General features: G+C 53.1%; 2 protein-coding genes across 9 annotated transcripts; both read left to right on the plus strand.

Annotated features, from left to right (window-relative positions):
* The first annotated feature begins 6,724 nt into the window (after nt 1-6,724).
* HDHD5 (haloacid dehalogenase like hydrolase domain containing 5) lies at nt 6,725-48,384 on the plus strand. Of its 8 annotated transcripts, none has more exons than XR_016213428.1 (8): nt 6,725-6,899; nt 14,130-14,333; nt 16,133-16,245; nt 17,377-17,470; nt 21,213-21,246; nt 23,842-23,946; nt 26,674-26,862; nt 27,046-30,397. XR_016213428.1 is itself a non-coding variant. In XM_002712788.6 (8 exons), exons 1-8 carry the CDS (start codon nt 6,774-6,776, stop codon nt 27,377-27,379), a joined length of 1,269 nt encoding a protein of 422 aa, XP_002712834.1. In that variant the 5' UTR covers nt 6,725-6,773; the 3' UTR covers nt 27,380-30,397. The 8 variants fall into 8 exon arrangements, 6 of the variants coding, with proteins under 6 accessions (XP_002712834.1, XP_089160555.1, XP_089160557.1 ...); XM_002712788.6 differs by having other exon boundaries at nt 23,772-23,946; XR_016213429.1 differs by lacking the exon at nt 23,842-23,946.
* Nucleotides 48,385-49,073: 689 nt separating this feature from the next.
* On the plus strand, nt 49,074-51,090 carry TMEM121B (transmembrane protein 121B). Its single transcript, XM_089304427.1, has one exon. It carries the CDS (start codon nt 49,212-49,214, stop codon nt 50,952-50,954), a length of 1,743 nt encoding a protein of 580 aa, XP_089160553.1. The 5' UTR covers nt 49,074-49,211; the 3' UTR covers nt 50,955-51,090.
* The last annotated feature ends 9,691 nt before the right edge of the window (nt 51,091-60,781 follow it).

Consider the following 60,781-nt stretch of genomic DNA (forward strand, 5'->3'; position numbering starts at 1 on the left):
AATTTTAAAAAGAGAAGCAAGGTGAGGACACGTCAGGAGCGTGCAGCCTGGTGGTCTGGGATGGGGGGAGCGTTCCTTCTCCTGTGCTCTGCTTGGGCAGGGACATGGCAGGCACTGCTATTTTCCTTAGGAAATGCTCCTCCTTTTTCCTCAGAGGTAGAATCTTTGCTCCCTGGAGTGAGGGCTACAACTCCCAGCCTCCTTTGCAGCTCGGGCAATGTGACTGAATTCTGGTCCATAGTTTGTGGATAGGAGCATGGACATAACTTCCAGGAAGTGTCCTTAAAGGGATGAGCTCTTTCTTTCTCTCTCTCTTCTCTCTCTCTCTCTCTCTCTCTCTCTCTCTCTCTCTCCTTCCTTCCTTCTTCCTTCCTTCCTTCCTTCCTTCCTTCCTTCCTTCCTTCCTTCCTTCCTTCTGCTTTCTTGCTAGCTGGAATGTAGAAGTGATGGCTGGAGTTCAGGTAACCATAGTACACTGTGAGGTAGAAGCTATACATTGAGGGTATCTGCTGAAGCAAACAGCAGGAGCCTGGAGTCCTGAGACTGCAGGTCCCCATGCCAGCCGTGGACGGATCATCTGCGTCTCCATCTCCACGAGGGAGGGAGAAGTAAGTTCTTACCTTGCTGAAGCTATTGTTACTTTGGATTTTATTTTTTTTTTTTAAGATTTATTTATTTTATTTGAAAGGCAGAGTTACAGAGAGGCTGAGGCAGAGAGAGAGAGAGATCTTCCATCCGCTGGTTCACTCCCCAAATGGTCACAGCGGCCGGAGCTGCGCCAATCCCAAGCCAGGAGCCAGGAGCTTGTTCCAGGTCTCCCACGCGAGTTCAGGGGCCCAAGGACTTGGGCCATCTTCTGCTTTCCAAGACCACAGCAGAGAGCTGGATTGGAAGCGGGGTAGCTGGGACCTGAACCGGTGCCCATATGGGATGCCGGCACTGCAGGCAGCGGCTTTACCCACTACGCCAGAGCACCAACCCCTGGATTTTATTTCTCACAGCCCAATCTGATCCTGACCACTGAGTATCATTCCAGGAAGTTGTGCACCACCTGTGAGACAAGCTGACTTTGTGGAAGCAGCCAGGTAACAGGACAGCTGGTGGAGGGCTGTTCTGTGGCTTATAGAGGCAGCCCATTATTAGCATTTATGTAGTTTCCAGTTTTTCAAAAGGGGCTGCCACTGTAGCCCATTGTGTCAGCTACTGCTTGCAATGCTGGCTTCTCAAAGTGGTGTGCCAGTTTGAGTACCAGCTACTTCGTTTGCTATCCCTCTTCCTTCTGATGTGCCTGGGAAGGCGGCAGGAGATGGCTTCCAGGGTCTGCATTCACAGGAAGCTGGGGTAAAGAGTCAGAGGCAGGAATAGAACCCAAGTGCTCTGACACGGGACAGGTGCGTTCTGGCTAGTCTCTTAGAAACTAGACTAAATGCCCTTCTCATCCCTCTATGGTTTGAATAAGACTTGGGTCTGAACTCATGCAGGAGTTTAAGCTCTAAAGTTAGAAGTTATTGACACTCAAAGGGTGGAAACTTAAGCCAGTTATTTATTTTTTAAAAGATTTATTTATTTGAGGGTCCAGCATTGTGGTACAGGTTAAGCTACTATTTGCAATACCAGTATCCCATATTCAAGTGCCAGTTCGAGGCCCAGTTGCTCCGCGTCTGATCCAGCTCCCTGCTAATGCACCTGGGAAAGCAGAGAAGATGAATCAAATACTTGGGTCCCCGCATCCATGTGGGAGACCTGGAAGAAGTTCATGGCTCTACTTGATCCCAGTCATTGTGGCCATTTGGGGAGTGAACCAGCAAATGGGAGATCCTTCTCCCTCTGTCTCTCTCTCTCTCTCTCTTTCACTGCCTTACAAATACATAAAAATAAGTCTTAAAAGAAAGAGGTTTATTTATTTGAAAGGCAGAGTGACGGGGGGGGGGGGGGATTGACCTTCCATCTTCTGCTTCATTTAATGGCTGCGGCTGGGTTAAGTTAAACCAGGAACCTGGAACTCCATCTGGATGTCCCATATGGGTAGCAGGGGCTTGAGCGCTTAACCACCCTCTGCTGCCTTCCCAGGTGCATTAGCAGGAAGCTGGATGAGAAGTGGAGCAGTCAGGACTCCAGCTGGCAGTCTGCTATGGGAGTTTACTCCCCCAGTGGCCAGGGCTGGGCCAGGCCAGAGCCAGGAGCCAGGTGTTTCATCTGGGTCTCCCACATGTGTGCAGGAGCCCAAGGACTTGGGCCATCTTCTGCTGTTGTCCCAGGTGCATTAGCAGGGAGCTGGATCAGAAGTGGAGCAGGCAGGACTAAAACCAGCCCCCATATGGGATGGTAGTGTCATAAGCTGTGGCTTAACCTGGTATCCCAGCCCCAGCCCCAGGACTGATTCTTTTGATAGGTCTACTTAATAGGTTGTGTCCCTGGAGTTCTGATCTCCAAGGGCAGGAGAAGTGCATGTGGCTCCAGGGGAGAGAGAGAAAGACAGAAAGATGTTCCATCTGCTGGTTCACTCCCCAAATGGACAGCCAGGACTGGGCCAGGCCAAAGCCAGGGGCCTGGAGCTTCATCTGAGTCTCCCACGTATGTGCAGGGGCCCAAACACTTGGGCCATCCTCCACTGCATTCCCATGCACATTAGCAGGGAGCTGGACTGGAAGTGGAGCAGCCGAGAGTTGAACTGGCACCCACATGGAATGCCGGCATCACCCGGGGCTAACCCGCTGCACCACAGCGCCAGGCCCCCTGGGTATCCTTTAATCCAGTCGATTCAACCCCTCAGTTAACCATCACACCAGTGAAGACAATGGGCTGAGGCAGTGACCTGTGCAGGGCCAGAGCTGCAGGGCCAGCAGGCACGTGGGAATCCCCAGCGGGAATAGACTGCTTCTTCACCTGCTCAGCCCACCCACGAGGCCGCTCTGGGCAGCAGTCAGGCCTGCTGGAGCTGAGCCCACATGCCCTGGGGCCAGCCACTAGGGAGGGAGCCTGCAGGATGGCCCTGCTCTTTCTGCTAGAAGGCCCACTGGCTCTAGCTGCAGTGTTTGGAGAGGGGCAGGCTGAGCTGAGAGGGTCGTACCACCATGTCCCCTGAGGCCCTGGAAGACAGACCACGGCAGGAGCCATATTTAGAGGAGTCTGACCCTCACTGCAGTGTGGCCTGAGAAAGGGCTGTTTATGGAGCAGAGGATGGCACCAGGCAGTGAGCAGTGGGGCCGAGAACCCAGACTGGGCCCACGTGGACATCACACGCTTCAGAAACACTTAGAGGGGCCGGCCCTGTGGCACAGCAGGTTAATGCCCTGGCCTACTGCGCCGGCATCCCATATAGGCGCCGGTTCAAGACCTGGCTGCTCCACTTCCGGTCCAGCTCTCTGCTGTGCCCTGGGATGGCAGTGGAAGATGGCCCAAGTCCTTGGGCCCCTGCACCTGCGTGGGAGACCCAGAAGAAGCTCCTGGCTTCGGATCGGCGCAGTTCTGGCCCTTGCGGCCAACTGGAGAGTGAACCATCGGATGGAGGACTTCTCTCTGTCTCTCTCTGCCTCTCCTCTCTCTGTGTAACTGACTTTTAAATAAATAAATAAATATTAAAAAAAAAAAAACACTTAGAACTATGTCTTCTGGGGGTTTTCTTCCTTCTCCCTCTTCAGCTCTTGGATGAGTTTTAAAAATTTCCTTCATAGGGACAGCCATTTAATCTAGCCATCAAGATGCCAGTTGGGACGATTGCATCCCATGCCCCAGGGCCTATGTTCCATTACTGGCTCTGTTCCTGATTCCAGCTTCCTGCTAATGCACACCTGGGAGGCAGCAGGTGATGGCTCAAGTACTTGGGCCTGACAACCCTCACGGGAGATCTGGGTGGAGTTCCTGATCTGGATGATCTCCTGGCTCCACCCTGGCCCAGCCCTGATTGTTAGGTATTTGGGAAGTGACCCAGTGGGTGGGAGCTCTGTCTGTCTGCCTCTCAAAAACAAATAGACAACATTTAAAAAGAAAGGTAGCCACCTGTGTTAGGGTGGACCCACTGCAAAGAGCAGCCTTGAGACTGCCACTAGGGGGCAGCAGGTGAGCTGGACAACGGACAGGAACGGCTGCCGGCAGCCAGCTCCTGCATCCCAGGGTCTCTTTTCCTGGTGGCCTGGGAGCCAGCACTTAGCTAACTCATCCACAAGGGCCTGGCCAGGGCCTCTGTCCTGTGTCCTCTGCCACCTGCACAGTGGGCCAGCTGGCCTTTCCCGGGCTGGAGCTCCCTAGAGGCAGTGGCAAGAGGTAGGGGAGAGCGTGGACACAGGAAGGGAACAGGGGACGCGGCAGAGGGAGGAAGAGCTGGGCAGGTTTGGGGCAGGGCCGAGGGGAGAGCTCCTCAGAGCAGCCGGGGGTGAGTTCTCTATTTCCTTTCCCACGTAGGTGGAGACGTCAGAAAATCACCCTTTCCCCGACCTGTTCCCAGCTGGAGGCTGGGGCACAGAGGTCAAGGGCAGGTAGGCTCCAGTGCTTTTTTCTTCTAAATGTCACCTGGCTGTGAGCCAGGGTCCCATCCTCCACCAGGGACCAGGACCCCCATGCCCTGCCCCGGCTGCAGCACCTGGGAAGTGTCTTGTCATCTTCGTTTCCAGACCCCTGGGCACAGCCACGGGAGGGTTCTGAGACAGCTTGGGAGGCAACCAGGTGACTCTCAGCCTGGAATCAACATGGCCATGCCCCCTCCTGTTTCCAACGGGGCAGCAGGTGGACTTGAGAAGTCTGGGGAGCAAAGCAGGGAGAAAAAGCTGAGCGGACTTCAGCTTGCCATCGCAGGCCTCGGGCCCTCTCTGTCTCCCCATTTTCTTTTTCTTTTTAAACAATATATTCAGGATTGGTGTTTCTTTCCCCTTATTTGAAGGAAAGCAGGGCATGGGGGCGGGGGAGAGACAGAGAGAGAGAGAGAGAGAGAGAGCGAGCTTCCAACCATGGTTCATTCCCCAAATGGCTGAAATGGGCCAGGGGCTGGGCCAGGCCGAAGCCAGGAGCCTGGAGCTTCATACAGGTCTCCCACATGGGTGCCGGCACCCAAGCACTTGGGCCATCATCTCCTGCTGCTTTCCCAGAAGCATTAGCAGGGAGCCAGATCAGAAATGGAGCAGCCAGGATGTGAACTGGTGCCAGTAAGGGATACCGGCACTGCGGGCGGCGGCTTATCCAGACACCACATGTGGGCCCCTTGGCCCCAGTCTTTCTCACGGTGCCTCTTGTTCTCCCTCCTTCTTGCCTGCTTGTAAATATTGCCTTTAGGATAGGAGCAACTATCAGTTATTCACACCTTGGCGTGATTTGGTTCAAGTCTCTTTGCTCTGTGTTCTACCCATGGTTCTTTGCCTCCAGAGGGATTTGGGGGCCTGGGAGGAGAGGCCCCCAAGGTTACCTGGGCACCTGAATTCTGCCTATGGCACAAGTGGCCACTTATCTCACTCATCAGCAGTCTAGGGCCAGAGTAGGGAGGAGGCTGTGGGAGTTTTACCAGTAAATCAATAAATCACATTCTCAGATTTCCTGCTAAAATTTAAATCCACACAGGAATGGGGTCTGAAGCTTTCCAACACAAAGAAATGATAAGTGTTGAGGGCTGGCATTGTGGCATACCGGGTAAAGCTGCTGCCTGTCTTGCACGGAGTTCCTGGCTCCTGGCTTTGGCCTGGCCCAGCCCTGGCCATTGTGGCCATTTGGGGAATGAACCTGTATATGGAAGATCTCTCTCCATCTCTTGCTTTGTCAGTCTGCCTTTTAAAAAACCAATCAATCAATCAGTCTTGGAAAAACCGTCCAGCTGATTCTGATGCATACCCAGGGTTGAGGCTGCCTGGCCTCTGCACCCAGGCAGGAAGACTAGGGAGACCCAGCGCCTTGGCGGATGTAAGTTCCAAATACAGTGCAGCACTGCAGCCCCTCTGGGGCAGAAACTGATCTGAAAAATCAAGGTGAACAAGTCCCATGAGTAACAGGTGATTGCAGACCGCTAGCCCCTCAGAATAAACACCCACGGTCCACGGGTGCCCTCTGCGTTTTAGATAACAGGTTGAGTGTCCTGGTAAAGCCCCTGTGCTAATGGATTAAGGATGGTGCCTAATCCAATTGTGGTGTCTAACGATGAGTAGAGGTCCGACGTTGTATCTGGAGACACAGCGTGTGTTGGCGTCAGGGCTCAGCATGTGGTCTATCGGGTGGATTTCTGTCATCAAACTTGGCTAACAAGCTTACTGCTACTCTCTGTCTCACTTCTGAATTCCTTCTTGCTGGAAGAGCCACCGAGCACCTTCCCAGGTAACGAGAGGACTTGAAGCTAAAGAGTGCACTTCTCCAACTTCGCCCGGAAATCAAGGTCAATCCTTTCACATGGCTTTTCCCCCTTCAGAGCCACCGACCCAACACATCCGTTCCAGGAAGTCAGCAGGTACACAGAGCGAGGACAGGTGTCTGTCCACTTCAGCCGTGCCAACTGGACACTCCAGTCTGCCGGCCCCGCCTGCGTCTACGAAGTGGTGGGACCCTGCGCCGCTTCACAGCCGCGCAGCCCAGCCGCTCCGCAGGGCACAGGCCTCCACGCCCCAGGCGCCTTCGCCGGCTCCGCGCGCCGGGCTGCTCCTCTGGTTTCGCGTGCTGTGGGCGCGCGCCCCGTCGTGCTCCTTGGACTACAAGTCCCAAGAGGACGCGCGCGCCTCCTGGCCGCTGATTGGCTGCGCCTGCGAGTGGCCGCGGGCCACCGGGGCCGGCGCAGTGTGCGCGTGAGCGCGGCGGGCGGTCGGATGGCTGCGCTCGGCTGGGCGGTGCTGCTGCGCGCGGCCGTGGGGCTGCGCTGGCGGCCGGTTTGCGCTGCTGTGGGGCTCCGGGGCTATCGCCCCGCCAGGGGCTACACCGGGGTCCCGGCTCAGGTGAGAACGTCCGGCTTCCGGCAGAGCCGGTACTCAGGACTGGCGGTGGGGCGGGGGGGCCGTGGCCCGCGTCTCCCGCGTCCTCTCCTCCTTGGGAAATGGCCTTGCTGGAACCGCTGGCCTCAAGTGCACTTGGGTCTCGCTCGGTGGCGCAGAGTCCTCGGCGCCCGGGGCTCAGGAAAAGTTGTTTAGCCGGAGGTCGACCAACGCGAACCACGTCACTCCTGAGCTTAGTGGCTCCCGGCAGTCGTCCCTCGACTTCAAAGTTTCCCAGCAGTTTCCTCGTTCCTGTTTTTCCAGTCCGGGTGTGATTGCTGCCCTTACTGGTCGATTTCCGCCGCGAGAACGTTCTGGTTGTGATTTTCAACTGCATTTGAAAGAGATTGGAGGAGCCGCGCGTGAAGGCGCACGGTCCGGAGGGGAATGGGGGTTTCGTGCAGGCTTGTGGCTTTGGCCCCGTGGACGTGGTTTGTAGGGAGCATCAGCCGCTTCCTGCAGGGAGTGGAGGGGAAGTGTGGGGTCCCGGATTGGTGCCAGCTATTGTAGTGCTGTCCAAGTCCCTCAGCAACTTGGGGCGATGCCGGGACCTGGCGTGAGTCGGTCCGACTGCTGGCCCGCGGAGGGCTGTGCCGGCAGCGAAGCGCGGTTAGTCAGCTGTAGACTTGCTCGCTTCCTCTGGGCCATTTTGCCACTTCATTAAAGGAGACTTTCCCTCCTAAATCCAGTTTCTGTATGTAGCAGTAATATTGTACATTTATGGAGCGCTTTTACAGTAATCCTTTTATGTATTTAAAAATTTGTTGTATCTGAAAGGCAGAGAGAGACAGCCGAGGACAGATGATCTTCCATCTCCTAGTTCACTTCCCAGATGCCTGCAACAGCCAGGGCTGAAACAGATGCCAGCCAGGTACGAGCCAGGAACTCAGTCCAGTTCCAGGTCCAGGCAGGGACTCAGCTACTTGATCTGTTATCTGCTTCCTCCCAGGATGCTCATTTAAAAAAAATAATAATAAGGTATTTATTTGAAAGGCAGAGGAGTGGTGGTTAGAGATCCTCCATCTGGTTGGTTCACTCCCCGGATGGCTGTGGTGGCCAGGCCTGGCCCAAGAAGAAGCTAGGAGCTCCACCCTGCTCTCCCATGTGGGTGGGAGGAGCGGAGGTACTTGGACGCTTACATTTCCTTCCCAGGTGTGTTAGCAGGAAGCTGTATGCGAAGTAGAGCAGCTGGGGCTTGAGCCCATGCTCTGATACGGGATGCTGGTGTCACAAGTGACAGCTTAAAATAAATCAATCTTAAAAACAAGGGGGCTAGGGCAGTGCTGTGGTGCAGCGGGTTAACGCCCTGGCCTGAAGTGCCAACAGTTCCAGTCCCGGCTGCTCCACTTCAGATCCAGCTCTCTGCTATGGCTTGCGAAAGCAGTGGAAGATGACCCAAGTCCTTGGCCCCTGCACCCATATGGGAGACCTGGAAGAAGCTCCTGGCTCCTGACTTCAGATCGGCGCAGCTCCAGCCGTTACGGCCAATTGGGAAGTGAACCAGCGGATGGAGGACCTCTTTCTCTCTCTGCCTCAACTCTCTGTGTAACTGACTTTCAAATAAATAAATATTTAAAAAACAAAAAAACAAGTGACAACTTAACATGCTGCGCTACAGTGCTGGCCCCAGGGTGCACATTAACAAGAAGCTGGAATTGAAAGTGGAGCCAGGACTCAAACTCAGGAACTCCAATGTGGGATACATATATGTATGTGTATTTTTTTTTTAATTTTTTAAAAGATTTATTTTTTTTATTTTTATTTTTTGACAGGCAGAGTGGACAGTGAGAGAGAGAGACAGAGAGAAAGGTCTTCCTTTGCCGTTGGTTCACCCTCCAATGGCCGCTGCAGCCGGCGCACCGCGCTGATCCAATGGCAGGAGCCAGGTACTTATCCTGGTCTCCCATGGAGTGCAGGGCCCAAGCACTTGGGCCATCCTCCACTGCACTCCCTGGCCACAGCAGAGAGCTGGCCTGGAAGAAGGGCAACCGGGACAGAATCCAGTGCCCTGACCGGGACTAGAACCTGGTATGCTGGCGCCGCAAGGCGGAGGATTAGCCTAGTGAGCTGCGGCGCCGGCTTGTATGTGTATTTTTAAAATATTTATTTATTTATTTGAAAGGCAAAGTTATAGAGAGACAAAGAGGAAGACGTAGAGAGATTGTCCATCTGCTGGTTCATTCCCCAAGTGGCCCCTATGGCCAGAGCTGGGGCAGATCTGAAGCCAGGAGCCAGGAACTTTTTCCAGGGCCTCAAACACGGGTACAAGGGCTCAAGCTCTTGGGCCCTCTTCCACTGATTTCTCAGGTGCATTAGCAAGGAGCTGAATTGGAAGTGAAACAGCTGGGACTCGAACCAGTGCCAATATAGGATGTCCATATAGACAGCAGCTATACCCGCTAAGCCACAGCACCAGCCCTGCAGATGTCTGCTTAACCCCCTTTGCTACAATGCCAGCCCCTGTGCTGGCTTTAGACTGCTGCTGGCTGGCGCCACGGCTCAATAGACTAATCCTCTGCCTGCAGCGCCAGCACACCGGGTTCTAGTTCCGATTGGGGCGCCGGATTCTGTTACGGTTGCCCCTCTTCCAGGCCAGCTCTCTGCTGTGGCCCGGGAGGGCAGTGGAGCATGGCCCAAGTACTTGGGTCCCTGCACCTGCATGGGAGAGCAGGAGAAGCACCTGGCTCCTGGCCTTGGATCAGCGTGGTGCACTGGCCACAGCGCGCTGGCCGCAGCGGCCATTGTGGGGTGAACCAATGGCAAAGGAAGACCTTTCTCTCTGTCTCTCTCTCTCACTGTCTACTCTGCCTGTCAAAAAAAAAAAAAAAAGAGAGAGAGAGAGAATTGAATGCTGTTGACACCATTAGATGCCTGTTTGACTTAGGGGAAATTACTTACCTCAGTGATTTCCCAGAGCTTCAGTTTTCCATGTAAGTAGTGGGGAATATTACTACCATGCAGTATTTTTGTGAGAGTAAATAAGGTGATAGAGATAGGGTGTTCCATATAGTGGCCGCCATACAATATGTTCTCTCAAATATGGATGTACTTGTAGGTGGTGGTAAAGTGGATGGTACTTTAATGATTGTTAGTGCTGTGGAAAACATTCTAAACCCTGGGATGGGCATTTAACCTAGTGTTAAAGATGCCTGCATCCTCTATCAGAGTACCTGGGTTTGATACCTGGCTCTGGCTCCTGACTCTGGTTGTGTGCTAATGCAGGATCCTGGGAAGCAGCAGTGATGGCTCACGTAATTGGGTCCCTGCCACCCATGTGGGAGATGTAGATTGAATTCCCAGTTCCTGGCGTTGGCCGGGCTCAGCCATGGCCTTTGGGGGCATTTGGGGAGTGAACCAGCAGACAGGAACTCTGTCCCTCTGCCTCTCATGTAAATATTTTTTTTTTTTTTAATTCTAAACCAATTCTAGGTAGGAAGCAAAACCACTAAGGGCCATATTACTGGTCCCTTTATGTCAGATTAATGTTAAAACCCCACATATTTTATCACTGCCACAAAAAGGAACTTTAATAAGAAGATGTGAGGCCGGCGCCGCGGCTCACTAGGCTAATCCTCCGCCTAGCGGCGCCGGCACACCGGGTTCTAGTCCCGGTCGGGGCGCCGGATTCTGTCCCGGTTGCCCCTCTTCCAGGCCAGCCCTCTGCTGTGGCCAGGGAGTGCAGTGGAGGATGGCCCAGGTGCTTGGGCCCTGCACCCCATGGGAGACCAGGAAAAGCACCTGGCTCCTGGCTCCTGCCATCGGATTAGCGCGGTGCGCCGGCCGCAGCGCGCCAGCCGCGGCGGCCATTGGAGGGTGAACCAACGGCAAAAGGAAGACCTTTCTCTCTGTCTCTCTCTCTCACTGTCCACTCTGCCTGTCATAAAAAAAAAAAAAAAAAAAAAAAAAAAAAAAAAAAAAGAAGATGTGGCCTACGACCTAGGGCTAGTTAGAAAGAAGTGATCCAGAAGAGAAGTTAGGATACAGGCACACAAGAGGGTAAAATGAAAAGGCCTACTCCTGCCTCCTTTTCTCTAGGCACTTTCACTTAAAAAGCATGATGGAATGTGTTTTGTGTTTTTTGTTTTTTTTGACAGGCAGAGTGGACAGTGAGAGAGAGAGAGAGAGACAGAAAGGTCTTCCTTTTACTGCTGGTTCACCCTCCAGTGGCTGCTGTGGCCAGTGCACTGCGGCTGGCGTACCGCGCTGATCCGAAGCCAGGAGCCAGGTGATTCTCCTGGTCTCCCATGCGGGTGCAGGGCCCAAGCACTTGGGCCATCCTCCACTGCACTCCAGGGCCACAGCAGAGAGCTGGCCTGGAAGAGGGGCAACTGGGACAGAATCCGGCGCCCCAACCGGGACTAGAACCAGGTGTGCCGGCGCCACAGGCGGAGGATTAGCCTAGTGAGCCGCAGCGCCGGCCTGAAAATAAGTATTTTTTAAAAATTTATTTATTTGAGAAGCAGAGTCAGAGGGAAAGAGAGAGACAGAAGGAGAGATCTTATATCTATTGGTTTACTCCCAAAATGCTCACAACAGCTAGGGCTGGGCAAGGCTGAAGCCAGGAGCCAGGAACCCTGTGTGGGGCTCCCACGTGCGTGAGAGGACCCAGGTACCTAGGCCATCTTCCCCTGCCTGCCAGGGACATTAGCAGGAATCCAGCATGGGATGGGGCCATCCTGAGCAGCGGCTTAACCTGCTGCACCCCAGCGGTTGCCCCTGAAAATCAATATAAGGGTAAAGTGTTACCAGTGGCCATGTAGTTGAAATATGCTTTTGGAGAACAGTTTGTCAGTAGGTATTATATAATTGCAACATTCATCCTCTTTAACTTATTACCCTACTTTTAAGAATGTAGCCTAAGGAAATATCCATAATATGGGAGAAAATCAGGATCATGAAGAGATTCCTTATAGCATTATTTGTCATAACAAAAATGTCCAAAATAACCTAAGTGTCCTAAATAGGGAAACATAGTGAATTACTTGGAACATTATGTAGAAAATGATGTTTTGGAGGTGAGGCTGTGTGTATTGATTTGGATGGCCGATTGATACCAATCAAAAACAGAATGGAAAACCAAGTGCAACATGATTCCATCTGAGAAAGATTTTAAAAAGTATATGCTAAATATATACTATACTCATATCCATGGAACTTTTTGGGAAATATACAAGAGAGGGAATAAGACTAGGTGGAGTGGGGCCGGTGCTGTGACTGAGCAGGTTAAACCACCATGTGCAGTGGTGGGCACCAGTTTGGGTCCCGGCTGCTCTACTTCTGATCCAGCTTCTTGCTAATGGCCTGGGAAAAGCAGCAGAAGATGGCTCCATTTGGGAAGTGAACCAGAGGATTAAAGATGTCTCTATCTCTCCATCTGTCACACCCCCCACCCTTTTTTTTTTTTTTTTAAGATTTATTGAGAGTTACAGAGTGGGGGAAGAGAGCGAGCAATATCTTCCATCCGCGATTCACTCCCCATGTGGCCACAGCAGCTGGGGCTGGGCTTGCTGAAGCCAGGAAACTGGAACTCTGTTGGTTTTCCACATGGGTCCAGGGCTCCAAGCACTCTGGCCATCTTCTGTTGCTTTCCTAGGCACATTAGCAGGGAGCTGGATCAGAGATGGAGCAGCTGGGACTTGAACTACTGCTTATATGAGGTGCCGTTGTCACAGGTGACTGCTTAACTTCTGACATCATGACACCACCTCTGACCCTCTGCCTTTCAATAAATAAATAAATAAACAAATAGATAAATAAATCTTTTTAAAAAGATGGTCATGAAGATTGTTGTAACAAGTCAAAATGTTTATGACATGTCAAATGAAGATACAAAAAAGATACAATATTGCATAAATTACAGTTGTAGCTACAACACAAACAGTAAGATAAAAAAAAGAAGGAAAATATGAATTGAATGTGTTAAAGTTTTGGGATCATATTTGAATTTCTCTATTTTCCTATTTAATTATATTAATTATGCAAAAATAATTTGAACAAAATAGTTACATGCTCGAAAAACAAGAAAGGAACAGTTGTTTGTTACAGGTGGATTTGCCCTTCAGAAATTCCAGGCTGCAGTGGGTGTTCAGCTAGAGTTAAGATGCCTGTGTCCCACATGGAGGTAACTGAGTTTGATTCAGAGCTCCAGCTCCTGATTCCAGCTTCCTGCTACTGCAGGCCCCAAGCCAAAATAGGTAATCAGTCCAGGCCTGCTGTTGTGGGCTTTTGCAGAGTGAACCAGCGGATGGGGCGCTCTTTCTGCCTGTCTGTTTGCCTCTCAAATAAATAAATTCAAAAATAAAAAAATGAAAGAAGAAAAAAAAAATCCCATGCATTTTGCTGTTGTTGTTCTCCCTAACAGTTTTTCAAAGGTACTAGGGACTTGAGGATGGTGTTAGCAGGTAAAGCCCCTGCCTGTGACACTAACATCCCATATAGGCGCAGGTTCAAGTTCCAGTTGCTCCGCTTCTGATCCAGCTCCCTGCTAATGTACCTGGGAAAGCAGCAGAGGATGGCCCAAGTGCTTGGACCTCTGCACCCATGTGGGAAACTTGGATGAAGCCCCTGGCTCATGGCTTTGGCCTGGCCCAGCCCTGGTCATTGAGGCCATTTGGGGAGTGAAGCAGCAGGTGGAAGTTCTGTCTCCCTCTCCCTCCCTCCCTCCCTCCCTCCCTCCCTCCCTCCCTCCCTTCCCTCTCTCCTTCCCTCCCTCTCTGTCTCTCTCTTTGTAATTCTGTCTTTCAAATAAATAAATGAAATCTTTAAAAAATTTTCATTTATTTGAAAGGCAGAGTTACAGTGAGAGAGCGAATGCGAGAGAGAGAGAGAGAGATCTTCCATCCACTGGTTCATTCCCCAAATACCTGCAATGGTCAAGGCTGGGCCAGGCTGAAGCCAGGAGCCAAGAGCTGCATCCAAGTCTCCCAAGTGGGTGGCAGGAGTCCAAGGACTTGGACTGTCTTCAGCTTTTCCAGGCACGTTATTGAGGAGCTGGAAGGGAAATGGGGCAGTCAGGACTGCAATTGGTGCTTATAATGGATGCCAGTGTTGCAGGCGGTGGCTCAGCCCACTGAGCCACAGTGTCGGCTCCCTGAGGATGATGTTGAACCTCTCCCTGTGCTGGTCCTTTCTTTTTTCTTTCCCTGTCAACCTCCTGCCCCCTGAAGTGTAATTCTCTTCTCCTGCCCCCTGCAGAGCCCGCCCACATTTGGGTTCCTGTTGGACATTGATGGAGTGCTGGTGCGAGGCCACCGTGTGATCCCTGCTGCTCTGGAAGCCTTCCACACGCTCTGCAGCCCGCAGGGACAGTTGCGAGTGCCTGTGGTTTTTGTCACAAACGCTGGGAACATCCTGCAACATGGCAAAGCCCAGGAGCTGTCAGCCCTGCTGGGATGCAAGGTGAGGAGGCGTCCTGTGGCGTGGTTCCTAAAGAAAGCCCTGCTCCTGTCCGTGCCCCTTTCCCTGGACACATGGCCTGCTCTTCGTAAGCCTGATGTCATGGCCAGTTGAGTCAGTGGAAATCTTTGAACCCTGCAGGAGAAGTAACTTGAAAGTTCAAGTCTGCCTCATGAGTAGGACCCCATAATTAGGGTCTTTTTTTTTCCTTTATATTCACTCATACAGTCGTGTGTCATTTGATGACAGGGTTATGTACTGACAGATAGATCGTCAGGCAGCTTGTCATTGTATGAACATCTTAGAGTATGCTTACACAAACTAGGATGGCTGTGATGTCACTTGGTGCCAAAGGTTATGGTTCCACCATCGCATGCGTGGTCTGTTGGTGCCTGAACGGCCCTCATGCAGCGCATGCATGTGGACAAGTGGCCACAACATCCTGTCCGTGTATTTGGTAGTTTTAGTTAACTGTCTTTGTGACCATCTCGTTTCTTCTGGGAATCAGGGGCTCTTTTGTGGATTGCTAGCCCCTGGAAAGCAAGGGACCCATTTGTCTAGAACTCTGCTTACCAGGTAGGAAACTGAAGTAATAGCCCTGTTTTGTTTTTGTTTTTTGTGTGTTTTTTTTTTTAAAGTTCCTTAAAACATTATTTTTCATTTTATTTGAAAGGCAGAGAGACAGAGATTTTCCATCTGCTGATTCACTCCCCTAATGCCTGCAACAGCCAGGGCTAGGCCAGGCCAAAGCTAGGAGCCCAGATCTCAGCCCAAGTCTCTCATGTGGGTGGCAGGGGCCCAAGTACTTGAGGCTTCACCTATTTCCTGGAGTGTGTGTGCATTTTTAGGAAGCTGGATTGGAAGGGGAGGGGCTGGCACTCGAACCAGGCACTCTGCTGTGGGATGTAGTGTCTGAGGGACATTTTTTTTTTTTAAGTGGAAAGCAAAATAGCAAGGTTTATTAGTGTAGGGACATCACTAAGAATGGATGGGCACCTCTCCAGACAGGACCTGAGAGAGAGTGCCCAGTTGCTCAGATGGAGGAGAGCGAGGTTACATGGTTGGATGGAGAGAATACACCTGAGCAGGCCAGGCAGGTGGCTCAGCAGAGGGGCGGAGGGCTGAGCGCCTCAAGGGACATCTTAACCATTGTACCAGGTGCTCGCCCCAGCCCTTGTTCTCACAAACAGGATGTGTGCGCCTCTATGAGGGAGCTGTGTCCTCCCAAAGCAGTCCCTCTTCACCCAGCTGCAGCTCCATCCTGCGTCCCAGCACTGGCACGTTCTTGTTCAGGGTGAAAAGAGCTCTTTGGAACCACTGAGTAAATCAACTGCCTGTCTGGGGCATGTGGCTTGGGGCCCAATGCAGAGGGTAAAGGAATAAAATGGCGTCCCAGCTGGGTGTCCAGAGAGGGCTTCCAAGACCTTCTGAGTGAGGGCTGCACTGCTGGGGTTGATAGAAATGTTGAAAAGCTAAGTCTTTTTAGTAGAGTTGAAAGCAAAAAGGCAAAGGCAGATTTCTATGAAAGTGACGGAGAACATGCAGAGCCTAGAGTTTCCAACTCTGGGGTTGAGAACTCCAGAAGGGGACATTGGCCGAGCCCCACAGGGTTGGTGGGTACTCAGAACTTACCTTGGGTAGTGTTTCTGTTTTCCCACTTTGGGAAGCAAGAACCAAATCGGACAGGTTCACCTCACACCTGCGTGGATAAGCTTTGGCGGTGGCGAGTGGTTTGCTGCCTCGGGTGAAAGAACCTTTATTTATCTCACCCTGCATGTACCTCTGCTCGCCTCTCCCTGCAGGTGGATCCAGACCAAGTCATTCTCTCCCACAGCCCCATGAAGCTCTTCACCCAGTACCACGACAAGCGGATGCTGGTGTCTGGGCAGGGACCACTGGTGGAAAATGCCCGAGCGTATCCTTTTGGTCTTCGGGCTCTGGCTGAAGAGGACGGGGCGGGACTGGGCCTGCCTTCCTTGACTGGGTGGAGACGGTAGTGAGGATGTTGGGACACAGAGTGCCGGGGTACCTGGGCTGTGTGGTGCGCCCTCAGGAGGGCTTTCCAGGAGCCAGCCACTTGCCTTGCCTCAATCTCCTGGAGAGCTTAGAACAGAGATTCCTGAGTCTAACACCTGGAGACTCTTGACTTCATCAGGTCTGGGGGAAACTCCGGAATCTGTTCATAAAACAGCCAGGTTCTAGAACTCATTCTGTAACTAGGTTTGGGGATCGCTGCTCTGTCCCTCATCCTTGCAGTGCTCAGCTGCTTCACCAAACTGGTCCTTCTGCTGCTGGGAGTGGGCTGGGGGTGCACACTCAGGAAGCAGTTCGGGTCTTGCAGGCAAGCAGCTGAGAACTCCCTGGGGGCTGTGCTCTGTGCTTCTGGGAGCAGGGGCCAGGACAAGGGAGTAGGGACTGTGACTTATGAAGGGGTTCCTGCTTGAGGGGGCAGGTAACACCCCCATGAGCAGTAAAGGAATTCTGCAATGGTCTAATGGAAGTCACAGGTGGTGAGGGTGTATCCCTGGGGCAGGAACTCTGACTCTGCAGCCCCCTGAGGGACTTAGGAGGGTGGGGAATAAAAGATGGAGAGGTGTGGTATGGGGTGGGGTGCATCTGCAGTGAACTCCGGGAGTGTGGGCTTCTCTGAGCAGCAGGGAGGCCTTACAGGCTGCCCTGGTGGTGGAATCATCATGTTGAGAGGAATTTGCTGAAGGAGTCCATCCTTCTGGGTTTTAGCTCCATCCTAAGCTCCCAGTGACTCTGCTGGACTCATGTTCTGAAGGCAGCATTCAAAGGCAGTGTTGCAAGCCCCTGGAGCACTGAGATGGACAGGTGTTTGCACCCCAGTACCCAGAGGCTGCTGCTGGCTGCCTTGGAACTGCTGTCTCTTCTCTGTGCCGTCTTGGCCAGTTGCCTGCATTGTAAGATCCACCTCCTTCTTGCTGGGCTCCTGCCAGACCCTGTTGCCTGCACTGACCCGATGCACTCAGGAAGGCCTCCTCCCTCAGAACCGCCTGGCGTTGCTTCCCTTACCTTGCTGCAGACTGGGCTTCCGGAACGTGGTCACTGTAGATGAGCTGCGGATGGCCTTCCCCGTACTTGACATGGTGGACCTTGAGCGGCGGCCGAAGACCACGGTGAGGAGTACACGTCAGGCCCTGCCGCCCTCTGCGTTGCTCCCAGGGTCTCCATGTTCTGTTCTGTCCTACTCCCTGCGCTGGCTCCACTTGCTGACTCGCTGCCCCTCCTGCTGTATTTTGTCCCTGCCTCAGCGGCATTGTCCTCTGGGAAAGGCTCCCCTGGCCAGTGGTCTTCCCTGGCTGTGTGAGAGTAACCCAGGGGGGGCATCATTTGGCACTACAGTTAAGATGCCTCCTGGGACGCCTGCATCCCATGTTAGAGTGCCTGGGTCTGAGTCCTGGCTCCACTTCTGTTCCAGCTTCCTGCTATTGCTCACCATGGGAGACAGCAGTGATGGCTCAAGTAGTTGGTTTGTTGCCACCCACCTAGGAGAGATGAATTGAGTTCTGTGCTCCTGGCTCTGGCCTAGCCTAGCTTTTGTGGGCATTTGGGTATGAACCAGTGAGTAAGATGGAAGATCTTTGTTCATTTGTTTCTATCTCTTTCAAATAAAATAAAAATAACTAACTAAACAAAAATGAGCCAGAGAGGCAACTGGTCCCATCTGTTCCTTTCTGCAGTGTTTACACATAGCTGGAGGCCCCTTTCACAGCCCCAGCGGCCTCTCCAGCTGGTAGCTGCGCTTTTTACCACCTCACTTGCCCAGTGTTGATTGGGAGAATCAGCCTTTGTTAAATTAGCCACCATTCCTCCTTTATCCTGAAGCATGGGGCATGAAGTTGCCCTTGTTAGAAGCAACGTGCTTCTAACCAGCACTTCTGTGTACCTGCCCTTGGACTTTTTGTGCTCATATTCAAATCACTGGCTTGGTTTTCATTCATTTCAATCATCCTTTTTTTTTTTTTTTTAATGTTTATTTTTTATTTGAAAGGCAGAGTTACAGAGAGAGAGAGAGATCTTCCATCTACTGGTTCACTCCCCAAATTTCCTCAATAGCCAGGGCTTTGCCAGGCCAAAGCCAGGAACCAGGACCTTCTTCCTAGTCTTCCACATGGGTACTTGGGCCTTGTGCCGCTGCTTTTCCCAGGTGCACTAGCAGGGAGTTGGATTGGAAATGGAATAGCTGGGACTTCAACCATTGTCTATGGAATGCTGGCACCATAGGCGATGGCTTTACCCATTAAGCCTCAGTGCCAGCCCCACTGGCTTGTCTTACCTATTCTAAATAGCAGTTCCAGGGCCTCAGTGTTCCTCAAGAGTGTGACTGCCCATTTTTTAAAAATTAATTATTTTCTTTCTATTTTAAAGGTAGAAACAGAGAGAGACAGACAGAAAGAGATCCTCCATCCACTGGTTCACTCCTCAGATGCCCCCACCAACCAGGGCTAGGCTAGGCCAGGTCTCCCAAATGAGTGCAGGAGGAGAGGGGGCTCCAAGATGGTGGAATAGGGAGAGATCTTACTGATGGTCCAGGAAAAGATAGTTTAATAAAAGTGGAGATAGTGTAGTCTCAGGGAAGAGTTAGGGGGAAAGCGGCAGAGGAAACTCTTCCGTAATTAGAGGGACACAGTGGGCCTACGTGGAGAGCACGGTCGCCCACGACTTGGGATCCCAGTTGCTGAGAGCCTCCACACCAGCACTGGAAAGAGAGGTGAGACGAAACCACAGTAGCCCAAGACACTGGCAGAAAAGCGTCAGGAAGAACCTAGAGGGAACGAGGCTTGAAGCCCCTGTGGGAAAGTACACCAGCCTAACTAGAGGAGAGAAAAAATAAGAGGGACGGTACGGACGTGATTCTCTCTCTCCACTCAACAAAGGTGTACGAGCCGATAGAGTAGGCACCATTTTGGACGTACGTAACAGCTGCACCAGCTCGGGGCTGTGCCCGGCAATCAGCCAAGCAGAAAAACCTGACTCTGGTGGGGAGTAATAACAGGAGACTAAGACCTAGTCAATGTGTGGAGCTTATGAACTGGGACTGAGGAAAAAAAAAATGAGGGTGTGTGGGAGAACTCATGGTGTGGTTGAGACATGAGTAGTCTTTTTTTTTTTTTTTTTTTGTAATTTTTTGACAGGCAGAGTGGATAGTGAGACAAAGAGAGAGAGAGAGAAAGGTCTTCCTTTTTGCCGTTGGTTCACCCTCCAATGGCCGCCGTGGCCGGCACGCTGCGGCCAGTGCACCACGCTGATCCGACGGCAGGAGCCAGGTGCTTCTCCTGGTCTCCCATGGGGTGCAGGGCCCAAGCACTTGGGCCATCCTCCACTGCACTCCCTGGCCACAGCAGAGAGCTGGCCTGGAAGAGGGGCAACCGGGACAGAATCCGGCACCCCAACCGGGACTAGAACCCGGTGTGCCGGTGCCGCTAGGCGAAGGCAGAGGATTAGGAGTAGTCTTGTTGGGAAACGCCACAAACTCAGTCGGCCTTGGCTACCCGGTGAGAGAAACTGCAGGGGAATCTGGCTCAGGCAGCCCTGGCTACCTGGTGAGAGACATTGCAGAGGAATCGGAGCTTCCACTGAGGACTGCACAGATCCTTTGTGTGGTCCTTGGACAGAGCAGACGAATATTACACCCACTGGGGCTGGCACTCAGGTACTGATTGCCATTGAGAAGAGCTCAGCTGAGGGGAATTACTTCCCTTCTGATTAAAAAAAGAGAGATTTACCATGCCAAACCTGGGTGTGTCACTTTAGACACACCCTTAACCCTGAAGAACTGAACCGAGCTCTGTGGCCACACCCACCACAAGCCTTTAGAGATTCACTGAAAGCAAACAGTCCACTCATCTAGAGTCATAGTATAACGAGAAAAGCCGCCACAGCAGGAAAAAAATAAAAAAGAAGAAGAAACCAAAGAATATCTCCACAAATGCCGAACAACAAGCGTAACAACCAAATGAGTGCAGGAACCCAAGTACTTGAGCCATCATCTGCTGCCTCCCAGTGTATGCATTTGCAGAAAGCAGACCCAAGACTTGAGTCCAGGCACTCTGATATGGGACGTGGGTATCTCAAGTGGCATCTTAACCACTGTACCAAATGCCCACTCCAGCTGCCTGTCTGTTCAGGTGCCCTCGGCTGACTCCTTCCTCGTGGGTGTGTCACATGGCCTATGTTTTCAGTCAGACCACCCTCAACACTGGATGAAATGCATTGAAAGCACTTAGCTTATTATTTTTTTTTTTTTAATTTCCATAGCTCAGTTCCTTTTTCCTCCAGAATTCTCAGTTTGGATGGAGTACTTCTTGTCCTGTGAGAGCTTTCTCCTTGTACTAGAATGTCAAAGAACAGATCTCATAGTCTGTTCTGACTAGCATAGCCCTAGTCTCATGGCTGGTGAGAGGCAGGACGAAGGCTGCAGTGACCAGGGCAGCGGTGGGCCCCAAGAGGCTGGCTAAGTGAAGGCCCTGCCTCCTGCAGGGACATCGGGACAGGGGGTGCATCAGGCCCTGATGGCCCCCTTTTCTCTGTAGGCCCAGCTTCAACCTTAGCTCCCTGGTGCTGGCACACTCTTGCTTGGCCCGCGTCTTGCATCTGTCTGGGTAGAGAAGGACAGCCCTTCCTCCACTCACCTTCATGTGTGGTATCCTGCACCTGCCGTGTGGCCAGCCTGCTTGTGAACTTTTCCCCTTTCTTTGTGCATCTCTTGTTTGATCCTATCCAGCTTGCCCTGGGCTTGGGTTAGACCATGGGGCTGGTTTCTGCTTTGTGTGCAATGTGCCCCAAACCCCTGGAGTGCAGCTGTTGGGTAGGGAAGGTGGCTGCTGTCCTGATGGCCTCTTTTTTGTGTCTTGGCAGCCCCTGCTGAGGAATGACTTCCCAGCCATTGAAGGTAAAGGAGGCCCTTTCCTGGTTGGGGCAAGGGGGCAGTGGGCATCAGGGCACTGGGTTTTGGCCCTGAATCTGCCACTCATTACCTCTGAGACATTTGCTGTGAATTGTCCTTCTTTGTGATGTTCACCTTATTCCAGAAAAATCATAAGCTTGGGGAACTTCAGGTGGAAAAGTACCTACAGGTAGCCTGTTCCAGTGTTTCTCAGCTCTATTCAACCAAATCTCCTCTGTGTAACAAAGATACTGTAATATTCCCTTCACTACCCTGAAATGAAGTTCATAGATAATATAACTTTCCTGTACACATACATGACAAATGAGTTAACTCAGTATAAAGCCAGTATACTGGAGGAAATAAAAAGGAAAACTTATAGTCAGATTGTGATACATTTCAATATGTAATAATTAGCTAGGAAGCAAAATGATTGCACTGAAAATGACATCACTGTGACTGTTGCAGCAACAGCTGCACATTGATACAAGCGTCTCTAGTGGTGCTCGGATGTGTCATGGGTGACTCAGAAATTAGGCAGTGGTGCAACTAGTGAACTGATTTTCCAAAATAGAGAAAAACTCGGAAAATTAAATATATATTTGAAAGGCAGAGAACAGAGAAAGAGGGAGAGAGATGTCTTCTGTCTGCTGGTTCACTCCCCAGAACACTTGAACAGCCAGCCAGGGCTGGGCCAGGAAGAAGCCAGGAGCCCAGAATTTCATCCAGGTCTCTCATGTAATAACAGCGCCTAAGTGCTTGGGCCGTCTTCCGCTGGTTTCCCAGGCGCATGAGCAGGGAGCTGGATGGGAAGTAGAACAGCCAGTACTCAAACTGGTGCTCTGATATGGGACTCGAATGTCACAAGTAGGGTCTTGACCAGCTGCTGTGCCACACCAACCCTATTCTTGGTGAATTTTAAGAAAACAAATTATAATCTTTTCTTGACTTACATGATAATTGTATTTTTGGAAAGATCAGTATTTATTGGGGCCAGCACCGCGGTGTGGTAGCTGAAACCATGGCCTGCAATGCCAGCACCCCTTATGGGCATCGGTTCCAGTCCTGGCTGCTCTACTTCCCATCCAGCTCCCCGCTCATGCGCCTGGGAAGGCAGTGGAAGACGGCCCAAGTCCTTGGCCTCCTGCACCCATGTGGGAGACCTAGAAGAGGCTCCTGGCTCTTGGCTTTGGATTGGCGCAGCTCCAGCCATTGTGGCCATCTGGGAAGTGAACCAGTGGATGGAAGACTCTTTCTGCCTCTGCCTGTCTGTAACTCTGCCTTTCAAATAAATAAATAAATCTTTTTTTTTTTAAATCAGTATTTATCCAAACTATACCCAAAAAACCCCACATGTAAAATGGAATTGGCTCAAGTAATTACGTAAACAGGCTATTCCCCTATATGTATATCGAGGGGATATTCCTATGTTATTGAGATGTGGGACTGTCATTGAGTCCGCTGAACATTTGGTACCCTGGCCCCCTCCCATAGCCCTCACTGCTAGTTGTGTGGTGACAATTAAGGGCCATCCCACCATGTCTAAAACACCTCCTGGATGCAGGCCTGCTCTGCTGAGAGCCACTGGTTTGGGAGCTAATGTTGGCGACTTCCATTTGTCAAGTCTTGCCATATACCAGTGTTAGGTTTAGTGTTTGTTGTATCCCATCTTCACCATCACAATGGCAGCGTAGTGGGCTTGGAGAAGGTAAGATAGATAGATCATTGGCAGTGCCAGGGTTGCAATTCAGGGCTCTTATCATGTCATTCCCAGGCTCCCTCTCTGGCCATTAGGTTTTACTGGCCACTGGGGCACAGAGAGAATGATTTGGGGAAAGGGAGGCCATGCTGAAGACAAACAGAGCTAGGTGTAGTAGGCAGAGGCAGGAGGAAGCAGGCTGAGACCTGTTGCTGTTCTTGTGTGTTTTTTTTTTTTTTTTTTTTTTTTTTACATATTTGCAAGTCAGAGTTACAAACACACACATACATGCACACAGAAAGAGAGAGATCTGTTGGTTCACTTCCCAGATGGCCACAATGGCCAGCACTGGACCAAGCCAAAGCCAGGAGCCAGGAACTCCATCCAGGTCTCCCACATGGGTGGTAGGGGCCAAACATTTGTGCCACCTTCTGCTTCTTTACCCAGGCCATTAGCAGGGAGCTGGATCAGGGGTGGAGCAGCTGGGACTCAAACCAGCACCCATATGGGGTACAGGCATCACTGGCTGCAGTATTACCTGCTAGGCCACAACACCAGCCCCTGCTGCTGTTCTTTTACCCTGTTCTGAGAAGTGCTGGTGCTCACGTGTCCCATGGGAGCCCTTAGGAAGCTGCTTCCTGGGCCCTGGGCTTTGTTCACCCGGGGCAGATGGGTGAGTGGCTGTGCCCAGGCTGGCACAGGGAGCCATACCTTGCCCTGGTGGGCTTACTTTGTGTGGGTAGCACCTGCTGGCCTGAGGACTGCCTGCCTGCCCCCTCAAAGGCAGGCTGCACACCCTGCACCCTCATCCCCGTGCCTCTGCTCTTCAAAGGGGTGCTTCTCCTTGGGGAGCCAGTGCGCTGGGAGACGAGCCTGCAGCTGATCATGGATGTCCTCCTCAGCAACGGGAACCCCGGGACTGGCCTGGCCACGGCCCCCTACCCCCACCTCCCCGTCCTGGCCAGCAACATGGACCTCCTCTGGATGGCGGAAGCCAGGATGCCTAGGTGAGGAGCCAGTCTCGGCCTTGGCCATGGAGGCTTGCTTCTAGCTGTTGCCTGAGCAGTCCTGCAGGTGCTTTCCCACCCCCATTCTGACGAAGCCCACCTGGGGAGGCCCTGGGTGCCTCAGATTTGTTTCTTTATTTTAAAGAGTGAGGAAGAGGAGAGGCAGAGAGATCCATCTGCTGGTTCACTCCCCCAGTGCCTGCAACAGCTGGGGCTGGGCCAGGCCGAAGCCAGGTGCTAGGAACTCCATCCAGGTCTTCCACATGGATGGCAGGGGCCCAAGTACTTAAGCTATCATCTGCTGCCTCGCAGGGTATGTGTTAGCGGGAAGCTGGATCTGAAGCAGGGCGGCCAGGACTTAAATTAGGCACTCTCTGTGCCACAATGCCCAGCCCTTTCTGGTCGGCGTCATTTACTTGTTTATTTATTGGAAAGGCCAAGACACAGAGGTGTACAGAGGTCTCTGGTCTGCTGTGTCCATAATAGCTGGGACTTTAATCTAGGTTTCCCACTTGGGTGGCAGGGACCCAGGTACTTGAGCCATCCTCACTGCCTTCCGGGGTCTGCATTGGCGGGAAGCTGGAGTGAAGGGTGGAGTGAGGACTTGAAACCAGGCACTCTAATGTGGCATGTAGGTCTCCCAAGTGACGTCTTAACTGTTGGCCAAATGCCTGCCCTGTGGTCACTTTTAAAGTGCATTCCTGTAGGTTTGGTGTTTTCCCCAAAGTATTATTCCTGGAGTTAGGATGTGCTGACCCTAGGTGAGGCAGGATTTGGGTATGCAACTGTGAACTGAGTATCCAGGGGCACATTTCAGTTTGTAAACCAGATTTGAGATAAACTTTTCACTTAAAAAATTAAAAACGAAATTCTTTATGTAAGTAAAATGATTCTGAAACTGGACTAAAAGACATTACCAGTTAGGATCTGGGTTAGCAGCAAGGGTTGAAATGCCCAAACAAGGGGCTGGTGGTGTGGCGCAGCAGGTTAAAGCCCTGGCCTGAAGTGCCGGCATCCCATATGGGCGCTGGTTCGAGTCCCAGCTGCTCCTCTTCTGATCCAGCTCTCTGTTATGGCCTGGGATAGCAGTAGAAGATGGCCCAAGTCCTTGGGCCCCTGCACCCGTGTGGGAGACCCAGAAGAAGCTCCTGGCTCCTGGCTCCTGGCTCCTGGCTCCTGGCTCCTGGCTTTGGATCGGCGCAGCTCCAACCGTTGCGGCCATCTGGGGAGTGAACCAGCAGTTGGAAGACCTTTCTCTCTGTCTCTACCCCTCTCTGTGTAACTCTGTCTTTCAAGTAAATAAATTTTTAAAAACGATGCCCAAGCAGAAGTGTCCTAGAGGGGCAGTGTTTGGCATGGCAGTTGGGACACCTGCATCCTGTATTGTAGTGCCTCCATGCAGATGTTGGTTCCCAATTCCAGCATCCTGCTAACGCGCATTCTGGGAGGCAGCAGGTGATGGCTCAAGTAGTCAGGTCCCTGCCACCCACGTGAGGGAGCTGGACTGAGTACCTAGCTCTGCCTTCAGCCTGGCCCAGCCCTGTCTGTTGTAGGCATTTGCAGAGTTCATCAACAGATGGAAGATCTCTGTCTTTCTGTCTCTTTGCCTTTCAGATAAATAACTTTTTAAAGGTGTCTTAAATAAGATGGAGGGTTTTCAGGTAAAGAATTCTGAGGCTGGCAGTCCAGACCTTGGATGCGGGCTCCGTCTCATTAGAGATGCAGTCGCCTCTGTCTTCCTTCTGTGAGATCCCTAGCCCTTCACTGCATAACTCAGGACGGCTTCATGCTGCTGTCACGACAGCCTTCCAGGTGACAGGAAGGCTTCGGGGAGGACGGAGCAGCATCTGCTCCCCAGCTCCAAGGCTAACAACTGACAGTGTAGCCCAGCTCTTGACTCTCCACTGTCGGGTTGTAGGTGAGTCACTTGGCTGCTCCTGGTTGCAGGGACAGGTGCTCTTTTTTAAAAATTTTTTAAAAAGATTTATTTATTTATTTGAAAGGCAGAGTTGCAGAGAAGCAGAGAGAGAGAGAGAGAGTGAGGGGAAGGTCTTCCATCCACTGGTTCACTCCCCACATGGCCACAACTGCTGGAGCTGGGCCCATCAGGAGCCAGTAGCTTCTTCCAGGACTCCCATGCAGGTGCAGGGGCCCAAGGACTTGGACCATCTCCTACCGCTTTTCCAGGCCATAGCAGAGAGCTGGATCAGAAGTGGAGCAGCCAGGACTAGAACTGGCGCCCGTATGGCTGCCGGCACTGCAGGCGGTGGCTTTACCCACTGTGCCATAGCCCCAGCCCCCCCCCCCCCGGTGCTCTTTTATACCTCCTGGCAGTACTCACACTGGCTCTAACAAAGATGACGAGGAGGGCAGCTAGTGGTCTTCGCGAACCTAAAGCAGGTTTTAGCTCGGCCTTCTAGAGCCAGACCGCCTGGGCTCTCATCCGAGCTCTACCACATTGGGCAAATTACTTAATCTTGCTGTGCCTCAGCTTCTTCATTTGCAAAATCGGGGTGACAGTTTCTATCGCATAGGGTTTCTCTGGGGGTTAAATGGGATACATGGTGTCCAGTGCTAGCACAGAGCTCCGTAAGAAGGGGTTTCACTTTGATCCATCACCACCGGGGTCCTGGAGCAAAAGGCTGGTATACGTAGGTGGTGCTTAGAGAACACAGGTGGCCTGGGGGAGCCAGGAGGTGGGCACTGAGGTGCTGTGCTCTCTGGCAGGTTTGGCCACGGCACCTTCCTGCTGTGCCTGGAAGCCATTTACCAGAAGGTGACTGGCAGAGAGCTGAGATACGAGGGCCTGATGGGCAAACCCAGCATCCTCACCTACCAGTACGCGGAGGAGCTGATCAGGCAGCAGGCGGTGCGGCGGGGCTGGGCTGCCCCCATCCGGAAGCTCTATGCTGTAGGGTGAGCCTCGCTCTGACTCCTTCACCCCCCACCCTTCCGCTCCCCGGCCTCCCCAGCTTCTCTCCTCCCCTTCTTTCCCTGTATCTGAGTCACACACCTCCAAAGTGTTCTCTGCTGCCTTTGCCTTTGCCACTGAACTTAGTTTTTCTCCTCTTTCCTTTGCCGGTGTGGCTGTGCCGCCAGTGACAACCCTATGTCTGATGTCTACGGTGCCAACCTGTTTCACCAGTACCTGCAGAGAGCGAAGCGTGGTGGGGCAGAGGCGCAAGGGGCCGGCGGCCTGCGGAAGCAGCAGCCCTCAGCCACCCAGAGCTGCACCTCCATCCTAGTGTGCACCGGCGTGTACAGTCCCGGGGACGCAGCATCCACAGGGCCGGGCCCGGGAGGCGGCGAGCCCCCTTTCCACGGGCACCGTGACTTCGGCTTCAGTCCCAGCCTGATGGAGGCCTCCCATACTGTGAAGGATGTGAACGAGGCTGTGCAGCTCGTCCTGCGCGAGGAGGGCTGGGCTGTGTAGTGAGGGCGGCATGTTGGGCGTGGGGGCTGCAGGTGGGTCCTGACTCCTGGGCGTCTGATCCGGCCTGCTTCCTGCCCTCTGTCCCCAAGCGAGGTCTCAGTGGGCACTTGAAGACAATGGCTTTCTCCTGCTGGGCGGCAGCCACAGAAATGAACCCGGGGCCTCTCGCGTGGCCCCTCGGGCCTTTCTGGGCGTGTGGCCCCGCAGGCTGACCTCAGGCCAGTCCGTGGATGTCGGTGCCTCGGTTGCCTCCTTTCAGTAGGGGCTTTTGAAGAAAGGGAGGCCGTGTGGGGTGGCGTGGACGGCTCTGTAGCGCCTCTGCCCTCCTTGACAGCCGCCACGCGGCAGCACGGTGTGCCGCTCGGCCTCACGCCGCTCTCCACTCTGTCAGTTCAGTGCCACGGACTCTGAGCTGACTTTTAAATTAAAACAATCACAGTGAGTATTCAGTGTGCTGTGTCTTGGGAAGCTGGCTGGACTGAGGGCCCCGTGCGGAACAGGTCCTCGTCTGTGCTGCTGTGACAGAACGCCTGTTGCAGAGAAGCAGTGCATTACAGTCCTGCACGCGGGGAATCCTGAGCGCCCGGCATCTGTGAGGGCCTCTGGAGTCAGCAATGAGAGGGCCCACCTCGCTTCTCCAGCGACCCCGCTGTGCAGTCCTGCGGTGGGCAGCAGCGCCTCCTGTGCGCAGACCGAAGCTGGGAGCGCTGCTTCCCCACGGCAGCTCTGCCTTCACCACGCACCCAGCTGAAGGCACTTCCCGACCTGCCGCGTCCCCTTCTGTCTCACACCTGGATCACACTTTAGCCTCCTGGCTCACTCCCACTAGTCTCCGCACCCTCCCATAAAATCACCCAGATTATGAATTTGATCAGTTCTCTGCTCAAACCCCCTCCATGATTTCCCATCTCATCAGAGTAGAAGCGCACCACAGCGCCTTGCTGCAGCACGATGCCTCCACCCCCTGCACGGCTGCCTCCTCGGACCCCCACCTGCTGTTCCCCTGTCAGCTGTCGCCCTCTCCTGCTGCACTGGCTCCCTTGCAGCTCTGCCACGCACACTCTTGCCCCACAGCCTCAGCTGGCAGTTCCTGCTTTCTGCCAGGATCCACACGGCGTAATCCATCTCCTTTATTTTTTCATCCTACTTTTACTTTTTTTTTTTTTTTTTTTTTTTTATCAAAAAGCAGAGAAAGAGATAGAGGCAGACAGGCCAGGCTGAAGCCCGGAGCCAGGAACTCTGTCCAGGTCTTGGGCAGGAGGGACCCAAGCCTTTGTGCCATCACCTGGCTGCCTCGTGGGGTGCACATTAGGAAGCTGGAATCAGAAGTGGAGCCAGGACTCAACCCAGACACTTTAATACAGAATGCAGGTGTCCTGAGGGGCATCTTAACTGCTGCACCGCACACCCACTCCCCTCATCATTTTTTTTAATAAAGATTTATTTATTGGGGCCAGCACTGTGATACAGCGGGTTAAGCTGCCACCTGCAGTGCTGGCATCGCATATGGGCATCAGTTTGAGCCCCAGCTGTTCCACTTCCTATCCAGCTCCCGGCTAATGCACCTGGGAAATCAGCAGAGGATGGCTCAAGTCCTTGGGCCCCTGCACCCGTATGGGAGACTCAGAAGAAGCTCCTGGCTCCTGGCTTTAGATTGGCCCAGCCCCAGCTATTGCAGCCATTTGGAGAATGACCCAGCAGATGGAAAATCTGTCTTCTTCTCTAACTCTGCCTTTCAAATTTTTTTTTAACACATTTATTTATTTTAAAGTTAGAGTTACCCAGAGAAAGGAAGAGAGGCACACAGAACGAGAGAGAGCTAGCTTCCATCCACTGGTTCACTCCCCAAATAACCACTAGGGCTGGGCCAGGCCAAAGCCAGGAGTCAAAAGCTTCTTCCAGAACTCCCATGTGGGTGTTGGGTCCCAAGCACTTGGACCATTGCTTTCCCAGGTGCATTCGCAGGGAGCTGGATTGGAAGAGGAACATCTGAGTTTTGAACCCAAATGGGATGCTGGCATCTCAGGCAGCAATAAAGATTTTATTTAAAAGGCAGAGTTGCAGAGAAGAGAGACAGATCTTCCATCTGTTGGTTCATTACCCACTTGGCTGCAATGGCCAGGGCTTTGTGAGGCCAAAGGGAGGAGCTAGAAACTCCATCTAGGTCTTGCACATGGGTGCAGGGGCCCACGCACTTGGACTATCTGTTGCTGCTTTCCCAGGAGCATTAGCAGGGAGCTGTATTGGAAGTGGAGTGGTCAGGACTTGAGCCCGGTACCCATATGGGATACTGACATTACAGCTTAACCTGCTATACTACAATGCCACCTCACCCCAGTACTTAAAAGGTCTGGTAGATTTGTCACCTCAGGGACTTTCTCGATGTCTGTAAGACCTTGGGGCAGGGTTAAGTTCCAGTTCCACTTCCCATCCAGATTCCTGCTAGTGCACATCCTGGGAAGACATCAGAGGATGGCTCAGGTACTTGGGTCCCTGTCACCCACATTGGAGGCCTAGGTTGAGTTTCAGGCTGCTGGCTTCAGTCTTGCAATGCCCTGGGGGATTTGGGAAGTGAGCCAGTGAATGGAAGATCTCTGCCTTTCAAGTAAAAGAATTTTTAAAGAATAACACTCTTTATTCCCCTTACCTGCTTAATTTTTCATTGTACTCATCATCCCTTGACACATGTATAGTGTATTTGCTAATTTTTCAAAGATTGGAAATGCAGGCAGAGACAGAGGAAGAGAGCTTCCACCTGCTGATTCACTTTGCAAATGCCTACAACAGCCAGGATCCAGGAACTCCGTTCAGGTCCTCCACCTGGGCGGCGGGAGCCCAAGTACTTGGGCCATCCTCTGCTGCCTCACAGTGTGTCAGCAGGAAGCTGGGTAGCGTGGATCAGCAGGGACTGAAACCAGGCACATCCCAAGTGCTGGCGTAATTTACTGTGCCACAACATCTACCCCTGTGTTTGTTTACTCTATGTCTTCTTCTAAAATAAAAGCTCCATGGACTTTGTATTTTTTTCTTTTTTAAAATTAATGAATTCACTGGAGAGAGAGAGGGAGCCCTCATCTGCTAGTTCACTTCCTGAATGCCCATAGTGGCCAGGGCTGGCCTGGAGCCAAAGCCTGGAACTAGGAACACGATCTAAGTTCCTCACGTGGAAGGCAGGAGCCTCATCACCTGAACAATTACCACTGCCTTCGAACCTCAGCACTGGGGGGAACAGGAACCAGGAGCTGGGTGCTGAACCCAGATGCAGGCATCTTAGCCACAGGCCCAGTGCCTACCCCACTTCCATAGGGGCTCGCTCTTTCCTCCCCACCTGCATGTCTGCCTTGGCAGGATTCGGAAGGTGCATAGAGCCCATGTCCCCTGCAGACCTGGAAGCCCTCCAGTGGGTCCTTAAATGCCTTCCTTGTTCTGCCTTGGAGATTATGGCAAAAGTAAAAAAAGAAAAAATCCTGTAGGCCTGGGAATCAAATAGCAGCTCTGCCACTGGGGAGCTCTCTGGCCTTGGGCCATTTTCTTCACTTCTCCAAGCTCCCATTTTCTTATCTGTGAAATTGGCATTGGTGATACCTATTTTATAGGATTATATGAGAAGTAAGTGAGCTATTTCAAGTGCAGTGCTGTATCATTTAGGATTATGCGCAGCTGCTGCTAGCAGAAATCTCACTACAGTGCCCTAAGTACGAGGCTATTTTTCTAAGCTGGAGGAAGTTTGAGACTAGGAGGTCTGCTTTGGAATGGCCTCGAGGATGTGGGCTTGCCCGCCATCCTTAGTGCTGTATGTTTTGTCCAGGAGGGCATGGCCCAGTTTTATTTTCAAGCTTCATCCACCTTTCAAAGAGGAAGGAGGAAGGGCGAAGAGCACCTTGATTCCCTCCCAAGAACTTCAGGCTTCGGGTTCTGCCTGGCTGACTACAGCCGGGCCACACAGAAGCGCAGGGAGGCAAGGACACGGCACAGTGTCCTTCAGATGGAAGTAGGGTTCTGGTTGTAAGGGGAGTGGTAGAGTAGGTGATGGCTGGGCACCCAGCAGTACCATCTGCAGCGTCGGCGACCCAGAAGCCATGGATAGTATCTTGGGGAATTGGCCAAGTCCTGGCCTCCTGAGCCCCCACGTCTGACAGTCCACTCTGCTGCTTGCTGCCTTCCATCTGCATAGTAGTTAGCACTTGATTGTTAAAAAAAGATTTATTTATTTGAAAGGCAGAGAGGGAGAGTCGACATCATCCATCTGCTGGTTCACTCTCCAGATGCCCGCAACAGCCAGGGCTCTCACAGCAGTGACAGGAACCCAAGTGTTTGGGTCATTACTCGCTACCTCCCAGTACATCAGCAGAAAGCTGGATTAAGCATGGAGTAACTGGGACTTCTGCCAGGTGCTCTGACATGGGATGCCTGTATTCTAAGCAGTGGCACCTGGACCTGTTTTATTTATTTTTATGAAAAGCATTTTTATTTTTGTTTATTAGAAAGGCAGAGTGACAGGGAGAGACCTTCCATCTACAAGTTCATCCCCCAAATGCTCCAAGCCAAAACCAGGAGCCTGGAACTCCATGCAGGTCTCCCCCTTGGGTGGCAGGGACCCATACTTGAGCCCTCATCTGCTGTTTCCCAAGATACATTCACAGGAAGATGGATTGGAAGCAGATGAGCTGGGACTCAAACTGCACTCCGGTGTGGGACGTGGGCATACAACACCCATCCCTATTTAAATTCTTTAAACAGATACATAAAAATTATACTTAATTTTGGGAGTACTATGGGATTTTTTTTTTAAGATTTATTTTATTTATTTGAAAGACAGATTTGCAGAGATAGGTAGAGACAGAGAGGTCTTCCATCCGCTGGTTCACTCCCAGGTGGCTGCAACTGCCTGAGCTGTGCTGATCCGAAGCCAGGAGCCAAGAGCTTCTTCCAGGTCTCCCACGTGGGTGCAGGGGCCCAAGGACTTGGGCCATCTTCTGCTTTCCCAGGCCATAGCAGAGAGCTGGATCAGAAGAGGAGCAGCTGGGACTAGAACCGGCGCCCATATAGGATGCCAGTGCTTCAGGCCAGGGCTTTAACCAGCTGCACCACAACGCCGGCCCCATTATGTGATGTTTTGATACGTGTACAATCAAGGTAAGTATATCTGTCTTCTCAAACATCTAGCATTTCTGTATGGCAAAAACATTCCAAATCCTATATTCTAATCTTTTTGTGGAAATATACATTAACTTTTTAAAAAAATGTTATTTATTTGAGAGGCAGAGTTAGAGAAAGAGAGAGAGAGATCTTCCACCCACTGGTTCACTCTCCAAATGACCTCAGTGGCTGGGGCTGGGCCAGTCAGAAGCCAGGAGCTTCCTCCAAGTCTCCCATGTGTGTCCAGGGGCCCAAAAAGTTGGGCCATCCTCTGCTACTTTCCCAGGCACATTAGCAGGGAGCTGGATCAGAAGTGGAGCAGTCAGGACTCGAACCAGTGCCCATATGGGATGCTGGTGCTGCTGACAGTGGCTTAACTTGCTACACCACAGCATGGACCCCATATGTTAACATTGTAGTTACCCTACTGCACGCTGCAAACCCGGAACTTCTCTTACCTAGCTGTGATTTAGCAGCCACCGATCAACCATTCCCCATCCCTTCCTCCTCACTTTCTTCCCTGCCAGAGCATTCTGAAGCAGGTGACATTTGCTCATGCTGTGTTAGAGTATCACAAAGCCCCTCATGGAGAGAGACGATTCCCATCTACCCCATTTTTAAAAGTGATGGCCCAAGGCAGAGGTCATTCATCCTCTCATTTCAAAACCATTGAGGCTGGCGCCGCGGCTCACTGGGCTAATCCTCCGCCTAGCGGCGCCGGCACACCGGGTTCTAGTCCCGATTGGGGCGCCGGATTCTGTCCCGGTTGCCCCTCTTCCAGGCCAGCTCTCTGCTGTGGCCAGGGAGTGCAGTGGAGGATGGCCCAAGTGCTTGGGCCCTGCACCCCATGGGAGACCAGGAAAAGCACCTGGCTCCTGGCTCCTGCCATTGGATCAGCGCGGTGCGCCGGCCACAGCGCGCCGGCCGCGGTGGCCATTGGAGGGTGAACCAACGGCAAAGGAAGACCTTTCTCTCTGTCTCTCTCACTGTCCACTCTGCCTGTCAAAAAAAAAAAAAAAAAAAAAAAAACCATTGAAGGGGAGTGGGCATTTTTTTAAGGTCTATTTGGAAGGCAGAGTAACAGGAAAAGAGAGCGAGCAAGTGTACTTCCATGTGGTGGTTCACCCCCCAAATGCCTGCAACAGTTAGGGCTGGCCCAGGTGGAAGCCAGGAGACCAGAATCCAGAACTCCATCTGGGTCTCCCCTGGGAGTGTCAGACCCAAGTACTTGGGCCATCATTTGCTGCCTTCCCAGGAATATTAGCAGGAAGTTGGATTGGAAGTGGAGTAGCCAGGACTTGAACTGGCACTCCAGTATGGGATCCAGGTGTCCCAAGCACTGGGCCCTCTGCATCACAGTGCCTTCCTCATGTAGTGGGCATTTAGTCTGGCAGTTAAGACAGCTGCCGGGGCCGGCGCTGTGGCACAGCAGGTAAAGCCGCTGCCTGCAGTGCCGGCATCCCCTATGGGCACCGGTTTGAGTCCTGGCTGCTTCACTTCCAATCCAGCTCTCTGCTATGGGCTGGGAAAGCAGTAGAAGATGGCCCAAGTCCTTGAGCCCTTGCACCCGCATGGAATGACCCAGAGGAAGTTCCTTGCTCCCAGCTTCAGATTATCACAGCTCTAGCTATTGCAGCCAACTGGGAAATGAACCATCGGATGGAAGACCTCTCTCTCTCTCTCTCTCTGCCTCTCCTTCTCTCTCTGTAACTCCGACTTTCAAATAAATAAATAAAGTTTAAAAAAAAAAAAAAGACAGCTGCTTTCCACACTGGAGTGCTGGGTTTGAGCCCCAGCTCTGACTCCTGACTCCAGCTTTCCTCAGGGGCAGTGGTCAGGGTTCAGAGAGCTGGGTCCCTGCCACTCATGTGGGAGACCTGAACTGAGATCCAAGGTCCTGGCTTTGGCCCACCTGGCCCAGTCCTGGCTGTGAACCAGCGAACGGGAGCTCCCCATCGTCTCTGCCTCTTAAATGAACAAGCAAACAGAGAACATTGGCAGTCTACTAGAAGCCAAGCACCATTCTAGGTGCCAAGCACCGACCAGTCGTTGGCAGCAATCCCTGTCCCTTGTGGAGTTCTGTTAGTGAGACCGCGTCCAAAGTCACAGTAAACGGAGGGGCCAGGCCTCAGGGCAGTCTGCTATCTAACCTCGAGTCCAGTGTTCTCCCCCAGACTCTGCACCCAAGATCCTCCCCACTGCTAACCGGCCCTCTGCCTTCTCCCGAGCATTGGTTTAGGTCTTGCAGTAACTTGCTGTGCTAGATACGGCCCAGCTGAGTTCCTGGGTTGAGGTTACTAAATGGGATGGTGGCGGAGTGGAGAAGGGAACCAAAAAATGAAGCCAGATGTGGCTGTGCAGGAAGGGATCTTTCTGGAATGGAGAATCCTTAGCTTCAGACTGAGCGTCAGCATCTCTGTGTCTGCCTGCCTCTGGCTCTGTCCCTTTGGCTGGCTGTTTCGTCTCTGTGGCCATTTCTCTTCTCGTCAGAAGAATGTGTGCACTGCAACATTGCGTATGCAAGTCTGCATGAGAAAGCAGGGCCAGCCACTCTACTCCAATGCCAGTCCTATCCCCCAGAGACTTTGTCTACCAGGGGTGGGTGACAAGGGCCAATCAGGTATTTATAACATCATTTGCAGGCCACACAAAATTATCAACTTGAAAAATAGCCTGCAGGTTCAGCGCTACGGTGCAATGGATAGAGCTGCCACATGCAGCGCCGGCATCCCATTTGGGCACTGGTTTGAGACCCAGCTGCTCGACTTCCGATCCAGCTCCCTAATGCACCTGGGAAAGCAGCAGAAGATGTGCCAAGTCCTTGGGCCCCTGCACCCATGTGGGAGACCTGGAAGGAGCTCCTGGCTCAGGCCTGGCCATTGTGACCATTTGGGGAACGAACCAGTGGATGGAAGATCTCGCTCTCTCTCTGCCTCTACCTCCCTTTCTGTAACTCTGCCCTTCAAATACATGAACTGTCAAAAAAAAAAAAAAAAAAGTTAGCCTGCTATCGATTTCTCGAATTTCGAGACCTGCCTGCAGCTGCCTGAGCCTCCTGGGCACTTCCCAGTGCTCCCCGTGGTGGCAGCAGCATCTAGGTTCCTGGGGCCGCCCCCTCCTGGGACAAGCACAGTGAGCACACTGGGAATGAGGACACCCAGCAGGGCTGGGGTTGCTGTGGCAACCGGTGCTGCCTTGAGGGCGGAAGTTTAAAATATCTCAGCTATAACAGTTGTGTGTGTGTTAACGTCATTCTGTCACTTCCCCAGGGCATCATCTCGCTGCTGAGGTGGGTCGTGCTGGGGCTCCTGTTTCTCTGCCCAGGGCTCTTGGCAGCTTCTTCCTGGCTGGAGGTGGGAAGATGTCTCGGGTGTGAACTGGTAGCAAGCGAACAGAGCTTCGGCTTTGGCTTCCAGCTTCCTCCAACCCTTGGTTCCAAACTCTTGTGCTGTTTTCTCTTTTCTTAGGAGGGAGAGAGCAGAGTTCTCGATTGCCGTTCTCCCCACCGCCTCCCACCCTGCCTCGAGCTTCTGGTTCCCCAGCCCTCCTTAAGCATCCTTAGGGCGTTGGTTCCTGGGACCCTCTTTGGGGAGAGGGGAGGGCATGTTCCTTCTAACTTCCCTTGTTGGTTTCGTTATGCACTCAGCAGTGTCTGTGGAGCACCTGCTAAGCCCAGGGAGAAGAAAGGAGAAACTGCTCTTGTCCTGGAAGAAACCATCGCTTCCCTGACCCTGGACTTGCCCTCGCTGATATCAAGCTTTTTGATAGAAAGTTGTAGTTATTAGGGGCTGGCATTGTGTCAAGCTGATTAAGCCTCTGCCTGCAACACGGGCATCCCATATGAGTGCCGGTTTGAGTCTTGGCTGCTCTGTTTATCATTCAGCTTCCAGCTGCTGAATGTGGGAAAGCTGCAGAAGATGGCCCAAGTGCTTGGGTCCCTGCCACCCATGTGGTGAGGTTCTGGCTCCTGGCTTCGGCCTGGCTCAACCCTGGCTGTTGCAGCCATTTGGGGAGTGAACCAGCAGATGGAAGAACTCTCTCTCTCTCTCTCTCTCTCTCTCTCTCTCTCTCTCCTCTCTGTCACTCTCCCTTTCGAGTAAATAAAATAGATTTTTTAAATCAAGTTGCGGTAATTAAGACAGCACATAAATGAAAGTGTGACTGAGGAAACTATTTATTTCTTGTTCATTTCATATACAGTGTGTTGTGGATCAGGTGGATTTTTTTTTTTTTAAGATTTATTTATTTAAAAGGCAGAGTGGAGGCCGGTGCTGTGGCCCAGTGGGTTAAGCCGTTGTCAGAAGAAGCATTGGCATCCCATATGGGCACTGGTTCGAGTCCTGGCTGCTCCACTTCTGATCCAGCTCCTTGCTCATGTGCCTGGGGAAGCAGCAGAGGATGGCCCAAGTGCTTGGGCCCCTGCACCTGCATGGGAGACCTGGAAAAAAGCTCCTGGCTCTGGCTTTGGATTGCGCAGCTCAAGCCGTTGCAGCCACCTGGGGGGTGAACCAGCAGATGGAAGATCCCTACCCCTGGCCCCGTTTCTCCTTCTCTCTCTCTCTCTCTCTCTGTAATTCTGACTTATAAATAAATAATTCTTAAAAAAATGAAAAGCAGAGAGAGAGAGAGAGATCTTCCATGCTAGTTTACTCCCCAAATGGCTGCAATAGCCAAGGCTGCACCAGGCTGAAGCCAGGACCTGGAACTCCATTCAGGTCTCCCATGTGGGTGGCAGAGCCCCAAGCACTTGGGCTGTCTCCTGCAGCCTTCCCAGGCACATTAGCAGGGAGCCGGACCAGAAGCAGCCCTCCCGTATGGGGTATGGGTGCTGAGTCACAGTGCCGCCTTTGAGGTGGCTGTTCTTGCCTTCCCTTTCAAGCAATGGCTCAGGGATCCAGCCTCCCTTTGCGGTGCTGTCATCCTCAGCACTGGCTTAAGTGGCTTGGGCTCCTACCACCCACGTGGCAGACCTGGCTGGAGTTCCAGAGCCCGTGTGGAGGACAGAGGGTGGATGACTGCAAAGGGGATTTCTGCCAGGCCAGGTAGTGGTGTCTGTCACTCACATGCATATGTATGGGACAGGCGCATGGCTCCAAGGCACCGACATAGAAGGTGGGCCATGGGCTCTTGCTCTGTGCCTGGGAAAAGGAAGTGGGTTTGGACATCTCTGCTCCCACAATACAATTTGCTAGGACTAAGAGATTCTGTTTTGTAAGTTTCTGCTGAAATTCATTGACTGCCATTTGTTTTGCTACATTTATGGAGTTTCTCCTTTAATCTGTCGTTATGGCAAACTAGGGGCCAGCATCGTGGCGTAGAGGGTTAAGCTGCTGGTGACGCTGGTGTCCTGTGTTGAGTGCTGAATCAAGTCCTGGCAGCTTTGTGTCCGAGCCAGCTCCCTGCTAGGGCACCTGGGAAGTCCCTGGGCCCCTGCTACCCCTGTGGGAGACCAGGAGGAGATCCTGACTCCTTGTTTCTGCTCCTGGTTTTGGCCACCTGAGGAATGAACCACTGCATGGAAGATCTCTATCTCTCCCTCTCTGTCACTCTGTCTTTGAAATAATAAACCTTAAAAAAAGGAGGTAAACTACGTTCACAGATGTCTTTCCGTCTTTGTTCTTCCCTGAATTCCCCAGATAAACCAGAACCAGGTATGCCAAGTGTTGGCTGCTGCCAGCTAGGATTGGTTTAGGGGCTGGCTCTCTGGGTTCATGACGAGAGTGGCCTGTGTCTCCGTCTCACAGCACCGCAGGCTGGATGGCCGGTACAGATAGACGGTCATTCCTCACAGTGTGGAGACGGGGTGCCGGGCGAGGACCTGCTTCCTGGCCACAGCCCCTCTGTGGAGCGCTGCTCTCCTGACCCACGCGTTCTGGGCCTGTCACGGGGGGCATAGCTCTGACGACCTCTACTTTAGGGTCTGTAGGGTCACTCTTCTACGGCCAGGTGTTGTGGGCTGCAGGGCTCGGGGCTCCGGTCTGGGCTGAATGCAGGGACATCCCAGGAGTTATTTAAAGCAAATGCAGAAGAGGGACCTGCAGACCTAAATCAGGTCAGGTAGAGAGAGGGGTGGGGAGAGAGAAAGTAAACAGCTGAAATGCAAAAATGGCTCCAAAGGAAAGCCTCTCACCAAGGAAAAACTCCCAATAGTGGAAAAGGACGTCAACAAAGAAAGAAGTCCCTTGATGAGAGTGGGCCTTCCCTTTATAACCGTCAGATGCTGAGTCAGGAGCGGGAGCCAGGTACTGAGCCCTCCCCGGTGCCTGGCTCCTGTGCTGCGTATCCAGCTTCCTGCCAATGCATCCTGGAAGCAGTGAATGATGGCTCAAATGCCTGGGGCCCTTCCCCATATGGGAGATCCAGATGGAGAGCCAGCCTCCTGGGTTTGGCTCGGCCCAGTTGTAGCTGTTGTGGGCATCTGGGTAGGAAACCAGTGGGTTTAAGTGCGTGCTCTCTCTCTCTTTATATATATATATATATATATATATACACACACACACACACAATACAAGTCAATATATATTTTATACATTAATATATATTAATTTTAATATATAATTATATATCTATACTATATAAACATGTGCTATTATACATAATTATTAAATATTATATAATATATTATATGAATATATTATACAAATATTTATTATTGAATATATAATGTATAATGTTTATATGCTATATAAACATATTATATATAATTATATAATGTTTTATATATTAATATGTAATATATATATTTCTCTGTTGCTCTGCCTTTCAAGTGGATGAAAGCCAGCAAATAAACATTTACTTATTTATTAAAGATTGATTTACTTATTTAAACGGCAGGGGAGAGATCTTCCATCTACTGGTTCACTCCTCAAATGGCTGCAACAGCCAAGGCTAGACCAGGCTGAAGCCAAGAGCCTGGAACTCTATCCAGGTTCCCCACGTGGATGTCAGGAGCCCAAGCACTTAAGCCATCTTCTGCTGCTTTCCCAGGTGCATTAGCAGGGAGCTGGATTGGAAACAGAGCAGCAGGGACACAAACCAGTGCTATGATATGGGATGCTGACGTGGCAGGTGGCAGCTTAACCTGCTGTGGCCACATGCTGGCCCCCACGGGAGGTCCTTGAGACCAGTCTTTGAAGATTTTCAGGAGGACTCTTTTCAGCTGTCCGTCTCCCTGGTTCTCCTAGACTTGTAGCTGGTCTTATTTTTCACTTGTTGCCATCTGGAAGCTACTGGCCTCCTCTAAATTACTTCTAGACTCTCTATGGCTTTTAACAGTGCCCTTGCGCTTGAACTTCCCCACCCTGTGTTCCAAATAAAGTCATTCCCTTAAGTTGAGCTGCAGAGCTCTTTTTTTTTTTTTAAGATTTATTTATTTATTTGAGAGGTAGAGCTACAGACAGAGAGGAAGAGACAGAGAGAGAGAGGTCTTCCCTCCGTTGGTTCACTCCCCAAATGGCCGCAATGACTGGAGCTGAGCTGATCTGAAGCCAGGAACCAGGAGCTGCTTCTGGATCTCCCATGTGGGTGCAGGAGCCCAAGCACTTGAGCCATCTTCCACTGTTTCCCAGGCCATTAGCAGGGAGCTGGATCGGAAGGGGAGCAGCTTGCACTTGAACTAGCGCCCATATGGGATGCAGGCACGGCAGGTAGAAGCTTAGCCCACTAAGCCACAGCGCCGGCCCCTGACAGCTCTTTGCTTCTACATCTGCTCCCGCTCCTGGGTGGAAACTCGGTGCCATTGCTCTGGAGCTGGGCACAGTGGCCCACTTCTCTTGGAGGGAAAACCCCTTTGCGGGTGGGAAGGAGATGGGTAAAGACAATGGAAGCCCTTGATGTTCTCGGCTTGCCTTTCCCTGTGTGGAATTCAGCGCCGTGAGTGAGCGCACACAAGGTGATTTGATTCAGAGATGTACTCTGCAAGTGGGAGCTGGGTAGGGATCGGAGCCTCACAGGGCTCAGCTGTGCTCGCTTCAGATAGTTTCTGCAACTCTCCGCTAGGGGGCAGGAATGAGAAACGCCGGGAGTCAGCCCCCGCACCGGGAGAAACTGCAGCCCTAGACTGGGAGCTGGGCGAGAGGGAGTCCTGCCTCGGTCGCATCTGCCTGGAGAAGAGCTTCTGTCACATTGCGCAAGGACAGGGATGAGAGCAGTCGCACCCCAGGTGGCACAGGCTGTCAATCTTCTTACTGAAATTTAGTAAATCTTTCTTTCTCTCTTTCTCTCTCTTTCTCTCTCTCTCTTTCTCTCTCCCTCTCTCTTTTTCTCCCTCTCTCTTTCTCTCTCCCTCTCTCTTTTTCTCTTTCTTTCTTTCTTTCTTTCTTTCTCTCTTTCTCTCTCCCTCTCTCTTTTTCTCTTTCTTTCTTTCTTTCTTTCTCTCTCTCTCTCTCTCTTTCTCTCTTTCTCTCTTTCTCTCTTTCTCTCTTTCTCTCTTTCTCTCTTTCTCTCTTTCTCTCTTTCTCTCTTTCTCTCTTTCTCTCTTTCTTTCTTTCTTTCTTTCTTTCTTTCTTTCTTTCTTTCTTTCTCTCCCAGGCAGAGTTGCACACAGAGAGGTCTTCCTTCCGTTGGTTCACTCCCCTAATGGCCGCTACGGTCACCGCTGCGCCGTCTGAAAGAGAAAAGCACACACGCGGCCAGGCCTCCTGTTTGCCCGCAGAGCAGAGCCCACCCCGCGTCAGCCTGTGTGCACTGCCGAATCGACCGCGCGCGCGCACACACACACACACACACACACCCAGTCTTCTGTGACCTCGCGGAGTCCCTGCTCGTTCTGTGATACAAGGTAACTCTATAAACTCTGAGATGGCGGCAATATGGACTTTACGGTGCCCTTCTGTTTGTAGCCTTCCTCAGCTCTGAGCACCCAGAGACCAACAGCTCGCCCTGCTCGGGGCGGGTGCCCTGCCCCACAGAAAGCTGCCGGCCTTCGCTCCAGGACGCAGGAGCCTCCCAGGCCCGCCACGGCCTGACCTGGGTGCACGCGGACCATCTCGGCGTGTGCTGCCCTCGGTGCTCCAGGGAAGAAGCCGCACCCGTGGTGCTCGCGCATTTGCCAAGTGACTCAGAGTTTATTAGACAGGTAGACATCTCCAGCAGGCGCCAGCTCTGTCCGGCGCTTCTTGTCCCTAACAACCAAGCAGGCCGGTTCTAGTCTTTCTTCAGCTCTTGCCATTGTCCCCATTTTGGCGGTGCCTGGCGACATGCCCTCCCGGGCCACAGCAGAAAGCTGGACTGGAAGAGGAGCAACCGGGACTAGTACCCGGGGCCCCAACCAGGACTAGAACCCGAGGTGCTGGTGCCACAGGCGGAGGATTAGCCAAGTGAGCCATGGCGCTGGCCTTTCTTTTTTTTCTTTTTTTTTTGTTTGTTTGTTTTTCAAGATTTTATTTATGTACTTATTTAAGAAGTAGAGTTATAGACAGAGAAAGGCAGAGACAGAAAAGTCTCCTATCCACTGGGTCGTGCATAGCACCGGGCCCTTAGTAAATTTTCTTGAATAAACGTTTGTGCATTTGCAAGTCCTCGAACAATTTTCAGGAACTTTAAGTGGTTGTTTTTATAGTTGCCACCAGTTACAATGGTTTCACTGAGATCTATATCCTTCTTTCTTATGTTTTTTTTTTTTTTTTTTAATTTAGATATTTTATTTATTTGAAAGGCAGAGTTACAGAGAGGCAGAGATAGAGGGGGAGAAAGAGTGAGAGAGAGGTCTGCCATCTGCTGGTTCACTCCCTAGATGACTGCAACGCCCGAGTTGCACAGATCCGAAGCCAGGAGCTTCTTCTGGGTCTCTCACGTGGGTGCAAGGGTCCAAGCGCTTGGGCCATCTTCTACTGCTTTCCCAGTCCATAGCAGAGAGCTGGATCAGAAGTGGAGCAGCCGGAACTGGAACCAGCACTCCTATAGGGGGCTGGCGCTGTGACGTTGTGGGTAAATCCTGGTAGATCTATTGGTATTGCAGCCTTCATCACATGATGTTCTTGGTGGTCTAGCAGTGTATTTTCTCTGCTGATTTTCATTCATGTTGGGCTATTTCCTTGTGTAGTTTGTGATCAGGGATTGTGAGCTCACTTTTACTGGTGTTTTATCTATGAGAATCTTAGAAGGCCTGGGTTAAAGGTGTGTCCTTGGAACTCTTTATATTTGCTTTTACAGGGCAACCCATAGCTGCAGTGGGACTGTAGCCCGTAGTTATGTTAGTTTCTCAGCATGACATTGATTGCACCCCAAATCTATGTGATACAAGCAAGCCCAGGGTCATGAATTCTCAGGAGGGACTTTAATAGCACTTTTAGCCCAGGCCACTCATTTCCATGGCGTCTCCCGCTTTCAGTGAGAGATTTGCTTTCCTCGCCCACTGTTTCATTGAGGGTTGTGGTTTGCAGGAAGCTCAGCTTGGCTGTCTTGCTTCCAATGCTGTGTCTCCTGTTTTCTGCTTGGCTGCTACCCAGGTGCCCGTCAACACCATCCAGTAGAACCTGCCACAGCAATGGGAGTGTTCTAGATCTGCGCTGTCCCGGCCGTAAGTTACCTGGGGCTTCCAAGCACCTGAAATAGGGGCGGTGAGATCTGAATTTTTAATTTTAATGAACTGTACTTAATACTAATTTAAATACATTGAAGGTTGGGTGGCCACACGTGTGGCCTTCTGAGACAGGCGTGTCTGCGTGCACTCGCTCATTTACCTCACCTTCCATGCTGGTTTGTAGTCCCCTCTCCACTGACCGGCCCCAAGAATTCCCTTACCTTCTTGCGAGATTAGCTGTGCCTTTAAAAGGAGGCTGTTTTATTTAGTGTGGGATTTTTTTTTTTTTTTTGGTAAGCCAGGGAGTATTGCATATTATTTAGTCCACATTATTACCAGAACCAGAACATGACTTCTGTGCTCCCTTTTCTCCTTGCTCCTCAATCCATCATTTCCACCGCAAAACCACTGTTCTGAAATGTAAACCCCTTTCTGCTGCACCTCAGCTTTCAGGAGCCCTCAGTCCCCTCAGAATGCAGCCCAAGCTTGGCCTGGCACGGGAGGCCGCCGGCACCCAGCCCAGTGCATGCACTCTGCCCTCTCTCGCTTTCCCTCTCTCTCTCTTTTTAAAGATTTATTTATTTATTTATTTGAAAGAGTTACACAGAAAGAGGAGAGGCAGAGGCAGAGAGAGAGAGAGAGAGAGAGAGAGAGAGAGGTCTTCCATCCACTGGTTCATTCCCCAATTGGCTGCAACAGCCAGAGCTGACCTGATCCGAAGCCAGGAGCCAGGAGCTTCTTCTGGGTCTCCCATGCGGGTGCAGGGGCCCAAGGACTTGGCCACCTTGTACTGCTTTCCCAGGCCATAGCAGAGAGCTGGATCGGAAGTGGAACTGCCAGGACTTGAACCAGTACCGCTGCAGGCAGCAGTTTACCCACTATGCCACAGTGCTGGCCTCTGCCTTCTCTCTTGTATGTGCTCCTTATCCTACGTGTTCAGACAATGCCAAGGAGTTGCGACTCTTTAAAGAGGCCCTGCTGCTTCATACTTGGCTCCTCTGTCCCTCCGGCCCCTCCCGCCTGCTCTGCAGCAGTGCTCTGGTCCCATTCTCCACCAAGCCTTTCCGGAACCCTCCCATGTGTGCCTTCAGGGGACCCAGCATGCCACTGTTTGTCCCTGCTTATGTTCCTGTAATGTCGCTCTCTCCTAAGAAAGAACTTAAAGTCTGGGGCCCAGCCCCTGGCTAGGGACTCATTTGCAACGCTAGCTTCGCCTTTCTCCCAGCCAGTAAGGGCAGCTCAGGGACGCGGCCTGGCCCTGCTATTACAGGGGCCCTGAGTCGGGGGTGGGGCTGGTGCCTGTGTTCAGCTGGGATGACACTTCCAGGTCTGCACACACCCGCCCTGCTCCCGCTCTCTGCTGGCTGCTCTGTGTCAGAGCTGCCTGCAGTGACCGTGCGATGAGAGCCAGAGGTCTGGGCTGTGTTCCTTCTCATCTCCGCTCACACAGGGAGCCCCTCTTGATGTTTTCCTTTGCGGCTGTCCTTTATTCTTGCTCTGAGCAGCAGGAAGCTGCACTCGGTACTGGGAAAGGTTGGCCCTGCTGCTCCTCTACTAGTGACTAGCCGACTACTAGTCCATCTACTCGTGCCTGGGAAGGCAGGGAGTCACTGGCCTTTCCATTCTAGAAAGACCAGAATATTCTATCACCAAATATTCTATGCTTTCGATCTATTGTGAATGGATAATTTCTTTCTCTCTGTGCCTTTCAAACAAATAAAAAGTAAATCCCTTTTTAAAAGATGCATTTTTTAAAAGATTTTATTTATTTATTTGAGAGGTAGAATTACAGATAGTGAGAGGGAGAGACAGAGAGAAAGGTCTTCCTTCCGTTGGTTCACTCCCCAGATGGCTGTAACGGCTGGAGCTGCGCCAATCCGAAGCCAGGAGCCAGGTGCTTCTTCCTGGTCTCCCACGTGGGTGCAGGGGTCCAAGGACTTGGGCCATCCTCCACTGCTTTTCCAGGCCATAGCAGAGAGCAGGATTGGAAGAGGGGCAGCCGGGACTCAAACCAGCACCCATATGGGATGCCAGCGCCGCAGGCAGAGGATTAACCTACTGTGTCACATAGCCAGCCCCAAAAGATATATTTATTTATTTGAAAGGCAGAGAGAGAGATCTTCTATCTGCTGGTTCACTCTCCAAATGGCCACAACATCCTGGGATGGGCCAGGCTGAAGCCTGGAGCCAGGAGCTTCTTCTGGGTCTCCCGTGTGGTTTCAGGGTCCCAAGAACTTGGGCCATCTTGCACTGCTTTCCTAGGTGCATTAGCAGGGAGCTGGATTGGAAGTGGAGTAGCTGAGACTTGATGCAGGCACTGCATGGCTTAACCTGCTGCGCCATAGTGCCGGCTCCCTAAGAAGTAAATATTAAAAAAAAAAAAATAGAAAAAAAAAAAGCCAGGAGCCAGGAACTCCATCTGGTTCTCTCATGTTGGTGGCAAGGATCCAAGTACTTGAGCCATCATCACCTGCTGCCTCTGGTGGTGTGGCTTAGCAGGAAGCTGGAACCAGAAGTGGAGCTGGGGCTGAAACCCAGGCTCTCTGATATGGGATGCAAATATATTTAAGCAGTATCTTAACTGCCACACCAAATGTCCTCCTCTGTTCTCACTCTGGGTGTGAAAATCTTTTGGACATTCCTCTTCCCACTCTTATCACATCTTTATCAAGCCTTTCCTGACTGAAGCAAAGGCTGTGTGTGTGTGTGTGTGTGTGTGTTAGTGTGTGAGAATGTGTAGAAGATTGGAAAAACCCAGTGCAAAGAGCAGATCACAACCATCCCAGGCCTCCAGCATATTCTGCAGTGTACCTGACTTCTCACCCTAATTATCTGTGGTACTGTTATCCAGGATCTCAGGCCTGAAAGAAGTGGGGCAGAAGAGTCTCTCAAAGAAAGTTCATCTGATTAACTGACAGCACATTTGCTAGCAATGCAGAGCGACTTCAAAGGACAGTTAACATTCAGCTGCGTGGGGAGGAAAGAAGTCCTCTCAAAGCACCTGTGACAGGAGGGCCAGGCCTGAGCCCTCTGTGGGCCTGCGGGGGACTGGGGGCCCAGAGGGGTGGAGGCAGGGTCTGCAGTGCTCTCTCGGGAGTCCAGTTCTTTGCCTTCCATCAGCTGCTATTGTTTCTTCAACTGCTCCATTAACTCCACATGAGCTGCTGGGGAGACAGGGAGATGGGCTATAATCACTGCCATTAGCGGCCCGCAGCTCCCCAGTCCCCTTTTTCACAGGGACTGCTCTGCTCTGACATCTGCCGGACCTGCTACTGCCACGCATGTACACGGGAAGGCCAAGCTATTGTCTCTCCGCCTCACCCCTTGGCACCAGCTGGCGTGGCTGGGTCTCTTCCACGGCGGGGCCTGGAAAAACCAGCCCCAAGAACCAATGCTCTGAAGTGCAGAGCTGTGGGGGAGCAGAATTGTGAGTGTGGCCTCGGGAAGGAATGCAACCCCCGACAGCCCTTGCTTTGAGTGAGTGTCCCCTGGGAGACAGAGAACTCAGCTAAGTGGAGCCACTATAACACCAGATGCCTTTAACTGAGCCATGCACTGGGCTAGCCCTTTACACCGTATTTGCAACAAGCAGTTAAGATGCCGCTCAAGCGCCATCTAGTCCTGGTTGCTCCTCTTCCAGTCCAGCTCTCTGCTATGGCCCCGGGAGGGCAGTGGAGGATGGCCCAAGTGCCCCCGGGAGGATGGCACCTGCGTGGGAGACCAGGGAGAAGCACCTGGCTCCTGGATTCCATTTGGGGAGTGAACCAATGGAAGGAAGACCTTTCTCTCTGTCTCTCTCTCTCACTGTCTGTAGCTCTACCTGTCGAATGAATAAATAAAATCTTAAAAAGGATGGCGCTCAAGGCTCAAAGAGGCGAAATAACCATACACTGTTAAGTGCCCGAGCTGGCCCCGCTGGCCCAGAGCACAGGCTCTCACCATTGTACTTGCTACACCTTGCGTGATGATAGGACACAGGACTTTTCAAAGGCTGTGTGTGCCAGCGGGACAGTAGAAACAGTAGAGGTTGTGAGTTTTGTGTTTTCAAGATTTATTCACTTGAAAGGCAGAGTGACAGAGGGGGAGTGACAGCAAGCAATCTTCCATCCACTGGTCGTCCCACAAATGCCTGAGGCAGCCAGCACTGGATCAGACTGAAGCCCTGGAGTCTCGAGCTCCATCCAGGTCTCCCGCATGGGTGGCAGGGACTCAAGTACTGGGGTTGTCTTCCACCGCCTTTCCAGGTGCAAAGCAGGAAGCCGGATAGGAAGTGGAGTAAGTGGGACTCAAACCAGGCACTGTAACATGGGATGCTTGTGTTTCAAACTGCAGGCCAACTTGCTGCGCCACCAAGTCTGTCCGGTGTCGTGAGTTCTGGATCCCACACTACCAAGGATTGTTCGCACAGCTTGACCTCCAAGAAGCTGGAGGAAGCAGATTTGTTCAAGTGGCAGATTGAGGGGCAAGGCCTTGGCAACTAACTGCCATGGGTCCCATGCGTCCATGCCCTAGTGTTGTGCAGATTTCTCCAGGAAGATGAGCCCGGCGGCTGCAGCAGATTGAAGGTAACAAACCCAGGGCAGAGAACTTGCAGTCAGGCGTCCTGCCTTGCTCTGATGAATGGGCATGTGTTGTCTGCTTCACACAGGAGCCCCATCTCATTCCCCCATCTCCCTAAAGATACCACTTCCACCTTCTGCTTCCAGAGTCACTTCATGGACATCCACCCCAGTCATGGAGCCAGTGAGTCAGGGTGGGTCCTGAGTCAAGGGGAGTTCTTGAGCTTGTTGGTGGGGATCGCTGATGCTGTACCCCACCCCTGCCTGCTCACTGTGCCTTCTGCCTGCCATCACCCCCTTTGAGCCTCTGCTTTTAACAAAGTACCTAGATCTCCAAAACTCCCTATATTTTCCTCTGTGCTGGGCACATCTCCCTATTAGTTCCAACTTCCACTTTAAGAATCTTTAAGAAAGGCCGGCGCCGCAGCTCACTAGGCTAATCCTCCACCTTGCGGCGCCAGCACACCTGGTTCTAGTCCCGGTCGGGGCACCGGATTCTGTCCCGGTTGCCCCTCTTCCAGGCCAGCTCTCTGCTGTGGCCCAGGAAGGCAGTGGAGGATGGCCCAAGTGCTTGGGCCCTGCACCCCATGGGAGACCAGGATAAGTACCTGGCTCCTGCCATCAGGTCAGTGCAGTGCGCTGGCTGCAGTGCGGCCATTGGAGGGTGAACCAATGGCAAAAGGAAGACCTTTCTGTCTCTCTCTCTCTCTCACTGTCCACTCTGCCTGTCAAAAAAAAAAAAAATCTTTAAGAAAATAAAAAACCTCACTTGGTTGCGACCACTTGACCAATGCCTTTATTTTCTCTTTCCAATCAGTAATATTCAGGGAACTTCATCCCCTCGAAGTTGGGGTCTCCTGGGGCAGGGTTCACTCAACCCAGTACAGGGCGGTGAATCTGTAGGACAATGAATGGTGCTGTGGTCCCTGGTTCTTTGTCTGAGCAGGGCCTGGCTCTTCCATTCCTTTTTAAGCGCCTTAGGGAGACACAGGGAGGCTCAGTGGGCAGAGCAGGTGACGGAGGATAGAGGCGGCAGAAGCTGTGCTGAGCAGGTGCAGGAGCCTAAGTCCGGTGCTAGCAGGCACGGTCTACACGGAGACTAAGGCCAGACGGCCACCTGTGCTCCCGCCTCTCAGCCAAGGTTCTGCCTGCGAGCGACTGCCTCGGGAATCCTGTGCGCCCTTAAGTCCTCCCCACACCAAGCCCATCCTCGTTCTGGAGGTCACCGGCCCCTCTCTCCTTCCTCTCCAGACCCCTAGGGCGCCCCTCCCTTCTAGCCGCGGATTCGGCGAGCCAGGTTTTCTCCCTTTCTGGTCTCCGCTCCTCCTCTCTCCCTAGAATCCAGTCCTGGTTTCCCCACCGCCAGCCTCCCTCTCCTCCCCGCCAGGCTGCTCTCCGCCCAGCCCGCCGTCGCCGCCGCCGCGGCCACCGCGGTCGGCCCCACGCCTCGCCAGCCCAGCTCTCAGCCGCCCGGGCCTGGATCGCCCGGTCCGGCGGCTCCAGTCCTGATCTCGCCGCCGCCCAGCCGGGGTACGAGGCCCGGCCGCTGGGCAGAGGCGGCGGCGGCTGGCGCGCCAGTCCCAGGTTGGCTGGGAGGGAGCCCGGGAGGACAATGCACCCGGCGCTCGGCCACCCTCGCCCGCTTTCGTCCTCGCCCGGCCCCTTCCCGCCGCCGCCGCCGCCGCCCGCTGCCCGACTGCAGCCGCTCTTCTTCCGCGGGGGTTCGCCCCGCGGCCCGGGTGGCTCGGGCGACAGCAGCAGCAGCCCCAGCCCCGGCCGCGGGGGCGGCCGGCGCTGCGGGGGCGACTCCGTGAGCAGCAGCGGCGGCAGCAGCGGCGGCACCGGCGCGGGGCGGGAAGACGACGACGAGAGCGTCAGTCTCAGCAAGCCGCTGGTGCCGGCCGCAGCGCCCGCGGGACCCCCAGCGACGGGGGACGCCGCGCCGGTCGCCTTCTCCTCGTCTGCCGCCACCTACTCCTCCGCGTCCACACCCGCCTCTTCCTGCAGCATGACTGCCGCCGACTTCGGCGGGGGCGCCGCGGCCGGGCCCGTCGGGGGTCCCGGGGGCCGCTCCATGGGGGGCGCGGGCGGCGCGGGAACCGGCGGCGGCGCCTCCTGCTGCCCGTGTTGTTGCTGCTGCGGCCGTCCGGCCCGGCCCGGCCGCAGAGGAGGGCGCCGCGGGTGCGCCGCCGGGCCGGGGTGCCGCTGGGGCTACCAGGCGCTGTCCGTGGTGCTGCTGCTGGCGCAGGGCGGGCTGCTGGACCTGTACCTCATTGCTGTCACCGACCTGTACTGGTGCTCCTGGATCGCCACTGACCTGGTGGTGGTGGTGGGCTGGGCCATCTTCTTCGCCAAGAACAGCCGGGGCCGTCGGGGCAGCGCGGCAAGCGGCGCACACAGCCATCCGTCGCACCAGCACCACCACGCTGCGCCGCCTCTGCACCTGCCCGCCTCCTCGGGCGCCTCGGCCGCGGCCGCGACTGGAGCCAAGGCGCGCGGCGGCCGCAGCATGGCCGGCGGCCCCGGGTGCGGACCGGGGCCGGTGGGGGTGGCGGGTGAGTTCGCCTTCGCCTACCTGGCCTGGCTCATCTACTCCATCGCCTTCACGCCCAAGGTGGTGCTCATCCTGGGCACGTCCATCCTGGACCTCATCGAACTGCGCGCGCCCTTCGGCACCACGGGCTTCCGCCTCACCATGGCTCTGTCGGTGCCCCTGCTCTACAGCCTGGTGCGGGCCATCAGCGAGGCGGGCGCCCCCGCGGGCTCGGCGGGGCCCTTGCTCCTGCAGCCCCAGCAGCACCGCGCTGCAGGCTGCTTCCTGGGCACTTGTCTGGATTTGCTCGACAGCTTTACCCTGGTGGAGCTGACGCTGGAAGGCCGCGTGCCGCTGCCCGCGCACCTGCGCTATCTGCTGCTCGCCGTCTACTTCCTCACCCTCGCCTCGCCGGTGCTCTGGCTCTACGAGCTCAATGCCGGGGCCGCCGCTCCGTCGTCGCGGGGCCAGGCCTCGGGGCCGGGCAGCTGCAGCCGCCTTTTGCGCCTGCTGGGCGGCTGCCTGGTGGACGTGCCCCTGCTGGCCCTGCGCTGCCTCCTGGTGGTGAGCCACCAGCAGCCACTCTCTGTCTTCATGCTGAAGAACCTCTTCTTCCTCGGCTGCCGCGGCCTGGAGGCCCTGGAGGGCTGCTGGGACCACGGGAGCCGGGCCTCCCCAAGTCGGGGTAGAGGGGGCTATGGTGCCCCTCCATCAGCCCCGCCGCCGCCTCAGGGGGGCTCCCAGCTGGGCCACTGCATCCCGGAGAACGATGGGGGGCCCCATGGCTATGTCAACACCCTGGCGGTGGCTTCCCAGAACTGAAGGGCTGAAGGGCAGGGGGCTTGCTTGGGGTTGAGCGCCGCCACCCTCCTTGTCCTCAAACCTTCTCTCGCCCAGATTTGATCAGGCATCATTTGAAGAGAAAACTGTCTATAGGGCTGAGGGCTGGTGTGCCCCCTGCACCGCTTGGCTATAGACTGTGTGGGGCGAGACTAGCAGTTGGTGGTGAGCAAGGTGCACTCCCTCTACCCAACTCCTCACCTCCAAGGGGCTGCATTACCCTTGCTTCCCGTTCCCCTATCTCCACCCTCATCCCCTTCCATTGTGAGGGAGAATGGAGAAAAGGAGTTTCCCAGGCAGGGAGTGCTTGAAAGTGCCAGCCCCTCTGAGGCTATGGAGAGTGCCCAATGACCCAGAATCCACCCCCACTGCCCCCACGTGTCTGTTCCAGATTGGAGCTGTGTGCGGTGTTGTCTTGTTCCACCCTGTGGCCCCCTGGAAACTGCTAGGGGATCTGGGGAGGCCTGCCCTCCTCATATGTGTCCCAGCTTCCTCCTGCCTGCCTGGATTTGTGACCATGACTTCCCAGGAAGAGCTGGGTCCTGGGGCCGCCCAGTTGCCTTCCCCCACGGAAGAAGCTCACCCTGGATCCTCCTCCTGCTCCTCTCTTCTCGGCTCTGGGGAAGAAGGGGCTCGTATTTTAAGGACCAAACTGCACCCTTTCTTGGGTGAATGGCATTTCTACCTCTGTGTTTTCAACTTTTGTTGCATCACGCACTGATGCTGCTTGCAAAAAAACAAAGACAAAGTAATCAGAAGTTGCATTCAACACGGCCACTGGCTCCCGTTGGGGCTGGGTGCTGGTGTTAGTACAGGGTCCATGGAGTCTCAGCCACCAGCTTGCCCCTCCTTGCTTCCCTCTCTGCCCTGCACTTTTAGCCATCTGGTGGTTTGGTGCTGGCTGCAGCAGAACTAGGCTTTGAGCAACTGCTTTGGTGGGGCTCCTGGATGGATGTGGAGTTGGGGCTCAGTTCCCCAGCTATCCTGCCTCTTGGAAAGCTTGGGGTAGATCAGAAAGGACGGTGGTGACCTTTCTGTTCTGCTCCCAGTCAGGGTCTCAGTAGGGAAAAGGCAGGCTCAGAGCCCTGCCCCCCTCTCCCACAGAGGTCCTCTTGTTGAGGGTGGTGAGGAGAGACACCCGGCGCTGCCCACGTGGAGCCCTGATGTGGGGTGCCACCCAGGAGTCTTTGAGGTGGGGTAAGTGTTTGCAGGGGCGGTGAGGGTGCAGGAGGCTGGAAGGGGGCAAGGCTGGGCAATCCCCCTCCCCCACCCTCAAGAGGATGGGGTGGGGGTGGGACTTCGAGAATGTTTGTTTCCCCTCTTCCTTAGTTCTTGGGATGTTTTTTGTAATGTAGTAAACCCTGGACAGGGGACCAGAAGACTTGGTTCCTGTTCTGACTCTGTCACTCACCGGTTTTGAGTGACATCACTTTTCCTCCCTTGCCCTCAGTTTTGTCGTATTCAGAAACTAGAAGCTGGATGAGTGTTCTTTAAATCGTTCAATTCTCACATTCTCCGAGTTTATGGCTCTTGAAGGCCCTGGTCACAATGGCACAATGGCCTCTGCGAGGGTGGACAGGAGAGGAGCCAGCCAGGGTCCACTTGCAGAGCTGTCTCTGCCTCCACCCTGGGTGTGTCTGAAGCCCTCGGGAGGGCACGGCTGGGCTGGGCTGGGGTTGCAGGGCCTGTTAAGGCCTCCCTGTCCCTGCCTTCTACAGGAAGGGGCTGGAAATGCCAAGTCACTGACCACGAAGTCAGCACCCAGACTGAAGGCCCGCCTCCTTTCCTTTTGGTTCTGCTAGGATCATCTGAGAGCTTGAGACCCCGCTTTCCCAACTGCTCGTGGGCAGAAGATCTCCATGGAGAGAGACACAGGAGGGGCTGGTGGCCGGGCCAGAGTTCTGAGCATCCCTCCTGCTCTGGGTGGGGAACAAGGGGAAAATGCTGCCATGCCATGTGCTCTGCTCCCAGGCTTTCCACCTACTCAGTGCCAGCTGGTTGGGTGGATTTTGCAATGAACTGGCTTTCTGCCTTCTCTCCTCCTCAACCCCCGACACTGCTCTTCTCTCCCTTTGATTGTGCTCGGGCTCTGGGGCCCCCGGCCCCTGGAGGGAGTGGGTACCAATAGCTGCTCCTTCTGTCCCCGTTGTCCTTTCTTCAGTTTTGCTCTGTTTCTCTGCTGCCTAATCTCAGTGACAGACGGACATTGTGTCTGAGCCATGGCCGGCCCGGCTGGCCCCCGACCTGCCCTCTTTCCACTGCTGAGCGACTGTGTGAATCTCCGAGGGCTATGGGCTTTGCCAGAGGGAAGCTGTAATGGGTTCCCAGGAGCTACTGCCACTTCCCAGGGGGTGTCCCGAGACTGACAGGACAGCCAGGGGGCCAGCTCTGCAGAGGCCAGCCCTGGGCATCCTCCTCCACGCATTTGGCACAAGTGCTCTGTGCTCAGAGGGTCAGGACCTTCCTTGCGTTTTTCTTGAAACTTTTCACTCATTTCCCTTGCCCCATTCATAAGAAAAGACCCATTTTCCTTGCCTCCTGAGGCATCTCTAGTGCAGGGGTCGACTCTTAGATGAGTCCAGGGGTCTGACAACCCACAGCAGCCTGGCTCACGGGAGGATCCCTGGGCTGGGAATCTAGACCTGCTTGCTCCTGACAGTTGAGCAAGTAGGGGGCTTCTTCTGAGCCCCCAGATCCTTGTCCGTTTAAGGAAGACGAGACCCTCCCTAAAGGTTACTCTGTTTTCACATGCTCTGGTTCTGAGTCCGTGGGTTTTTCTGGACGGGAGCCTGCTGGCACAGAGAGCCTGGAAGGAGGCGGAAAGTGGCGCCTCACTAGCATTTATCACGATTTTCCCCCTCTCTTTTTAAAAATAAAACCAGACTCTGTTCTGAAAATAAAAAACTTGCAACTTGTGACAAGCTTCCTGTGTGGTTCGTTTTAAGATCTTTCCTGTCCTGGTTTCCGTACTGAATTCTTAAATGCCACTGCGACACCTGTCACCATTTTATAGGCTGGTGTTAACATTGTGGAGACAAGTGTTCCGCGCTGGGCTTTCTGTAGCCGTGGCTAACTCGGGGCACCCGGTCACCCTGGGCTCTCCCCACTGTTCCTTCCCAAAGGGGGAAAGCCTTGTGCAATTAATGTTTAACTGCTTGCGGCAGCCAGAAGTGTGACTTCTTGTGTATGAATGAGAAAAACGAGGGCATTGGCTTTTTGTTTGTTTTTAAAAGCCTTAGGTTTTTTTTCCCCTATTTCTAAAAACATGATTTATCAGTTCCATTTTTTTATAAAACACAGAGAAAGCTAGCCAATGAACACAACTCTCCCAATATGGAAAGGTACTTTCGGCTGGCGCCATGGCTCAATAGGCTAATCCTCCGCCTTGCGACGCCGGCACACTGGGTTCTAGTACCAGTTGGGGCACCGGATTCTGTCCCGGTTGCCCCTCTTCCAGGCCAGCTCTCTGCTGTGGCCAGGGAGTGCAGTGGAGGATGGCCCAAGTGCTTGGGCCCTGCACCCGCATGGGAGACCAGGAGAAGCACCTGGCTCCTGCCATCGGATCAGCGCGGTACGCTGGCCGCAGCTGGCCATTAGAGGGTAAACCAACAGCAAAAGGAAAACCTTTCTCTCTGTCTCTCTCTCTCTCTCACTGTCCACTCTGCCTATCAAAAATAAAAAAAAATTAAAAAAAGAAAGATACTTTCATCAAACTTCAGAGTCTGACAGTGAGCAAATGTTTCTTTTATTGTATCTACAGTAATTACGCTTTTCCATTGAGCTGTTTTTAAAAATTGCTCATATCCTCATTAGGACTTCTGTCCCAGTCCCAGTCCAATGATGGGGAGAAACACCCCTCCACACAGTTTCCGCTGCCACTCGTTCCACTCGGAGACCCATGGGCGTGAGGGGACACACCCCCCCCAGCCACCGCAGCCTTTGTAAGAATCCAACTCTTCCTCACCCCAGATTGCAAGCTGCAGAGAGGCCCCGCAGCACAGCAGCAGCGGCACTCACCTCTGCATGGCTTCTGGTGCGAGTCTTCAAGTGTCTGGGTATCGGCCCACGGGAAAAGTGTACCCTTGCTATTCGTGAGAGAGCCCTCCCTAGGACAGTCTTCCTTCTGTCCTCCCAGTTTTGCCTCTGACCCTGCCTCCACTCAGCCCAGCCACGTGCCCATCATTGCCACCCGAACTGTGCCACCACCGGAGCTGGACAATACCCCCAGCCGTAGGGTTTAAAAAAATTCTTTATTTGGAAGGTAGAGAGACAAAGAGACAGACATGAAAAGAGTGATCTTTCTTCTGCTGGTTTACTCCCCAAATGCCTACAACAGTTGGGGCTGGGCCACGCTGGTCTCCCATGTGGGTGGCAGGGACCTGACCATTAGAGCCATCACCTGGTGCCCACCAAGATGCACGTTAGCAGGAAGCTGGATCAGGGACAGAGCGAGGACTCAGACCCAGGCCCTTGGGTGTGGGCTATGGGCACCCAAGCAGTGTTTTTATTTTATTTATTTTTAGATTTATTTATTTATTTGAAAGGCAGAGTTACAGAGAAGCAGAGAGAGAAAGAGAGAACCTTCCACCCAATGGTTCACTTCCTAATTGCCCTCAACGGCCGGAGCTGCGCTGATCCAAAGGCAGGAGCCAGGAGCTTCTTCCAGGTCTCCCACATGGGTGCAGGGGCCCAAGGACCTGGGCCTTCTTCTACTCAAGCAGCATCTTAACCCCTGTATCAAGTTTCTGCCTTGTTTTTTTTTTTTTTTTTTTAACATGAAGGAGACAAATTACACCAAAATAAAATCATATAAGAGTAATCCAGAAAGTTCTTGGGAAGGGCCAGGCATTTGGTTGAGCAGTTAAAACGCTGGAGGGATGTCAGTTTTGGAGTGCCTCGGTTTGAGTCCTGGCTTCAGTTCCAACTCCAGCTTCCTGTTCATGTGCATCCTTGGAAGCAACAGGCGATGGCTCAAGTATTTGGGACCCTGCCACCCATGTGGGAGACCTGGATTGGGTACCTACCTGGCCCCAGTCAGCCCATCTAACTGGCATTGTAGGCATTTGGGAAGTCTGAACTAGTGGATGGAAGTTTTTCCTGTGTCCCCAAAAAAGTCATGGAAAAATAGAATCAAAGCATGTTGCATAATTTTTCCATAATTCACATTTTCAATGAACTTTCTGAGGATTTCTTTATGCATGGATTTCAAAATACATCAAAGTATCTTTTAATTTTATTTCCATGAATTTTTAAAAAAGTACACTTACATTTTTCAAAATTTATAATTTATTAATTCCATTTTAGTAGAAAAGCAGAGGGACAAAGAGAGACAGAGAGGGATCTGTCATCTTGTTCACTCCCCAAATGCCTGCAACAGCCCAGGCTGGGCCAGGCCAAGTCAGGAGTTGGGGACTCAACCCGGGTGGCAGGGATCCAACCACCTGAACCACCACCTGCTGCCCCCCAGGGTGTGCATCAGCAGGAAGCTGGACCTGAGGCAGAGAAGCTGGGTATCAAACCAGGCACTCTGACAGGGGACGCAGGTGTCTCCCAGGCTGTGTCTTAATCACCATGCCAAATGCCCGTCTTCCCTTGTAGTACTGTTCTTTAGTGTAGAGGCAGCCTGTTCTGTCTAAATGCTGTGTGCTGTTCCTCTACTGTTTGATGCTTCTGGCTCCTTCCAAAGGTCACACAGGGATTTGAGTCAGGGGAGCTGAGAGGAAAATCCAGGAGCAGATGAGCCCAGCAGCTGGGCTTACCCGGTCTCTCACTCTGACCTGGAATTTCTCATAACATTTTAAAAATACTTATTTATTTTTATTTATTTGAAAGGCAGAGTCACAGAGAAGGAGAAGGAGAGAGAGGTCTTCCATCTGCTGGTTCACTCCCCAAATGGTTGCAATGGCTGAAGCTGGGCTAGCCTGGAGCAAGGAGCCAAGAGCTTCTTCCAGGTTTCCCACGCAGGTGTAGGGGCCCAAACATTGAGCCATGTTCTGCTGTTTTCCCAGGCGCATTAACAGGGAGCTGGATGGGAAGTGTAGCAGCTGGGGCTTGAACTAGCGCTGATATGGGACGCCAGTGCCGCAGGTGTAGGTTTAACTTACTATGCCACAGCGCCAGTCCCTCTAATAACTTACACATAGGAGCGATGATATCTGTCTCACAGAACTGTGGTGAAAATTCAATGAGGGGGGACATGTACAAAAATGGCCCTTGTCCTTAAGACATCAATCATTGTAAGAGTGTACAAAATTTATGTACAGGGTAGTTCTAGAATATTATAAGAATATGTCTGTCTCTTCCTAAACCATGTAAAATGAGATGACTCACTTCTCCGAGTGTTATAAATATCTGTAAGTGATCCACAGTTGGGCAAGCTGGCTCTGGGATTTGGGTTAGCTGAGCACACCAGGCAGCGCTCTGTAAAAGGCACAGGAGAGGCTCGGGGGTGGTCTGTGTGGGCCCAGGAAGCCGGGGGCCACAGGCAGGCCTGGCCTGAAGGCAGAGGCTGGCCCTGCAGTTCTGGCCCTAAGGAAGAGCAGGAGGATGTGCGATCCGGGCTGCCCATCAGCTCATCTCTGCTCACAGCCACCTCCAGGGATGAGGTGGCCTTGAGGCCAGGACTGCCTGCCTCCCAGACCTGCACCACCCCCAGCAGCCTTCAGACTTCAGCTGTCTGTCGACTGGGTTCAGCTTCCCCTTCAAGAGAGTTCTACACACCCTGCTGAACAGCAGGGGCTGTGTTTGATTTTCTGTAGGAGCCCCATGGAGGAGGTGAGGCAAGTCAACCCTTGTTGCTACATCTGTAGCATGGAGGGGCCAGCCCACTGCTCTCTCTCCTCCTTCCCTTCCCCTCAGGTCACCATCGTATCTTCTTTCTCTCTAACCAGAGAGGAAGGGTGCAGTGGACAGGTTCCTACTAAGGTGTTAATAACCAAAGGCGCTGCTCCTCCTACGAGAGATGTCCAGCTTCCAGGGTTGGGGAGGCATGCTGGGAGAGACTCACTGGCACACAGCAAATCATGAGAGGGGTGGGCATTGTGGTACAGTGGGTTAAGCCATCATTTGGGATTCCCACATCCCATATCAAAGGGCCTGTGATGGAATCCTGCCTCTAATTCCAATCCAGCTTCGTAACTAATGTGAATGAGAAGCAGCAGATGATGGCTCAAGAACTTGGGTTCCTGCTACCCACTTGGGAGACCTGGATGCAGTTCCTGGCTCCTAGCTTTGTCCTGGCCCAGCCTTGGCTATTGCAGGCATTTGGATGGAAGATCTCGCTGTCTCTGTCTCTCCCTCTCTCTTCATATAAATAGATAAATATTAAAAAAAAAAGTCACGAGAGAGGACTCCATGATGCTCCAATAGGCAGGGCTGGCTCCACAGGGTGACTGCCTGCCTTCAGCAACCTAAATGGTCAGGTCGAGAGCATGGACTCAGTGCCGGGCTCTGGGGCACGGAGCGCTGGGGAGAGGCCAAGAGCCAGGAGACAGCCGGGGAAGCATTTTGGAGTGATGGGACGTGGGAGGAAGCCGTGGGGTGCAACAGCTTAACAGCTTACACCTGTGGGTTAGGGGGTAGGCACTGCACTTTATATTCTCTCTGACACAATCTCCAGGATCTGTATTGGTGCAATTTTTCCATCCGTGCTCACCGGGTGAGTGTATTTACCCAGTCACCACACGTATTGTGCTCCTACTGTCTGCCATGCACTGGAGCACGTATAAGGCCCTGGTGGGAGAGAGCAAGAACAGAGACAGGGTAAACAGGGCCCCCGGTGCCACGAGCTGCTGTGTGCCTGGAGCAGGTGGGAGCGCTCCTCTCTGCTCAGAGGCAGAGACCAAGGAGCCCCTGGGCTTCTGACAAGAGGCAGCAGCGCCAGGGGGAAGGCAGCGCCTGGGACCTGCTGGGGGCTGACAAGTATTGAGCACTTCCTGGGTGCGGGGAAGCAGCTACAGGCTTCTCGTAGATTTCATCTGCTCCTCACGGAACCCGGATGAGGCAGGAGCTCCTGCTCTGCCCATTTTTGAGATGAGCAGCCCAAGACCTAGAGAAGATGACTTAATTCAAGCCTGCTGGCGGGAGAGCAGCAGCCTGCGGTTCACTGTGTGCCCAGAACCTCTCTGGGGAGCACAGCTGACCTGGGGGACCCGAGGCCTGGCACTTTCCTGAGGAGGCAGTCTCGGACCCTTGCTCTCTCGCACGGCCTGGTGCCCTGTGGTCTCCAGCCCGCAGGTCTTCTCAGGCAGCACTAGGGGAGAACAGGCGGGCACTTCCCTGGTTTATTTAAGGGAGAACACCAGCCGACACACTGGATGCTGCTGAATTAAACCCACCCTTTGTGCTGTCAGTACAGCTCCTTCTCCCTCATACCGTGTTTGTTTTTATTTTATTTTATTTATTTGACAGGTTTATTTGACAGGTAGAGTTATAGATAATGAGAAAATGAGAGAGAGAGAGAGAGAGAGAGAGAAAGGTCTTCCTTCCGTTGGTTCACCCCCATACGGCTGCCACGGCCGGCGCTGCACTGATCCGAAGCCAGGAGCCAGGTGCTTCTCCTGGTATCCCATGTGGGTGCAGGGCCCAAGGACTTGGACCATCCTCCACTGCCTTCCCGGGCCACAGCAGAGAGCTGGACTGGAAGAGGAGCAGCCGGGACTAGAACCTGGCGCCCATATGGGATGCCAGCACTGCAGGCGGAGGATTAGCCAAGTGAGCCACAGCGCCGGCCCCTCACACTGTGTTTAATCTGCAGAGATAAGCAGGAAATAAGTAAAATCCCAAAACCCTTGCATTCAGGGGCTGCAGCTCAGCTGCTGAATGGATGGCTAGCAACGAAACAGAACCCCCTTTCAAACACCGTGAGGACCTTCTTAAGCAGAAAATAGAAACTAGGTTTGAATCCAAGCAACGCCCGGTCACCACCTAATTATCCACTCCCCCCCCCCCCCCTTTAAACTAGGATCAGTCATGGAAATCGACATGGGAGTTGGAAACTTGCCTGGTGGCGGTGTGCAGGGTTGCTCCAGGTGCTGGGCCACAGCGCATGTTCTGGGCCCACCCTGAGTCAGCCCTGCTGCACCATTCAGGATGGGGTCCAAGAGCTGGGCCAGCACAGGCTGGAGGGTGTCTGTTCTCGGAGGGGCTCGTCTGGGAGCCACAGGGTTTGATCAGCCAGGGTTCAGAGCAACCAGAGGCTGGGCCAACCACAGTTCTACAGTGGACAGCACTGAGGGCTGCTGAGCTCTGGGACTACCAAAGTTACCGACCTGTCAGGGTCCTCGGAGTCGCCTGGTATGTGAATGGTCTCAGTAAACCCGGTGGGGACACAAAAAGCAGCCACCCTGGAGATAAAGGGGTATGGTGCACAGAGCCAAAGGGGACGCTTGCTGTCAAGGCTGGCAGAGCGAGAAGGTGAGGCTTTGGAGATGCGACTGCAGTGGAGACAGGGAGCTTCCAGGTGCCAGGACCACAGTGCTCTGGGGTCTCTCTGCCGCCAGGCAGAGCCCTGGCTCCAGCAAGGGAAGGGTCCACCCTGGCTTTCTGCACCTTGGTCACTCTGGAAGTGTTCCTTGGAAGCTGAGCGAATGTGACAGTTCAGTAGGCATCTGACCTCACCACGAGGAGCGCCAAGGTGACTGGGGAGAGCTTCGGCTAAGGCAGGTGGCTGAGAGGGGGCTCAGTTCCTTTGCTTACCTGGAACTTGTCTTACCTGGAACTTCGAGCCTTGGTGGTCCTGCCACTGAGCAAAGTGTCACTGCTCAGTAGAACTTGACAACTCAGGACTTTGCAACCTGTGTGTGACTCAA

Source organism: Oryctolagus cuniculus, chromosome 9 (assembly GCF_051225735.1).
Source record: "Oryctolagus cuniculus isolate XC-2025 breed Fujian yellow rabbit chromosome 9, ASM5122573v1, whole genome shotgun sequence".
In the NCBI taxonomy this organism is placed as follows: domain Eukaryota; kingdom Metazoa; phylum Chordata; class Mammalia; order Lagomorpha; family Leporidae; genus Oryctolagus; species Oryctolagus cuniculus.

Bases quoted from the DNA above. Each gene is read 5' to 3' on its own strand.
- HDHD5 (XM_002712788.6), top strand. From the start codon at position 6,774: ATGGCTGCGCTCGGCTGGGCGGTGCTGCTGCGCGCGGCCGTGGGGCTG. The intron at 17,471-21,212 runs GTGAGGAGTACA...GTGTCTTGGCAG, and splicing joins AGCGGCGGCCGAAGACCACG to CCCCTGCTGAGGAATGACTT. The intron at 21,247-23,771 runs GTAAAGGAGGCC...TGCTCTTCAAAG, and splicing joins TGACTTCCCAGCCATTGAAG to GGGTGCTTCTCCTTGGGGAG.
- TMEM121B (XM_089304427.1), top strand. From the start codon at position 49,212: ATGCACCCGGCGCTCGGCCACCCTCGCCCGCTTTCGTCCTCGCCCGGC.